Consider the following 62901-nt stretch of genomic DNA (forward strand, 5'->3'; position numbering starts at 1 on the left):
GCATTTATTGTTGTAAGCCAACATTTGAGTATTCCGCTTCGCCCACTTCCTCTTGTTTTTACCTTATAACAACAACGCCAGCAACCCTCCCGCCCGAGACCGGTAAGTGGCCCCTCCCCGTCCGTTTGTTTATGATACTGATAGATTGTATAGTATCCTCCAATCCAAAGAACGAGTAGGTGATGGGAGCGCGTTGGCGCAGTGTTGATAACTTGTGCTGGGCTGACGGAATCACAGATTCCAAATTTGAAGATGCCAGTTCCCACCCCCTCCGGGGCTCTTACTGTTGCCTTCTGTGTGCTCTGTTTGCGCTGCCTTCGGGCCAAAGCCCGTGGCATCCAGTCCCACGACTGCGTCTGGTCCCTGACCAGTTCAAAGTGTGGGTACTGCACGTCGCAGCACTCGCCTTGCGTCCCGGAAGGTTTTCTTGTGGGGTTCGGAGTTTGGTTTGGTTGGCCGTTGCTGACTTTGGTGAAAGCTGCCCTGGTTCCTTGGGGAAGAGTTTGCGGCCCTCCTGGCCGCTGAAGAGGCCACCCCCCTCATCCCCGCCGACGTCATCGCCGCCGCCACCGAGGCCAATCGGGTGGCCCTCCTGCCGCCCAGAGCATGCCAAAGTTCCGCTCCGAGGCGGAGCGTGACCTCTATGAGGAGGCACGCGCCACTCGGGCTGCCCTCGAGTTGGGGCTGGCCGTGAGTAGACCCCCTTCCCCTTGTGACTCGGTGTGGTTCCGATGCTGACTCTGGGCAGCAAATTCGGTCGTCGCTGCGCCGTCTCCGGACGGAACAGGAGAGCGTTTCTGCTCTCTTGGGGGAGTTGGTGGCTGCTGTGGGCAAACTGCCCACTGCTGCCGCTCCCGCGGTCGCTCCGACTCGGGGTGATGGAAGGAGGGAGGGGGAGGATGGGGAAGTTGGGGCGGCCTATGGGGCCTAGGTGGGGGAAGACCTTGTGTCATTGGGGACTCAGGCCTGGCCCTTCGCGTGGGGTCACTTTGACCCCTCGTCTCTCATGGTGGTAGCCGCTTGTTGCGACGCCGGTGAGACGTTTGGGAAGGGTGGCTCCCACAAGGGTTACGGTGGTGAGTGCACCCTGGCTCGGAGGGTATTTTAGTTTAGAGTCGCAGACAGCAACGACTCTGTTTCCGCTTTGTCTTTCCCTCCGTGATCGTAGTTTTGTTTCTTTTCCGTCTCCCCTGCCGTAACCCCTCCGAGTAGTTCTTGAGGTGGACCTGGTAAATCTGGGTATTCCGTATGAAACTCTCTGAGTTTCTGGGGAGAGTTCATGAAGTTTGACGCTGGGTACCACTCCGGGTCCAGATCGTATCCGACCCAACTAACCCTGTATTGTAGTTGCTTCCGGTGGAGCCTTACGGCGAGGATCTTTTCCACTTCCCATTCCTCTATGCTGTCTATCACTTCCCTGCTAGCCTCAGGCGGATCCTGACCAGGTAGGGGATTGTTCGGATCCTTCATGAGTACATCTGGTGAGAACACATCGTGTATTTGCGAACCGGTAGGTAGTTCCAATCGAAATGCGTGCCCAATCCGTTCTGACACCGTATATGGTCCAACCCATTGTTGGCCCAGCTTGCGGCTAGCACGAGAGTTTTTCAAATTTTTGGTCGATAGGTACACTCTATTTCCTACGTCCCAGTCGATGGTCCTTCGGCGTCGATTCGCGTGCTTAGACATTTCCTCTTGTGCCTTTGCCATGTTTTCCTTTGCGTGGACCCATGCGGTATGCATTCGGTCTGCCACCGCCTTGGCTTCCTCTCGGTTTAGGGTCTCCCGGGGGTTGGTGCTTTTCAGAGTGTTCCAATCCCAACTCGTACGCGGATCAGTTCCATACTTGAGTTAGTAGGGGGTCATGCCAATGGATGCGTGGGAGAGTGTCATTTGCACGCGGTCCATTATGGGGATGAGTTCGCTCCAGTTATCCTGATAATGGGATACGAAGGGCCTCAGTCTCTGATCGATGTATCGGTTCATGATTTCCGTCTGCCCATCGGTCTGCTTATGATAGGCAGTCGACAGCTTAACCTTAACGCCAATAATTCGACAGAACTCTTGCCAAAAGGATGATAAGAATTGGGGTCCGCGGTTGCTTACAATCGAGTCCGGAGTGTGTCCGAATCGGTATATCCATTCGATGAACAATTGCGCCATCTGGTGGGCAGTTGTGGTTTTGTAGCAAGGTATTGTCACCGAACTCTTTCCAAGTCGGTCCATAAACACTAAGATGCTGTCGTATCCATGCTTGTCCCTTTGGAACTCCTTGAAGTCCATGGTGAGGTGTTGCATAGGATATTCGGGTATGGGCAGCGGGTGTAGGAAGCCTTGCTGCTTGGTGACATTGGTGTGCATAAGCCAGCATGTTATGCAAGTTCATACATACCGCAAACAGTCCGCTTCCATCCCGACCCAATGATACTTTGGGGCGAGCAATTGGTAGGTTTTCCTGCCACTTGGATGTGCTGACGACACTTGATCGTGTGCTTCCCGGATCAGTTTCGTACATAGGTCGGTGTGGCGATTCACACATAGGCGGCCTTTGTACAGGAGGAGCTGGTCGTTCATCGCGAATCCGTCCGGTAGGGGTTGTTTCGCGCGAGTCTCGGTGAACAACTTCCGATTGTCCACACATAGCGCCTCTATTAAATTGAAGGGCACCTGGGGCTTGGGGGTGTCCATCGAATTAATGGATACTATGTAGCTCTCGGCGAGTTCAGTGCTGATTCGGGGGTGTAGGCGGCTTGGACCTAACAATACCCTCACCCTACTATCAAGTTTGACTTTCTGCTGCGTTACCAAGTCCTGGTCTCTTCGGCTCAGAATATCAGCCTTCTGGTTATTTTTGCCCGCAGTGTACGTAATGCAGAAGTTGAAGTCGGAGAGTAGCTCCATCCATCGAACCTGCTTCACAGTGAGAACCTTGGTAGACATGAAATATTCCAGCGAACGGTGGTCAGTGTACACCTCGACTCGGTGGCGCACCGAAGCCAACTCGGGCCTCCATTTTCCGAAGGCCTTTACTATTGCGAATAGTTCCTTGTCGTGGATCTCCCAATTGATCTCATGTCCGGATAGGACATGACTGTAAAAGCTTACGGGGTACCATCGCTTGTCAGGGTGTTCTTGAGACAGGACACCAGCTACCACTCCATCAGAGGAGTCGGTCTCCAGCTTCGTAGGCAATTCGGGGTTGAAGTGGTGAAGTGCCTGTACCGCTAAAAGTTGTCGTCGCAATTCCTCGAATGCATCCTCACATTCGTCTGTCCACCGGAACGGCTCCGAGGGACTAGTGATGGTGGTGAGGGGCTTTGCTATTTTGCCAAAATTACGAATGAATTGTCTATAGAAGCCACAGAATCCCAGGTAGGACTTAACACCCGTAACAGTGGTCGGTCGGATCCAGTTACGAAGGGGTTCGATTTTGTCAGGGTCCGCTTCGACACTGGAGGTAGTTAGAACATAACCCAAGTATTTTGTCCTGGTGACGTTGAACTTGCATTTGTTCAAATCGGCTTGGAGTCCAGCTTCTCAGAGATGCTGTAGGACCTTATGCACATGCTCTATGTGTTCCGTAGGGTCCTCTGAATAGATTAGGATGTCGTCTAAGTATGCGGTACAGAAGTCGTCTAAGTATTGCATCAGGACGTCATTCATATACTGCTGATAGGTTGCGGGACCGTTCGTCAGTCCAAATGGCAGCACTTTGCACTTATAGGATCCATAGCGAGTCCAAAAGGTCGTGTACTCTTCCGAGTCGGGGTGCATCCATATACGATGGAAGGCTTGTCTGATATCTAGCTTTGTGAAGATTTTTGCTTTTGACACCCGTCCTAGTAGTTCGTCGATACGCGGGATGGGGTAGGGATCGTTCCGGGTGAGACCATTTAACTTCCGGTAATCGATGCAAAATCTTAATTTGCCATCCGCTTTCTTACAAATAGGATAGGGGACGCGAAGGGGCTGTTGCTGTTGACGATGAATCCCTTTTCCAGGTTTTCCAGCAGGTATTGCTTGGTAGCCTTAAGCTCTTCGGTGCCCTGTCGATATAACGGGGAGAAAGCGTTTGGTAAAGGGGCTTCGAGCTGTATCTTGTGGTCATATATGTGGTGGGGGGGAATTCGATCTGATTCCAACTTCGAAAAGACATCGGTGTACCTCCGGTGCATATGCGGAAGCTTCTGCTGGATGAGGCGGAGCTTTTCTTCGTCCTCTACCAACTCCTTTTCATGAATGATCTGATCGATTTCGTAGATGCTAGTCTGAAAAAACTCGGAGTCGTTTCGCATCATCTCGTGGTGGAAAGCATTTGCACTGATTTCGCATATATGCATGGGCATAAACCTATGTACTAGGGTTTTCTGTGGTGGGTTCGATGGCGTATCGGTGATCTCTTCGTAGTCGGAAGTTATCACTTTCATTTCCATTGAACGTCCGCCTGCGCGGCGTCTGTCTTCGCAGTGGATTGCGAAATCCCGGCGATTCGCATCCGACTGGTATGCAGGATGTTTAATGGACGTTTCGCGTGAGTGGTAGGGCAAGGTGATCTCCTTGCTCCAGCTAGGAGTCGGCGGGTACTCCTTTGGCCATACTAACTGGCTCTTTGTAGAGTCGAGTAGTATTCGGAAGCGGCTGAAAAGCTTCTTCCCAATTATCACATCTTGTGCTCCGAGGTCCAGGAGTACAAAGGGGCAGTTATATATTCGGCGTCCTTCGACTGTTAAGTGTAACCGAATATACTCCGATACGTGGCCTTGGATTTTGCGCTGAAATCCACGTATGGGTACAGAGTAGGGTAGTTTCCATATGGGGCTCTGAAGTGCTTTCGACAGTCGTATTGCGAAAGGCTTGTTAATGACGAGGTAGCCGTTTGCTCCTGTGTCTGCTAGGGACTTCGTTTGCACCCCGAGTCCATTCATACTCAGGGTCATGTCGACTAAGAACTGGGTGCCTCCCAGGAGTTCTCGTAAGTCTAGTCCTCGCAGGTCACATTTGTGTAGACCTAGGAAGGAGCCTTCTCCTAGGCCTCGTCGTTTTCCTCGAGGGACGTATCCGATTGAAGTTCCACGGCTTCTTCCCATTGTTCTTCTGCCTCAGGGTCGTTACGGTCGATTTCCTTGATATTAGCATTAAGGGGGCATTTGTCCTGGAAATGGCCAGGCTTGCCACACTTGAAACAGTTTCCTGAGGATGCTGGGACTGCGGTCTTCACGCGCTCCAGCATCGTTGGCTTGGGGAGGAACGTGGTTCGGGTGAACAGAGCAGGTGTGGATCGAGTCGGCTTCGACGCCGACGCCTTTGCTGTATCCGTGGTATGTGTGGACGTCCTTGCGAGACGTCGCTAAGGCAGTGGTCCTCATTGACTACGAGTAGGTCCCGAATCGAAGCGCTCCATTGTAGGAAGGTATGTTCTATCCTATCGCTGAGTGGAGTGATTCTCTCTGAGATGGTAGATTTCTTATAGCGAGCCGGTGGGTCCTCGGTGTGCATTCGTGATGTGCTTGGGATCGATGGAGAACGAAAGTCTTGAAGAGGCGGCAATTGAACTGTCTCAGGGGTGTTTCGTGTGCGAGGTCTTCGTTGCTCTGCAGCTTCGACTGTGGGTATGGGGGTGTCCACCGGCGGTGTGGACGGGATTCTGGTCTGGGCTGCCGTCAGGGTAACTAGTAGATCCTGGACCTCCTGTATCTGTGCTTCGAGGTGGGCCATTCGACTCGGGATGTCTTCGGATGGCACAGTGGTCGTAGCTGCAGCGGTGGTTTGTCTGGTAGTCATTCTGGTCAGTTGACCGTCGTTGTCTTGGGGTGTGTTTGATGTCAGCTTTTTCAACATATTGCCTCGGGTGTGTATCGGTATTGATACGAAAGAGCTTGACTTCCGGTAGCTCGTAGCTATCAATGCTCTTGTCCACAATTTCCTCTGTGCTAGGAGGGGGTTCTTAAGGATCTTGTATCCTATTTGGTGCCAACGCGTCGGCAACTTTACCAGCTTGTTCTGAAGAATCAAACCCTGATCCACTGGCTGTCCGTGAGATCTCTGGAAACATGGCTATTTGAAGTCGTCAGGTCTCTTCTCTGAAACGTCACTGAGTCGCGGTCGATGTTGTAATGGTAGTTCTCCTGAGTCGTTCCAGTCCGGTGTGGGATATTATTGAAGTACGGCCGTCCCCAGCAGGCGTGATCTTTTTTGTATAATGTAAGGACACAGGGCACTCAGCTCACAGTAATAGCATATGAGAGTGCAACTCAGAGGCTAAACGGATGCTATCCTATAGGTCTACTAGGAAGGATACGAAAAAGATGAAGAGAGGAACCCTGTTGGGTCAATCTCCTTAAGTACCCGAAACGGGTCCGACTCGGCTAACCTGCCTTAACTCTTATCATGTGACTGTAACCTGTCCGACTCAGATCCTTTCCGTCACTGAGGGACATGCTGTTACGGCTACGGTAATGTGACGTCATGGTTACAGGACCAGGGCCTAGTAACGTGACGTGTGAGTCACAGGGGGCAAGCGGGGTAGGCTGCCATATGACAGGGCTAATGGATAGTTGCAGAAACTAGTGGATATTGGATAGTTGAGTGTAAGGACAGTTCGAACTGAGGCTGACCTTCAAGTCTGCAGAAGTATCCGAAGTATAATGTGAAGACTTCGATACTCGAAGCAGTAGGACAAGGTATAGTAATTCAGGCTCCAAAGCATATACTTTATACCACGGGGTCAAGTGGTGAGACTAACAGGTTGGCCAAGTGGTTCTACTCGAAGTAAGGGAATGCAGAGTAAGTCGAAGCAGGAGGAATTGCAAGAAGGCCAAGTAGTATATAATTTGCTAGCTAAAGATCAATAAGAGACATGAGCAATAAGTGCTTATATAACAGTAAAAATCCCTAGTGCCAAATAAGTGAGCCCTAGTGCAGCAAGCCAATAACAAGAGAGCCTAAGCCAGTAGTCAACATTTGGGCTGATCTAGGTCAGCAAGTAAAGCGAAGTGAGTGAAGTGAGCAAAGCAGGTGAAGTGAATGACATAGTGAAATAAGTACTAGAGACTAAAGCGAATCGAAGGGTCGTGACACAAATATCGAAGGAGTGTCATGACATTTAGCTATCCACAAACATCCTGAATATCTAGCTATCCGCCAACTATCCAGATTACCCATGAGGCACGACGCCACTATATAAGTAGATAGTATTTCCTTAGATAGGAGCTTCGTGCTCAACTCAATATTGTATTCTTTACAATACTGTAACGTGTTACTTGGAAAGCCTTTGTGTCTAATCCCCTGCCTCCTCTGTCAAGTCAACCTTACGCAAGAAACCTCTGTGTCTTCTATCGTTTAGAAGTCAGCGTTACACAGGCATCCTTACATTAGGATTGCTAGGCGATTAGGTAATTACACTAAGTAAGAATAGGTAGAGTTTAAATTGAATTAGTTAAGACTGGATTTAACACTTTGATTAACATACAAACAGTCGTATAATTAGAACCTATTACCTTATTATTCTTAATAGGCATAAGAGCTACCTCTTAGCTTAATTTCAACACTACTATATAGAACAGAAGATAATCACTCTCTATATTCCACTACACTCGTCACACATACTTCAGCCACTTGATGTTAGCTGCTTTACTCCATTAAAGCTTTTATATAGATGTTAGATTAAAACCTTTGTATAGAACAGGCTAAATCATATCATAAAACTTAAGTTTCTCTCTACATTTAAAGAAGCATTTAAAGCTGCATTTATAGAGCAGAACTTCAAGAGTAGGTTCTAAGTAACAGGATTAGTTCTACACAAGCTACAGAATCACCTTTCTTACTTAAATCTACACTTAAGGACTCTAACTCCTCCTATGGTTAAGAGTAACAATTAGACTTCAAAGACTCCTTAAACTATAAGGGAGCTTAACTTTTAAACAGAGCACATTAAGAACTACATCGTATGATATTAGAACAGCTCTCCTAGCTTAATTAATGATGCTGTTATCTGCGTTGTTAAAGGAGTAGAAATGATGATGCATTCTTCTACTCCTTTAACAACGCAGATAACAGCAAATGAACAGAAAAGGAGGGAAAGGAAGCGTAAGAGGCGTATAATGTAAGGGGGTAGTCTCTCTATACAAGAGGGAGAGGATATCCTTTAGAGTGCCGAGGTTGATGCTCAAGTCCGAACAGAGGTGGCAAGTAATAGTAGTCGGCAGGTGGGCTCTAAGGGCAACAGCGGCGCTATGGGTTATGTAGTGTTACAGGCCATAATGCCCGTACGTGCGAGAGGCGCCAGGAATCAATTGCAATTGAATAAGGGTCATTATATAGGGTGGTGGTGTAGTAGCAGTAGTAATAGTCGGATTTTGGTCTTTTGGTGCGTCACTCGCTTGTGTGCGTCACTCGCATGTGAAATACGTTAACAGATTTTACATCCCCAAGAGTTGAAATATGGGGATCCATCTATGATGAATGTCCCTTGTCCCCAGGTCCGCTCCCAAGAACGCCAATAAACCCACCCACTAAGCCTTACCAGCCGCATCATCCCCAAACTCCGTCACGATCCAAAGACAGAACTTCTCCCACTCAAGCGCCCATTCCCGCATTCTCTCCCCTCTAACACCCTGGCCCAGAGTGCCCTGCTTGATGCCCTCAAGCCACTCGGCGTTGGTCTGATCCTCGAATGCTGCATATCTGACGCTGTTCTCTGCCAACGAGCCCAGGCCCGCTAGACCAAGGTTATCCCAGCCCTGAAGAGCCTGCCAGAAGTCGTGTGTAGAACCAGCAGTATCTTGACCAAGGATCGCAGGGTCGTCATTGCAGAGCGAGCAAGACACGCCACGAGAAAGTAGTGCAGGGAGCGGGTGAGATATAATCGAAGTGCAAAGTCGTAATACCTCGTTGCTAATAGGGCAACTTTCGATGAGAATCTTCTTCTCTTTCACCATGTCGATAAGTAGCGGATGCTTGTAGAGTGAGAATCCGTGCCCAATTCTGCGAGTTCCAAGAAGAATAGCATCAAAGATGTTTTGATCCGTATCGTTGCCGTCACCCAATGTCTCTCCTGCGTGGAAGAAGAAGGGGATGTTGACTCCTTCATCGGCACACTGCTTGCGGAACCAGAAGAGCTCTGGCAAGATCTCCTTCAGCGGCCTTCCCATGTCCTCTTGGCCGACGAGATCATAGCCACAGATGAGATGTGGATATGCCAGCTTGACCTCGATGCAGTTATCCATATCCTCAATAACCCATCTAAGATCCAACCTTCTGAGACCTGTCCAGATCATCCTCAAGCCCCAAAACCCCTTTCCTTCTTCTGATGCCTTGAATTTCTCTACTTCCTCGCCGAGGACTTTAAACATTCCGACGTACCCCTTTTCTGGAGTCACCTTCCCCTCCTTGTGGAACTGGAATGCGAAAGCAAGCCGTAAGTCAACCCACTTGACTCCATCTGCATTTAGTAGATGCATCATCCTCTGCAAGAATGCCCTGAAAATCGGCTCGTAAGACGTAAGCCCAGCAAGCATGCCGAAAATCGACTGGAACCTCCGCCACACATGGTCTACACCGTGATGGTGTTGCAGGCTCTCCTCTCTCGATATCGTGAACCTGCTCTTCAGGTACTTTATAAATCCCTCACTGCCACCCGGATGTAGCTCCGCCGCCTTCGTCACCAGCACCGGATCATTACTCTTATAATCCGCCTTCCAAATATCCGTCTCCTTCGGCGGCGCACTCTTAAAGCAGAACCTCAGCATCCAATTCTCCGCCTTCTCCGGCGTCGACAAATCTGTCTCGCAAAAAATACACATTCCCGGCGTCCGCATTAACTCGTCAATCAGAAAGTCGAAATCGACCATAGCGTCCATATGCGCGTGCAGCAGCGCACCCTTAGGCATCTGCCGGATTACCTTCCACAGTCGCGTCCTCTCCATTGTCTCCTTCGCGAGGCCAAACATCATACCGGGGTATGCGGCCGTCTCGCTCTCGCATGCCACGGCAGCATCGAGCTGCGGTGTCCAGATCGTGTCGCGCTCCTCGTCACGGATGCGGGAGACGATTGCGCAGGCGTCGCGGGCGATGGGAGAGAGGGATTGGCGGAATGCATAGTCTGGCGCGTTTGTCAGAAGCTGGCGCCTTCAAAGGGGACGTGTAAAGGGGCATTACCGCTGCGTTGCTTCTTCTCCTGGGCGATTAATGCGTCTCTCCCGCTGAGGTATTTCTGGATGAATGGTTCATCCACGGATGGCACCGTCTGGACAACCTCCTCCCACTCATCGTCTGGCATAGGCATCTTGGTCGCTGGTATGGCCTCTGAAATAAAGAAGAAAATTTATTGAACCCTTTTAGGAGTGGGGTGTTTATTGTGCATAAGTGAAACTACCTGCACTGTATAACCATGTATGTCAGGCAGTTTGGCGGGGTAAGATCAACGACCGTTTTCAGTTCGTCATCGTTTGCAACCTCCTGCCACTTTGAGAGGACAAGGTTTTAAACTCCACTTTAAGCAACTCAACTCCTGAGTCAAATAGTTTTACTATTCAACTGCCGACTACTTGCTTTTCGTAATGTGCATATCTCCTCAAAATAATACCAACAGGCCACATTCTTAGTCACGTGTTGTGACGGGGTACAGCCTTGCAATATGACGTCACAAGACGCATAGAATATTATCAGAAAATGTGAGAACTTAGAACTTATATGTCTGCAATAGCGTCTTTGATGAAATTAGAACCTTATATATATCATTTCAACGTGCATTAAAGTATACTACCTACGTCTAGTCACTGCCCTTGGTGCAAATGATAAATCCGAGTGGCAGTAGCATGCCATTCATCAAACCATGATTCAAGCTTTGCATAACCCAGCTTCAAGTCGTTAATTCCGCGCGGCCTACTCGATATAAATATTTTAACAACTTTGCTCAGAATATACCATAAACAGCTTCAACTGGACTTTATTGACAGGAGTGGATTTAGGTCCAGAGGGGCCGACTGATTACATAACCTTGCAAAAAGCAACGCTTACGTAATACTCGTTATCTTGAAGCCATCAATCCAGGCAGGCGCAAGAACCGACAACCCATCGCTCCTTCCCCATCCTCACCAACCTAGACGGCAGTTGTACTTGGTCGCAAAGCCTAATATTCTCTTGGTTTTATTTATACCATCGAGTCCGCAAACTTCCATACGGATCGCACGTGCCTACAGTACCAAGTATCCTCCTATAAAGTGGAGGCGAATTTGAAAAGGCAACGACGCCCCGGCGCAGACTCTCAAGATGTCTGAGCGCAAAGTTCTCCAGAAATACTACCCCCCGGATTTCGATCCTAGCAAGATCACAAGGTCGAGAGGCCCAAAGGCACCAGGTCCCAAAGTCCAAACCGTCCGCCTGATGGCTCCCTTCTCGATGAAGTGCATTGCATGCGGCGAATATATCTACAAAGGCCGCAAGTTCAACGCACGCAAGGAGACGACAGACGAGAAATACCTTTCTATAACTATCTTCCGGTTCTACATCAGATGCACGCGGTGCTCTGCCGAAATCACTTTCAAGACCGATCCCAAATCACTCGACTACACATGCGAGCGCGGCGCGAAGCGGAATTTCGAGCCATGGCGCCAGGGCAGTCTGAAGGAGGAGACAGAGGAGGAGCGCCTGGCTCGCCTCGAGGCGGAGGAGGCGGAGAAGGATACAATGGAGGAGCTGGAGGCGAAGACACTGGATGCTAAGACGGAGATGGCTGTGGCTGATGCGCTCGATGAGATTAGGACACGGAATGCACGATTTGAGCGCGTAGGCGGTGGCGAGGCGAGTAGTGTGGCTGCGAAGCCTGAAGTTGATGAGAGCGTTGCTGCCCAGGAACTTGCGGATGAGGAGGCGGCGAAGCGCGCGTTCCAGGCTAGGGCTGAGGAAGCGGCTGGAAGAATAGTTGAGGAGGATACGGCTGTCCCGGAAAAGACGGCGGTGCCGACGTTCACGCGGACTGTGAAGAAGAAAAAAGATCACGGTGCTTTATTGGGCATCAAGAGGAAGCCGAAGTTGGTATGAGGAACTAGTGGATGTCCAAGAAGTTGGACAAGACCTCACATAGATACCGTTATACGCAGCTGTTGAGGTTCTATGCCATTATGAACAACCGCGTTGCCATGATGGCTGGCTAGCCTCGTATGTGTCCCGCACACGTGGGCAGAAGCGTCCACGAGAATAACCTCGTCACACATGAGCCATAGGATCGGATTCAACAGCATATGGTAGCAGGGACAGTTGAAGAGAAGCCCTTCTACTCTCTCCCACACTCCCAAGGCAGTCCAAGGAGCACTGTTCGGATTAGATCAGGAAGAATCCAGTGATGAGAATGTAGATAGTCTACTCTTCCATTCCACCCCATTTAGAGATGGAACATAGATACCCAAATCAAATGTATATATAATAACAGCCTTAAATAGAGCTGGAATCCTAAGCCTTAACTATATCTTGGTGAACTGAAGCGCAGATGTTAGAATATAAATGCAACGATCTACCACGTATAATCACGCCAGGAACCGTCATGACGTACAGATAGCGTGAAACAGCGCACGGACCATGAGTCGACATCGCAACGTTATGGGATCGGTAAGGCTGAAGGCCGAACCGCCACCGTCATCAGCCATCGCTCTTTCCTCGCGTGGTCTTCCCTTCTTAACTTCCTTTATACACTACCTCTACCAGGCGCTCCTTCCGATTCTGCTCAGCACAAGGTCGCAACTTCCTCTCTTATCACGGTGGAAAAGGGAAGTCGCGTCCTGCCTGGATAATAGAAATACTCAGGTATGTCTGTTCCTGTCTATATGGTCTGCTTCCTGGTTATCCCCTGCGTTGATTTCAAACCTTTTCGTTGCCGCTCCTCCACGTCGTTGAAGAAGAGACATCGCATGCTAACATGCAGCCCTTAAAGGAACTCGCCCTCGACGGGCCATCAAAGTACTGGAGCGAGACGCCGACCTCGCGTCGCCGCAAAGCCACACTCACCGGAGGATCACCCGGCTTGGGCGAAGAATCGAACAACGGGAAAAAGCCAGCCATGGCTAGTCAGCGGAAGAGGGTGGAGCGCGGACGAGTTGGCGGGAATGGCCATGATGGTAATGCCGAACTGTCCATCTGGGAGGGCTGCCAAGACACCATCAAGTCGATGCTCACACTCGTCACGCGCATGGAAGAGTGCAAGAAAGAGATCCTACTCATGGAAGAAGGAATGAAGGAGCGCGATACCCTCGGCAGTGAGTCCCCCTCCCCCCCCCCAACTGCCAAACCCCGCACACCACACTCACACCCCCCCCCCAGACCCCCCCTCCGTCCTAGAAATCGACGCTCTCTCCTCCCTCCAACGCGAACAAGTCAAACTCTCAGAACAAATCCTCTCCGCCGGCAAAACAGGCGACACACCCCTCATCGAGCGCCTCAAAGTCCTCCGCGGCCTGCAATCCCACAACGAAGGCGCCTCCGCCGAGCCCAGCCGTCGCGGCGGACCCTCTCGCGATAAATCCTCCATGGACCTCGATGTCGCTTCCGAGTCCCCCGCGCCCTCCCCCATGGTGGTCGACAAGCCGAGCCGGAAAAACCGCGACTTGGGCGCTACTAGCCGCAGCAGCCAGCCCCCGAAGGAGAGCACCACCAGCAAGGACGCCCCTGCGCCCACCCCGAGCTACGAGATCGACGCCAAGGGTAAGGTGACGTTCAATCTGCGCGCCGAGGTGGCCTTTCGCCCGAGACCTCAGGACCCCAACGTCGAGACGGAGTGGATCCAGGGCGTCGTCGTGCGCATCATCGGCGAAGGCAAGAGCCGCCGCTACGACGTGCAGGACCCGGAGCCGGACGAGGTCACGAACCGCCCCGGCGCGATCCACAAGTCCTCGGCCGCGCGCATGGTGCCCATCCCCGAGTTGGGACAGTCGCTACCGGATTATCCGCAGGGCAAGGCCGTGCTGGCGCGCTACCCGGACACGACCACGTTCTACAAGGCCGAGGTCGTGGCGATGAATGGGAAGTTTGTTAAGCTGAGGTTTGAGGGCGAGGAGGATGAGCAGGTTACTATGGAGGTTGATCGCCGCTTCGTACTTGATCATCGCGGAGATAATAAGGGATGATTAAAATGCCTTTCGTATTGTTTTATTCGTGCGGCTTTCTGGGTATAGGCGAGTTGTTTGACGAGGAGTCTGGCTTTTCATTGGGAATACCCCCGGGCCGCCGGTTGAGGCGTTGTGGGATTTGGGGTTGGAGTCTTGTTTTCGTATGGGGTTCTGGTATCAATTATCATGGATGGGGTATACGAAAATTGGGCATGATGGGATGGCGGTATGGTAGCTTTAATATATATGTTCACATGATGCTGTTCTCTCGTCGCCCATGTTCATGTCAATTGACTTCCTCTCATCGTAGACTACATCTGCAGCCAAGTAAAGCTGACACATCACATCACATATTTCACAAGCAGGCAATGCACACAAAACGATCTCTGAATCCTTCTACGTATATACCCCCATACGGAGGTAAAAACTAAAGCATTCCATCCCATCCCCTCCTTCCCGACTGCCTCTCGAACTGAACTGAACTGAACTGAACGACACTATACTATAATACACACCACACCCATCCTCAGCCTCAAAAGCTCAAAAACAAAAAACCCAAGCCCAGATCTATGCAAAAACGCCCCGCCCGCTCCCAAGTTATGTGCGTTCTGAATTCGACACAGAAAAACCACTGTAAAAAACCATTCTTTTCCACTGTTCAAATGTACCGTTTATCTTCATTCCCGGGATGTACCCTTTATATCGTCCCCCGTTGCATTTGCAGATGTACCCCGTATCATCTGCCTCCATCTCGCGATATCCCTTCAACTCAACATATTAAACACCGGCCTCTTTCATATTCCAACAAATCAACACCCCCCACGAGAGATAAGTTCGCAGAATCCACTCCGCTATCACCCCCCCCCACCGCGCCCCGCCAGAGGCACTTCATCACCATAGACTCCCCAAGACCCTGTTCGAAGACAGGCGGGTAGATACGGTCTAGGTGGAGTGACGAGGACGCGATGGGGTGTCAAGTCAAAGCAAACTGCTTCTCCACAAAAACCCCTGCGGTCTCTCTCTCATCTATCCTCTCCATTCTTACAAATTCATTCTTCTCCTCATCGAGACACAAAGACAAGGCAAGTCAACTTAAACCAGGCTTACCCAGTCCAGCAAAGAAAGACCGACGCGACAAAGATTTCTTTTCTTCCGCCATCAAGCACGGTCCATTTATGCCTTACTCTCCATCTCCCCAACAACCCTCTCAATGGCCTCAAACAGCTTCTTCGCCGCCCCCTCCGAATCAGTCGCAAGACCCACAGTCGTCATCGGCGACTCCCCCTCCTTCGGCGCATCAGCCATCATGATGACCGCGACGTTCTTCCCCATCAGCCGCGGCTTCGAGTTCAGGAACGCCTTGTTCATCCCCACCGACCCGTTCGGGAGACGGATCAGGTAGCGCACGGTCGAGGTCTTCTCGTTGCGCAGGAGCTTCAGCATCCCGACGGTGCTGGGTCCCCATTTCTTCTCGGGGGTCATCATGCGAGCCCTGACTTTGGTGAGGATGAGTGTCTCTTCGCCCGGCTCGTCGCCGCTGGCAAGGTCATTCTGCGGGAGCTCAGCACCAGGCTCGTTGTCGTCATGGCTTGCTGCTGCTTCACCGGCCGTGCTCTCGTTCTCGGTCGTGACGCTGGGAGTAGTCGCGCGAGATGCGCCGAGAGAGGGGGTCGGGCCCAGACCACCGCCGTTGGAGAGGAAGCTGAACGGCGCGGACTTGGGGGCAGTGGGGGTGGTAGCGCCAGATTGCGCGGCCGAGAGAGCAGGGCCGGACCCAAAGCTGAAGCCCATGGTGGGCTTGTCCTTTGCCTCCGATGAGGCCGAGGCGCCAAATGCTGGCGCAGCTGGTGTGACGGCGTATTTCCCGAACAGGGGAGCCGGGGAGGGCGCAGCCGCGGGAGAACCAGTCACGGCATGCTTGCCGAACATGGGGGCAGGCGACGCTTCACCCGCTGCTGGAGACCCAAACAGCGACGCAGGCGCAGGCGAAGCCGCCCCCGAAACAGAGCCGAACAGGTTCGACTTCGCGCCCGCGGACGCCCCGAACTTGATCGGGCTCTCGGGGTTCCAGGTCTTGTCGACCGGCTCAGCCGCCGCCGGAGAACTGGCGACGGAGCCGAAGATGCTGGAGCCACCCGAGGCCGCAGTCGGGGCGCCGCGGGACACGCGGGAAAAGAGGCTGCTGGCGGCCTTTGGCGTGGGGGCCGGAGCCCCATCGCTGTCGTCGTCGGCATCGTTGCCCTTCCCGCTCGATGCGTCCGACAGGTGGGCGAACGGGTTGCCCAGCTTCGAACCGATCCGACCCGAGCCCGGAACGTACTCATTCAGGACTGAGTTCGGGCTCGAGGTTCCAGATCGGCTGCTGCTCGTCAGCCTAAAAGATGTCAGCATGGCTCAATTTATAACATTGATTGTTCTTGGGGAAGGCGGGGAAAGTAAAAGTCCTGGTTCCCCGACACACCCAGTGAAGGGCATGCGGCTCCCTAGGAGGAAAGGCCCGGCCGGACCAGTGTGCACGTTAGGCCTCAGGCTCAGGCTTGGTAGAAACTTCCCACCACTGCCAGCTTCTCCGGGGCAGGTTCCTTTTCTGAGGCTTTGAAGCCTCAAAAAGAGCCCATAAAGCCTGGCCCCGTAAAACTAGGCAGATGTTGCTTAACATGCGCCTCACGAGTCTCAGGTTACACCTTAGCCAGAACCAACTTTGGAAAACTGACATCAGGAGTGGAACCACTTAGTTGCTATAAAGAAAGTCTAATAAAATAGAATCAGGAAATTAGAATTCATACCCTTCGTTACCACCTGCCGGACCCTTCGCTGTCGGAGACTGAGCAGAGGGAGTAGACGCTGCGGACCCGAAGGTCGGAACAGCAAGCGCTGGCTTCTGCTTCAGCGCCTCCCTCTTCTCAGCAAGCTCCTTGTGATATCTCTTCTCCCACTCAGCCTCAGTCTCGTCGTCCTCATCCCAATCCTCATCCTTGGCCTTCTCCATCGCAGCATCAGCAGTCTTCTTGGCAGACTTTGCGAACTGAGACATGAAATCCGTGGATCCGCCAGTCGATGGCTGGGTGGGCTTGAAAACAAATCCTCCAGCTGCCTTGGGTGCGGGAGTTGGAGTTGGAGTTGGAGTTGCGCTCGCGTGTTGAGCCTTCAACGGTGACGCGCCATTTGGGGTAGACGCAGCCTTTGGTGGAAGCTTCAGTGACGCGAATGGGTTTGGACGAGGCTTGTCTTCAGTAGTCTTGGTGAGCGAGAATATTGGCTTCTCTGGAGTAGAGGTTGGGGTGCTCCCAACGATGTTTCGGAACAAGCTTGATGTAGCAGACCCAACCTTGCCGTTCTTGGGTGTAGACTCATCGCCAGTAGGATCATCTTTGGTAAGCTGAACATCAGCCTTGCGCTTGGCCTTGGGCGTCGGAGTTGGTGCAGCTTCGGCGGGTTTTGGTGCAGCCTCAGTGGGCTTTGGTGGTGTAGCCTCGGCGGGCTTTGGTGTGAAGACATTCTTCAGGGACGATGGAACCTTCGGTTTGTTGGCGTTTGGAAGAGGAGCCTAGATCGGAATTAACAGGATGAACAGCAAAAACAATGCGAGGGTTGTAAATGGAGATTGGCAAGGTTAGATCGGGGTAAGAAAAGGTAAGGTTGTGATTGGAACAAGTCCAAGATCGACAAGATAAGATCAGGTGAATTGAAGGGTCAAGATCGAGATGTAAAGGTGTGAAGGTCAAGATCGATCACATACCTTGTCAGAGTTTGACTTCGCAGGCGACCCAAACATAGGGGCAACAGCCTTTTGAACCTTTGGCTCAGCTGGCTTCTGACGCTTATTGGATCCCTCGCCATTCATGCCAGCATCATCAGTCAAGCTATCGGCCTTGCGCTTCTCGACTCTCTTGGCCTGAACCACGCTCCATTGCTTAACATCTTGCTCCCAGTCGGCGAGCTGCTCCTTGATTCTCATCTTCTTCGCAGGCTGAGTTGCGTTTTCCATGTCGATCTCGGCACGTCTCTTCAGGGCCTTGATCTGAATAGCAGCGTACGCCTCCAGTTGCTGTCTGGGAGATAGAGTGGGTGGGAAGTACTTTGCGACGATACGTGCGATTTCTGTCTTGTGGGCTCTGGTAAACAACTCATTCAAATCGTACTCTTCAGCACGTTCGAGGACGACTTTCTGGAATTCGGAAATATCCATGCTGGAAGTATCAGGTAGTTTAACCAATTCAGTTGAAGTTGTTATTGTTGTTGGGGTGGATTCAAAAGAGTGGTTGATGCGTGAAGGTGATTTTGTTTGTGGTTGGAAAGAAGTGGGAGGGTTAAGTCTTGTGGATGAATTTATATCGCCCAGTTTGGAAGTGAGAGTTGACGCGTTTCGCGAAGGTGATTTAGCGCCATTGTTAATTTCGGACAATGCAGTATTACCATTCGCTAATGGTTTCTCATTAGCATTGTCGATGGTATCAATAGAACCATTTCTTTGTTCCGGCTGCAAAAAGATTTTGATAGCGTCAGCAGGCTTACCGAAAGGAGTTGCAGCTGCCTTAGGCGCCTCCGTAACTTTTGGCTTTCCAAATAAATCCGTGGCCGGAGGGGCTTTAGGAGTATGAGATCCGAATAAGCTGGAGCCATAAGTCTTTTGGCCTCCAAACACTGGTTTCGCAGGTGTTGTTGCAGCACCAAAGTTGCTGAATATGCTCTTTGCAGGGCTCGGAGCTCGCTGTTCAGCTTGAACTTTGAAGAGATCATTCGCAATAGTAGGCTGCTTCATAGTCGAACCAAACAAGCTTGGCGTAGGCTCAGCTGCAGACTCAGTGCCAGACATATCCTTCTCAGGGCTAACAGATCTAGAAGTTTGGCTCCCGAAAAAATTGCTCGATGGCGCAGGGGATGTTGCAGCATCTGGTATTTTGATATTCGCAAACGGGTTGCCGCCCGTAGGCGCAAATGGGTTCAATGGCGCCGCGGCCTCCTGTCCTGCTGGCTTGCCAAACATGTTAGAAGCTGGAGCAGCGGCTGCTGGAGTCTCCTGGCCAAAGGGATTAGATGGAGCAGCTGCGCCTGGCGTCGGCTGCCCGAAAAGATTAGGTGCTTGCGTTTGCGCAGGCATTGCGGCTTGTGCTTGAGACTGTCCGAATGTGAACGCGCCCCCAGCTGGCTTGTTGGCCGCAGGAGTCGGTGCGCCAAAGTTGAATGCGGGAGACTCAGCACGCGATGGTGTCTGGGAACCAGGTAAGGACCCAGCTTGCGACCCGCCTTGTGGCTGGGTCTGTCCAAAGGTGAATGATGGGGTCGCTGGCTTCTCAGCGGGAGCGCCGTTGCCAAACGACGGGAATGGGTTTGCTGCTTGAGCAGCTGGCTGAGATGCCGTGAAGCTGAACCCGCCTGGAGCTTGTGTAATCGCCGCCGTGCCTCCGAAGCTAAGCCCAGATGTGCCTGATGGCGCCTGCGAAGTCTGGAAAGGGTTGTTTACAGGCGCGGCTTGCACCGTAGATTGACCAAAGGTAAAGCCGCCGGTCGCCGGCAGTGCGTGTGGGCTTTGGCCGAAGGAGAATGGATTACTCGTGGGTTGGTTCGATGAGCCTCCGAAGGAGAAGCCACTGCTTGGGGCCTGGGGTTGGGGAGTAGAGCTGAAAGGATTCGATGGTGCGGCCGCGCTTTGTCCAAACATTCCGCCACCTGCCTGTGGTGCAGGGCTTGCAGCGCCCGACCCAAACCCAGTCATCTGGAATGGTTTGTTGCGTCTTGCAGCCTCTTCGTTATCCGACGCGTTGCCCATGGCTGACGGAGTAGACGATGGCGGGAAGGACACGGAGCCGCCAAAGTTGGCCTGCAAGGGAGCGGCAAAGTTGAACGAGTTATTCGCGCTCGCCGCGCCTCCCCCAAACAGGCCGCCTGCACTCTGGGCGCCAAAGTTCGACGTCGGCATCGGCGCGAAGAGAGGAGCCTGGTTTCCATCGTCGCCACCGTGGTTCGAACTAGGCTTCGTCCTCCTCGTTGGCGCCTTGATCTTTCTGGCAGCCAGCTGAGCCGCGTTCAGTTGGCGGGGGGTATCAGACATGATGTCTGTGTGTTATGTGTATGTGTGTCGCGAAGGAAAAAGAGATCGGTCGAGATAAAAGGGTTCCTATTGTGTCATTCGAGACCGCGCGTGAGATCAGGCTCACTTCGAAGTAGGACTGGAGTGCGTCGAAAGTCGTATTATTGCCGATGTCGCAAGTGTAAACAAAACGGCAGGGTCGAGATGGGGGTTGTCACGCACAGATGGCCGTTGGCGTGATGATGATCCAGATGAGGCGCTATTAGTTTCTAGTCCAGCACTTTATTGACATCGGTTGTTGCGATTCTGGGAAGCCGATGAATTAGAATGCCCTTGTCGCGTCGGAAAATGTAAGTGTGATGTAAAGAAAGAAGAAGAAAGTGAGGGAAAATTAAATATCGTCGGACGCGGGCTGGTCAGGCAGTGGGAAGGAGCAAGACACTACGGAGGAGAAAGAGCAACTCAGGCACCAACCACAGCCAGCCAAATGCAGCGAAAACTGGTCTCCAAGTTAACTAACTAAGTTTTAACTTAACTTAGTGGTTTTGTTGATTACATCACCAACGCTCAGAGTGGCCAAAGCACGTGCCCAACCGACCAAAATGAAATTTGTCTTGGAAGGCCTAGTAGTGTTACTGAGTATATTTTCAGATGTTGAGCAGGGTTGAGGCCGAGTAAATAAACTCGATATCATGACAGCAAGAATGGAAACCACCACGTGACATGGATGATGGTAGTAGAGTTTTGGTGGTAGATGGTAGAGGAGTGGGTGGCAGTTCCGGTACTTGAACTGCCACCCACTCTACTAGAACCTTCCTGGTACCATCAACGGTACTTATCACCACTACTACATACCATACTACACTCCATACAACTCCCTACCACTACCAAGTACCACCACCACCCCAGCCAATGTCCTCGGCGATCCACTTCCCCAACCGTCTCCTATATCAATCATCCCCTCCCCTTCCCTCCCCTTCCCTCCCCTTCCCATCTTTCTCTTTCATAAACCCCCCCCCCATTCGCCTCCCCAACATCTAAAAACTTATCTGATTCCTGATCTCGACTCCTCGTCGTCTTCAAAAAACCAACTTCATGATCGATACCATCGTCGCCACCTCATAAACGAAGCATAACGAGCAACACACCTCGTCACACCCCCAAATCTCGCCACCTCAGCTCCCCTTGTTGGAGAACGAACGTCGGTCCTCACAACTCGAACTCTCCAGCCCATCCCATCCCAATAACAAGCCCACAAACGTCGGCAACCACACCCAAAACCCAAAACCACCACAAACCAGCCCACAACCACCAACAAACTCCCGCTCACCACTCTCCCCAGCCGACAACATGGTCTCCCTCTCGCGCTCCAGCTCCGCCTCGCCCGAGCCCTCGGAGACAATGCAGATCTTCATCAAGAACCTCAGCGGCGACAGTAAGCCCTCCCTCCCCCCCCCCAATCTCCAAACCCACCCGCTAACCCGCCCCCCCCCCAGTCATCCCCCTCACCGTCCCCGTCGACATCTCCCTCTCCCACATCAAGACGCTCCTCTCCCTCCGCACCTCCCTCCCCACCACATCCCTCAACCTCGTCCACGCCGGCAAACACCTGCCCTCCTCCACCGCCCCCCTCACCGCCCACGGCATCAAGCCCGAATCGACACTCCACCTCGTCGTGCCGATGCGTGGGGGGATGCCGCCCAAGAAGATCCGCTGCACGCACAAGGAGTGTAGGGAGGTCGCGCAGCGCATCGTGGGGGATTGCGGGTTCTGCAATGGGCATTTCTGCGGGAAGCACCGCCTCTTGGAGGACCACAAGTGCACGGGGCTGGAAGACGTAAGTTGTTCCCCTAGCGACTCTGGGTGTGGCGTGGCTGCTGCTGTAGCGATGGCGACGAGTCCGTCTGCCGACTTCTCTCCGTTGGGGGAGTTGTGCGGCGACGGCTCGTCGGCGGAGCGGCAGTGGTGGCTTGTAGGCCTTGATCTTGAAGAGCTTGGGCTGACACCTTTTTAAAGTGCAAGAAGGAATCTCACGACCGCAACGCAGCGCAGCTGAACTCGGAGCGCACCACTGTGATCAAGGGCATATAGACATAACAGTCCCATCGGCTCAGCTTAGAAAAAGCATTCCGAAAGCGAGAAGACGAATTCACAAACGCATTTCAAGGAAACCAGGCGCAGTACTTTGTGTATATAAACTTTTTTTTTTTTTTTGATTCGCGGGACCAGCTTGGGTCCCGTTTTTGCTGCTGGTTTTGTTGGGAAAGCGGGTGTAGGGAGCGATGAGTCGGCGCTTTTTGGGGAAGGGGTGTTAATTTTCTGGTTTCTTTTATGTTTGGTCTTTTGGGTTTTTTTTTGGGGGGGGGGGGTGATAGGGGGCATTTTCGCGGCGTACTGATTTTTTGGTGCGTTGTTGGTTAGATTTGAGAGGTTAGGTAGACTAGCTATTTCATGCCATCATCCAAGCCTTATTTTGACTTGTTGGTGTGAGACGTAGTGGCGTATGAAGGTGAAGATAAGAATCTACAGTTTTCATAATGCAAGTTGGAAGAAAGGGAACAGGGAAGAAATGGTGGCGGGTGGGTGGGAAGAGTCATGACCAAGCCAAGGCGAAAAGGTTAACAAATTGCCAGATGCGGCACACTTTTTCGGCAGCGCTTGGACTGGGCTTGGAAATATTCAATCCCATCCCATTCCCCAACCCGCGATTCCCCTTCCTCCACACCTCGACTACCTCCCCCCCATCCCTCCACCGGAGTGCGGCACCTATCCGCACCCTAGCGTCCCCCTAGCCCCCCCCAAAGCAAAGCACCACAAAAAACCCATGTTGTTAGCGTGCGCCAAAGGGCGCATTCGCGCTAGAGCGGGGCACGCTGGCGATGAAGTAAGAGAAATCTCTGGTAGTGTCGGCGGTGGAGAGCGAGGGGAGGGGTCCGGGTATATAGGGTCGGAGGACGCCGCCGCCGCGGGTTTTGGGAATAAACAAAGAAAGAAAGGGAGAAGGGAAGAAAGGAAGAAGGGAAGAAAGGAAGAAAGAAAGAAAGAAAGAAAGAAAGGAAGAAAGGAAGAAAGAACGAAAGAACGAAAGAAAGGAAGAAAGAAAGGAAGAAAGGAAGAAAGGAAGAAAGGAAGAAAGGAAGAAAGGAAGAAAGTATTAACTTTGTTTATTTTTGGAATACGCTCGTTTTATTTTGGGAGAGGTGAATTCTCTTTTTAAAGGGCTTGGCTTTTATACCGTGCCAAGGGATTTCTATACTTTTTGTTTTCAACAAGAAGCGCTTCTGAGAGTGCATTCTACATGATGGGTGGTGAGAAGAAAGACACCAGGAGCCACGGCAACACGCCCGTGGACGCAAAAGTCCTACGAACCGACCACGAGCCCGCCGTAACGGAGGGCATCACCACTTCCCACAATGGCAACTCCTCAGACTCCTCAGACGCAATAGGGCTGCACATCGTCCCCTCCAAAACACGCAGCCGCATCTCCCGCATCTCCCGCGACGGCGACAAGCTCTCCTTCCACGACCCCGAAAAGGGCGTCCTCAGTACCGCCGCCGTCATCCCCTCCCCCTCCCAAAGCACCCACGCCCTCACCCTCCGCGAAGACGAGAATTTCTACCCCGAGGGCGGCTTGCAGGCATGGCTCGTCGTCTTCGGGTCTCTGTGCTCGCTGCTCGCTGCGTTGGGGGTGATGAATACGCTGGGTTCGTTCCAGGCGTATATCTCGAGGAACCAGTTGAGGGAGTATAGTGAGGGGGAGATTGGGTGGATTTTTAGCATGTATGCGTGTCTCGCGTTTGGGTTTGGGGTCATTGTTGGGCCGATCTTTGATAAGCATGGGGCGAGGTGGTTGATGCTTGCGGGGTCGGCGGGGGTGGTGACGAGTTTGATGCTGTTGAGTGTTTGCGAGAGTATGTCCCCTTTTCCTCCACTTCCTTTTTCTCCCAACTGCCAGGTTTGGAGTTCTAGAGCACCATACTAACTCCTCACAGCATACTGGCACTTCATGCTCGTCTTCGGCATCCTCGGCGGCGCCTCCACCTCCCTCATCTTCTCCCCCTCCCTCGCCGCAATCGGGCACTGGTTCAAAGCCCGCCGCGGCTTCGCCACCGGCATCGGCGCCACCGGCGGCGCCCTCGGCGGCATCTTCTACCCCCTCATGCTGCAATACCTCATCCCTCAACTCGGCTGGGCCTGGGCAACCCGCTGCCTCGGCTTCCTCTCCATCTTCCTGCTGACCATCGGCTGCGTCCTCGTCCGCGGCCGGCTCCCCCCGGAGCACAACAGCAGCGCCAAACCGGACCTAGGCATCTTCCGCGACGGCGTGTTCGCGCTCACGGTCGCCGCGGTGTATTTGCTCGAGTGGGCGCTGTTTGTGCCGCTGACGTATATTAGTAGTTATGCGCTGCACGCGGGGTTTAGCGAGGACTTCTCGTATCAGTGCCTTATTATACTGAATATTGGGTCGGTTTTTGGACGGTGGCTGCCGGGGTTTTATGCGGATAAGATTGGAGCGTTCAACACGATGATTCTTACTACCATCCTCTCCGTCGTTATGGTGCTCGGCGTGTGGTTACCCGCTGGGACGACGATGCCGGGGTTGGTCATCTTCTGCCTCTTCTTCGGCTTCGCGTCCGGGTCGAACATCGGATTGACATCCGTGTGTATCGGGAAGCTGTGCCGCACCGAGAACCTGGGCCGCTACTTCGCCACCTGCTACACCATCGTGAGTATCGGGTGCCTGACGGGGATCCCTATCGCCGGCGAGATCGTCAAGGCGAACCACGGCGAGTATTGGGGCTTGATGACGTTTACGGGGGTGTGTTATGGCGGGGGGCTGGCGGCGTTTATTGTGGTGAGGATTATTAAGGTGGGGTGGGATGTTAAGGCTGTTTATTAGGATGGAAGGCCGTTGTTTTGTTTCTCAGGAAAAGGCCGTTGTTTGGGGCGCAGATGCTGGGCGGATCGGCAGCAGTATGAGCATCGTGTTTATTGGATATTGACATTTTTTGGGAGGCATTTTTGGATGTGGGGTTTTTTGGCCTGTGTTGTTTGTATATTGAAGCTATTTGTTTCTAACTCATAGCGAGGTGTCTACTTCGGTGTAGTGAATTCAATTCACTGTACCTGCCAAACTCTTCCCCCACTCACCTATAAAACCCTCACCCACCATTCTCACATCCCTCCTTTGTCCTTTCCTCTCCAGCTTCCTTTGCCATAGTGGCTTAGATCAAGTGTAGTATCTGTTCTTTTCAGTTTAATCGACTGAAATTCTCCGTACTGGAGACAACAATCTCACGATTAAAACCAACTTTTAAAAAAAACGCGATCCTGGGACGCGCTGGGGGCTTGCTCCCAAGGTCCTGGGATGGGGTGGGTGTCTCTGGTATCACACTGGGCCTCTGTTTTCATTGGGGCATCGCCTGTGGCGATGTCGCGAGGAAGACTGAGGGCTGATTTGAGTGTTCGTGGGGTCCATGGATTATTTGAAGTGAAGTGAAAGATTGCGAGATTGAAGTTAATAGAGGCGCTGTGGCGGAGTACTCGAGTGATACGCGCCCACGTTCCCCGTCATTCACGTGGTGCCGAAGCTTCTCGTGACAGGCACGGGGGAACTGGGAACAGTATAATTACTCAAGCGAATATCTTGGCCGTCAACTTCCAACAGGTCAATCGCGCTGCATTCTTGCGTGCATGGTTGTGAACAAGGTACGTGCCGTGGTGGAGGCGCCGTGCACCCCCTCAAAGGCGACAAGGCGTCTAGGAACCCGTGTGGGGGTCTCTGGGGTCTCTGGGGTCTCTCTCCCGAAAGCTACAGGATTGTACCAGAGTCTAAATGACTCGGACATTGGGATTATGGGGAATCTCTATATAATCGTGTCTCTCTTCGACGTGTTCCCGACCGACTGAATCATCGCATCTTTATCACCATACAACGATGAGCTTCGGCGTTGGCATCGGGGATATCATCCTCCTCGGCACCCTGACCTGGAAGCTGTACAAGAACTGCAAAGAGTCGTCGGCGGAATTCAACCGCATATCCAGCGAAGTCGCGTCGCTGCACGTCGTCATCAAGGAGACCGAGGAGTACGTTAGTGAGACCGAAGGCCTCAGCCCGTCGCGGGATGCAAGACTCACGATTCTGATCGATGGGTGTAAGGAGGTACTTGCCGACCTGGAGAGCTTGCTGAATAACTACAAGAGTCTGGGGACGCAGGCGCAGCGGTCGTGGGATCGTGTGAGGTGGGGGTTGGAGGAGTTGGCGGATGTGAGATCGAGGATTATCTCGAATACTAGTCTGCTTACTGCGTTTAATAGCAGTCTGGCAAAGTAAGTTTCTCTCATAATCTATGATGGGGATGGGCTTAGTTAACGCTGTGGGACAGTTCTTCAACCGCGAGGATCGAAAAACGACTCAATAAATTCATCGAAGAAGTCCGGGCCGGTCTTCGCGAGGGATCCGTTGTTACATCCTCGGGCGTCACGGAATCCATCGACACTGAGGATGTATGGCTCCTCCTGCGCCGCGAGCTGGAGGACGTAGGTATATCCGCCTCGGTCGTGGAAGAACACCACATGTACATCAGCAACTGGCTGAAGGCAGCAATTTCAAACGGCATGCTCGAGGAAATGGATAACAGCTCTCGACGGTCTGCGGTAGCTGGTTCTTTTGACTCGGGGTATGCTGGTTCGATTTCCATTGGTGAGGCGTCTATTGGCGGCACGTCAACTGCGCCGAGTCTGCCTTCTATCACTGTTGCGAATGAGGAGTTCGCGGCGGAATTGTCGCGGCATCCTTCGCGGATCAACCCTGACAGCTCTACGGCGTATATTAGAACTGACCTCAGGGTTAGGAGGGCTTCGAGTGTGTCTTCTGTGCTGTTTAAGATGTTCAAGAAGGAGACGGCGATTATTGAGGCGGCTAGCGATGGAGATATTTCCAAAGTGGCCAAGCTGATCAGCGCCGGCGCGAATGTAAATGCTAGGGATCGATGGGGTGTAGGTTATATTTCTTCTCATGCTGGGAATATTTTACTGATTTGATGCAGTTGTCCGCATTGAGTATGTGTGGGTACGGTGGTCATGTTGAAATCTGCCGCCTATTGCTCGATCGTGGTGCGGATCTGAATAATATGGATGTAGACGGAGACACGCCGGAGAGCCTCGCGACAAATAGAGGTCATGCAAATGTTGTGATTATGCTGGAAGAGGAGAGAGCTGCGAGGGATTTGAAAGTGCGGGAAGCAGATAGTGATAAACCTCGAAGGTAAATGGCTCGCTTTTAATAAGCGCTTGAAATACTGACAGATGAAGTGTGGAGGTATGATTTAAAGACATTTTTTGGGCAGCGAGATAGAGTTTATTATGGAGTTGAGGGGTTTTAAGGGATATAGACGGTACTGTTAGGAGTTTGCAATTTACTTTGGAAAGGGCGCGTTGGTAAAAGGGAAGAGCGGGAGGAAGTTGGAATAAGCTACGAGGCCGTTCCCGTGTAGATCTCCATATTTATTAGTTTGACATAAATGCACGCATCATGATCAGAATGATCTCCTTCCAAACCATCTGCCATTAACGGAAAAAACGATTACGGACGACCGTGAGGCAATTGTGAGGCGTATTGATTAGCTGCATATATATCTGAACCTTGCAATCTGCCTTGCAGCTCCATGTGTTGGGCTTCGCCCGCCTGAGGGCTAGCGCTTAGCCCTCATGCCCGCCCACCCCTCTGAGCTTTATCACTCTCGTATAATACCTGAATCCTTGCACATTACTACAACTCATCATAACGTGAAGAATAGCCGATATGAGTGACCAAGAGGAGAAGCCGTCGACACTTGGTGATATCCGTAATCCCCCTCATATCTGCGTTATTGGTGCCGGTATATCTGGGCTACGAGCTGCGGATGTACTGCTCCAAAAGGGCTTTAAGGTGACGATACTAGAGGCGAGGGATCGGATTGGTGGGAGAGTAGGTTTATGCACTGATGGCCAGGTGTTCTTGTAGCAAGGGCTGACGATGCTTGCAGATATGCCAGAGTGATAAACTGGGATATACTGTGGATATGTATGTGGCACTTATAAATCGCTGATTGACAAAGAGCTAACGATTTTCAAGTGGACCAAATTGGATTGCAAGCTGCTTCCTTTCTACTCCCGTCGTACAAGTCTAACAGCGGATTTTATAGCACGCCACTGGTGACAAACACCCAATCCGTGATCTGGCAATAGAAACAAACACGCCCCTACACCACTGGAACAACAAGCAAAACATCTTCACGTCTGATGGGGACCTTCTTCCAGCCGAGAAGTCCGCTGAACTCTCAACATTGCTATGGGAGATTATCGAAGAAGCGTTTGCATACAGCGGGAAGAATGGGAAATCGATACCAGAATCCGCAAGTCTGTACGACTTCATTGAATCTAATGTCAAGGAGAACCTTCCAGACCGACTCGAGGACCAGAAGCTCATATTGAGCATGAGTGAAATGTGGGGTGCCTATGTCGGCCACCCTGTCACGAAGCAGAGTCTGCGGTTTTCTTGGATGGAACAGTGTTGTAGCGGAGGTAAGTCATACGGTCTCTTCGAGTTGGCGGTGCCTGACTCTTTCAGATGAGACGTTCATTGAAACGACATACGAGGCCATCTTGGACAGGATAGCCAAGTTGCCCCGGGAGAAGGCAGATCTTCGGCTTGGAGCGAGGGTAATGAAAGTTGTAACGCCGACGGACCGATTCTCTGGCGAGACAAAGGTGGTGACCACGAAGGGGGATGTTCTCCAGTTTGATGAGATTATCGTGACTGTACCACTTGGATGCCTGAAGGGCGTCAAAGAGAGAGGCTTTTATCCACGCTTGCCGCAGAGGATAAGTGATGCAATGGACAATATTTCCATTGGTCACCTCGAAAAGGTTTGCACGCCTTCCATTCGTCTTCTCACTCACTGACATATTTGCAGGTGTACATTACATTTCCTTCCGCATTCTGGACTGTAAACCAGGAAGATAACTTCGCGAGCTACACCAACTGGCTCTCACCCAAATACGCACCAGAGACGAACCGCAAGTGCTGGCCACAAGAAATCTGGAACCTCGCTGCTTTCTCGCCCGAAAACCGGCGCCCGACACTACTCTTCTACCTCTATGGCGACTGTTCAAAACACATCGTCACACTTGCGCACGAAAGGTCCACGGAGGAGCACTATGCTCTACTAGACGCCTTTTTTCTCCCCTACTATTCGCTGCTCCCCAACTTCTCGGCCGACGACGAGAATTGCAAGCCCAAGGCGATTCTGAGCACCGAGTGGCAGCTGGATGAACTGGCTGGGTATGGAAGCTACTGTAATTTCCAGGTGGGGATCAAGGACGCCGATGAGGATGTCAAGGCAATTAGACATGGGGTCCCCGAGAGGAGATTGTGGTTTGCTGGGGAGCATACTGCGCCGTTTGAGGAGCTGGGGACGGCTGCGGGAGCGTATATGAGTGGCGAGGCTGTGGCGTTGAGGATTTTTGACCAGTATTCGCAGGAGAGAGAGAAATAAAAATAAAAAAAGTTGGCAGGATATGAAGTTGGTTAAACTTAAATATTCACATCTAGAAATTATATACCGCATGTTCACAAATGCAAGTTATGGCTTCAAAGCAAAAATCCTCCATAATCACAAGCAGCTTGCTAAGTTGGCTAACACCAGATATTATCCCTCCTCCAACCGCCCCTTCAATACACCGCACCCATTCACAGGGCCGGCCTAGTAGGACACGACACATGCAGCGTCTGATACTCCGTCCAACACCCCGGACACTTCCCATCACACTCCGTTACCGTCGACACCCCCGAGCAATCACACCCCATCGTCAGCGTCTCAAGATAAACACAATCCGGTACCATGCACCCCGAAATGCTCGGACAAGCCGGCGGCACCGTCGACGTGATGACCGCGCACGGTGGAGGCGGAGGCGTAGTCGGACAGCCCGTTGCCATAGCTACTGCTGTAGGTATGATACACCCTGGACAGCAGCCAGTGGCCTCATAGACGGTGGGAACTATAGATGGACAGCCACAGGGTTGGGTCTCCTGGATGGCGATTGCGGGACAGGCGATTATGGGACACGATTGGTGGGGGTTGCAGGTTGCGGGGGTGGTGGTGCTGGTTATTGTGAGGCATTTGGTGGGGGGTCCCGCGGTGGAAGCTGTGGCGGTGGGGTGTGTGGTTGTTGGGCATTGGGTTACGGTTGTGTAGACTGTGACTGGGGGGTTTAGAGCGGTGATGGGGGTGAGGAGGAGGCTGTGAGGAGGGATGTTTTGTTAGATGACTGTTTAATCTTGATTTGAGAGGAGCACTCACGCTATGGCAAGGCAAAGTGCTGAGGAGAGGCTGAGACGTGATAGCGCCATTGCCTTGGATGGAGAATCTGAAGTCGTGGCTGCGTAGTAATCTTGAAGATCTGATATCACTTTGGGTCAACAAACAAATAGGACGAGAAATGAGAACAAGCAAGACTCTTATATCTTAGCCAAGCCCCCGAGGACCATACCCCTCCCTCGTATTGCGCTCGTCACACGCGCCGCCGACATTGCGGGCTGAGAGCCTTCATACGAGGATCCAAGATACCAAGCCAAAATAATGGGAAAGGACCGGCCATGGCTCAAATGAAGTATCCTGGTTGGGGGCCACCTACATACAGTAGTGCCGTTTTTATAAGAAAAGCAGGCTAAAAGCTCGTACCCCCATTCCTCTGCACACTGGCGTTACATTAAGCATAAGAGCAAACTACTGAGTAGAAGCCTAAATTCTTTTCCATGGGACCAAGAGAGTCCCGTTACTTCTGTGGTATAGGTCCTGTAGCATGGTTATAATTTCGTGAGATCAGATTAAGTCCAGATACCGGTACCACTATGTTTGCAAAAAAAAAACATCCTGTTACTGCCCTTTCTAGGAAATAAGGATTCCCATATTGCCAATGTATCGATGCGTTCCCGCATCTTGGCTTTGACACGGCTCGGCGGTGCATCCATTGGCTGGCTTACAGGCTGGCTTACAGGTAGGCTGCGCACTGGGTACTCACGAGTCGAGTAGTAGAATTTTTACTCACCCAGCTGAGTTACTCACTCATGTCCCGAGTATTGTTGAATGAGGATTACTCACTTGCTGAGTACCTAGTATGGGTCTTGGCAACTCAGTTATATCACGTGTTTGATTAGCCATTACTTATGTTAAAAACGGGGCGCGACTTCATTGATCAAGACGCCATAACTCCATAACTCCATAACTCCATTCCCATATTGTTGATGTCCTATTCCACACTATAACCTTTGGCCTTTAGGTACCAGGTTACCAGAAGGTTGCCAGAACTCAATTCCTGGGTGAGACACATTTCCATCGATTAAGCCCACAGCTCCATGATTAAAACATCATATCCCGCAAACGCCGAACCAATATCATATCCTTTGCCTGAATTGTCACTCTCTTCGCATAAATAGCGAGAAGGTTTATCACTATAACTGTTAGTATGTCCCTGTCACTATGTTTAAACATCATACTCTCAAATTCTCGAATGAGGAAGCATTCAGCAGCTTCCTGAAGAGCTAGGATAGCAGATTGCTGGAAGCGAAGATTGGACTTGAAGTCTTCTGCAATTTCCCTAACAAGACGTTGGAATGGGAGCTTTGGGATAATTAGGCTAGTATTGAGTTGCTGTCTTCTGATATCGCGGAGAGCCTTGGTGCCTATATGTTTATTAGAGAGTTCTGGTAATCCTCTGGTAATCCTCTGGTAATCCTCTTACCAGACTTTGCGCGGCGCGTGGCCTTCTGAGCATGATTGTTGCTAGCTTGAGATGAGCGAACTGGAGCTTTTCTTGCTGTGCCCACGGCCTTTTCCTTTCCCTTTCCACCAAGCCCAGAGCCAGCTCGTAATCCAAGTGGCATCCTTGGTGCTGTGCCACTAGTTGATCTCCTAGCAGTTTGCTTGGTACGAGCCATTTGCTAATATCAAGGTGAGTTAGTGAAGTAAACACAAGACAAAGAAGTAGATCAAAAGATATGTGTACTTACAGTGAGTTTGTAGGAAGAATATTGCAGAAGAAGAGTATAGAAAAGAGGTAGAGGTTGAAAGGTATGTGTTTTATATGAAGGTGCATGTTGTGGTGTTGCTTTTGGAACAATAATTCTTTGTAGGTGAATATTCCTTCACGAATATTTTTATTTGCAACTTTAAAATAACCACGACCTTAGAACCACCTTCCTTGGTTACTCCCTCCAATCTACACATTCTTCTTCCCTTTTGCGCCTTCACCTCTTCACTAGGACTTCAAGTAAGTTTATTATCTTGATTCTATAGCCAGAACTTCTGGCGATCTTCTGCTAATCACGTGTTTAGTATGGCGAAACGCAAGGCACCTGAAGAACTCTCCACTAATGTGAATACTATCAAAGCTCACCACCGCGTCTCCAACCTTACTGAATATGAGAAGGCTGTTCACTTAGCACTCAAGGCTGACCATGCTGATCTGAGCTACTACTTAAAGAAGTTATATAAGTCTGCAAAGTATATCGCTGCCTCTACTGAAGACAAGACATGTCTACAGAATGAATTGAAGGTTGAGCGTATTCGTGTTCGGTAAGTTCCTACTGGTAATCTCTGGTAGCCTCAATCTAACTATAAACAGGACTGAGAAGGGTACCCATGCATCTTGCATTGCGAATCAGAAAGTCAAGAATATTAGCGCCTCTTCTTCTCCACAAGCCCCACCATCTACTCCGCCCAAACAACTTCTGTCTGAGCTTGCTGCATTTGAGGGTATCTCAAGTATTCCAATCGATGACAATCATAACAGCGAATGGGAGGATACTGAGGTTGAAGACGATTTGGAGTTGGAGCTTATGTTACAGCGCGAGATATTTTAAATGACGAGGCTGTTCTACCAGATGAGCTTTCCGATGAAGAGATCACTAGCACCCAGGCTCTCTTAACTCAAGCGCACATTGATGTATGCTACCTCATAATCTGGTAATCTTCTGGCGATACTAATAGTTGATAGGCCCATGAAGAGTCCAATTTCCGCAAGTGGCAACATTTCTGGGATAGCTGTATCCACTCATATACGAGAAAGGCTGGAAAGCTGAGAAAGAAGCCTGAGCGTCTCTTTGAGTATATGCCGTGGATTGATGTAGAGGAAGGGTACGTCTCTGATCATCCTAGCAATCTTCTGGCAATACTAATTGTTTATTATAGCACTTTTCATGAGGTTATCCCACCACATAAATATTTCTGTTTGTACGAGCAGGCAGTTTGGAAAGTGGGCCTAATTACCAGGACCTGTGCAGTGGTACCCAAAGTCTTACAATCTTGTCGACAATGGATGGTTGCAAATATCCACTCATAGTTCTAGCTTCAAAGAGGCGTTCTTACTTGTCTACTCTAAGAAGTTTGATAAGGAAAAGTGGGCTAAGGTATCAGCTGCACAGGATATGTTGTTCCTGGAGCTAGAGTAGAGGAGAACTTGAGTTGCTAAAGTTATAGCGCTGGAGTACCTTTCGCGTTGGAAAACCAGGTATTTAAGTACTTCATCGTAGCCAGACTTCTGGTAACCTTCTGATAATCGAGCAATTTGCCAAATGCCATCTCAATACTCAGAGTTGTTTGATTCTGACAGTATTCTCAGACTCTTTTCCGTCTTCTCAACGACTATCCTCATTAAATCAAGTCTGTAAGGACACAGGGCACCCAGCTCACAGTAATAGCATATGAGAGTGCGAGTCAGAGGCTAAACGGATGCTATCCTATAGGTCTACTACGAAGGATACAAAAAAGATGAAGAGAGGAACCCCCGTTGGGTCAATCTCCTTAAGTACCCGAAACGGGTCCGACTCAGCTAACCTGCCTTAACTCTTATCATGTGACCGTAACCTGCCCGACTCAGATCCTTTCCATCACTGAGGGACAGGCATCCTTACAAAGTCCCTGCAGGCCTTGAATATATTGGCAAGTTAAACCAATTCGTCAAATGGACTAAGGATACACACGATATATTCATTGAGTGGTGGAAGCTATCACGATGGTATGAACAACACTCAGATCATACTACAAAACTCCTTATGAAGATTGCATGGGATTCAACCAACTGGAGTTCTCAATACTGGAGAAGTTATCACCAAGGAGCAGACCGGCTTTCTGGAGAACCATGTGTTATTTGTACTTATTGTTCGAAGGCCCTTACGCATCCTGCAATCAAGTCTGCTGGCCCAAAGTCTATGGCAACACATCTTGCATCAGACATTTGCAAAAGGAAGTCACAGATTGGAAGGATAGTCTCTATCAAATGCGAATCAATCAAATGCAACCTCAACAAGTAAGGATTACCAGATTATTACCAGAATTATGTAGGTTAATACCTATAATAAGATCATATTCTCACACAAGAGACATTTTATGAACAAGTTCTATACACAGTTATCTTGACTCATAGCTCGTTCCGCTCAGTCGAGGATCCTCATCAAGACCCTATAAATACTTTAGGTATTAGTAGGTCTGGCCGGCCTCATCAAGCAAGGTGGAGGGATGTTCTTAAGCATATATAATAGATAATAGCGTTCTAATAATCTTCTGATAATCATGGTACTTAGATAGAGGAATATACATGATTCGTTCTCACAGCTTACTAGAGATGGCGAGAGTGATGCTAATAGATGTAATACTTTAACTTAACCATAAAACAGTATTAATCGTATGAGGGACTGTTCACATGATGCATAAATCTTACACGTGATAGCCGAGTACTCACCGGGTTTTTACAGAGTAACTGAGTATTGACCTCACTCACCGAGTCGAGTAAAAGGTTCAGCTACTCACCCAGCTGAGTAACCCACTGAGCGAGTGAGCCGAGTATTGAGCGAGTAGTGCGCAGCCTACTTACAGGAGGGGAAGTTTTCGGCTCGTGGTCTGTTCGCAGGTGTCCGTATTTGCACCCCCTGCATGGAAGCATATGCAAGTAATATCCCTATATGAGGACGGAGTGTTTAGGCTAGAGCCATATTGAATGCTGTGAACAGCACATAGCGAACATCGGACAAGATATCAATCTTATACTCGACGAGGATTAGCCGATAACTGTCGAAATAATCACGTGATGAATATCTGGCGGTTTGAGTCTGTGAAGATGCTGGATTGAAAATTATAATATTCTCCATAGAATCGGTCGCCTTCAATAATTTATTTGGAACTATTCTGATTATCATCTGTTTATAACGGATGCCATTCAGAAATCTCTGTCCACCCTACCTTACCAGTCCAACTTAACACCCACCATGTCCGATCCAGTCAAGGACGCGTTCATGGACGCCCAGATCTTCGAAGACCTGCAGACCTCCATTGATGCGGACGCCAAAGTGCGTGAACAGATCAAGACCATCCTCCAGAAGCTTGAGAGACAGGGCCGCTCTGTCCACTCCATCCTCTCTCGCGCCCATTCAACTCCTCCAGCTCAGCGTGAGTTTGTTCTGTTCCCAGCCTGAGATTCAAATGACTGATAACTTGCAGTGCAACCAGTGATCGAAGCCGCTGAGGCAGCCATCAGGAGTGAAGTTGAAAGCGTGAGGGAGCTATCTGAGGTGGCCAGTAAATTCCCGTACTACAAGTATGTATTATCACGTGGTGCGACATGTTCAGGCCGGACGGAGCTGACGGGGCAATAGGTATAATGGCATGTGGACGAAGGATATTCAGAATGTTATCTTTGCAATACTCCTGTGTGGATGGTTGGGTGGCATGGCGACCAAATCCAAACCGGCCGAAGCAGGCAGGCTCCTCACAATCGATGAAGTAGGCGACGTTCTCGGTGGTGAGTTCACCCAGGCATACCGTCGTCTATGCTAAAATTTACTTGATAACTACAGCTTATGCTAATTGCCTCTAGTCCCCGTAAACCTCAAGGTCGACGACTCCTTCCATATCACCATTGAGGAGTACCTCCACTCCCTTATCAGCTTGATTGAGGAGCTCGCGCGCCTTGCGACCAACTCCGTCACGCTGGGCGACTTCGCACGCCCGCTTGCGATCAGCAAGTTTGTCAAAGACTTGTTTGCCGGCTTCCAGCTGCTGAATCTCAAGAATGACTCTCTGAGGCGGAGGAGTGATAGCATTAAATATCAGGTCAAGAAGATTGAGGATGTGGTATATGATCTGTCCTTGAGGGGCCTGGTGCCAAAGGCTTGAGATAGCTAAAAATAGCTAGATGAGACTGGCTGATGAAACTATATAAATAATGCCCAAAATATGAGATTTAGAATGGTTGAAATGCGAAATGTGGTGAGGCAATAATCTGATATCGAATGATGATGTCGAGGCCCACGGTGGACCTACCCCTGCTAGTCGCGCGCCTCGCTTCAACCCGTAACAACGTAGTCGCGGATACCCCTTGACGCAACGACGAGCCTCCTCCAGGAACACCATCATCCGGCATCCCTCATAAAAGCTGCCCTGCCAGGCAATCGCCTTCCGCAATGCCTTCAACAGCACCCCCCACCGCCGTTGCGAAACCCCCACCATCCCCAGCAGCCCCCGCGACGCCCGCCCCAACCTCAACCTCCCTTCCACCAACAACAGCGATCTACAAGCTCAACACGACCCTCTCCCACGTTTATACGCACGTCCACACCCCTCTCCTCCTCTCGACCGTCTTCTTCAGCCTGCCCTGTCTCGTCGCCGACCCTATAACCTCCCTCACCTATGGCGCGGCGGGGCTCGCCCTCATCCAGAGCGCATACTGCGCCATCTGCCTGCAACCCGCCCTCGGTGGCACAGCTACAAAGAAGAAGAAGAAGAAGAAGACAAAAGCCAAGGCTGGACCGCCGGGGATACAAGCCAAGAAGGAGGAGGATAATGGGTGGACCGGTCCTGCGCTTGATATTGCCTACGTACGTGCCCTACCTCCCCAGATATTGAAGTCCATACACTAACAACTCTCCCAACAGCGCCTCGCTTTCTCCCTCATCCTCACAATCCTTTTCGCCGCCCCCGTCTTCCTAGCCGCCATCCTCCTCGGCGCACCACTGACCACGCACCTCCCACACACCACCCTCCTGACCCTCCACATCGCCCTCCTCGCCCTCTTCCCGCTCTTGTACGCCCGCCCCCTGTCATCCAGACACTGGCTTGAGATACTGTCCTTCACCGCGCCGCTGGATGAGGTCTTTGGCGCTGCGGCTGGCACACTGATTGGTTCGTGGCTCGGCGCGATTCCTATCCCGCTGGATTGGGATAGGCCGTGGCAGACGTGGCCGATTACTATTGCGGTGGGCGCGTATGTGGGGTGGGGGATTGGAAGGCAGGCTGGTGTGTTGGTTGCTGGGAGGTGGAGGGGGAAGTGGGACTGAGGAGATGTGGGAAGTCATGAGAAGTGTTGAGAGAAGTTCTCTTACTACAGATGGCGCACACGGGCGTTTGGTCTCACAAGTCTCTGGTATGCCGTCCTTTATAATTTCAAAGGGGGGTACGGAAGAGGTTCGGATTCGGCCCAGAAAAAGCACACAGCAATGTCCACGAGAGCATTTCGATGAGTTGTGGGAAGCCCCGCGGTGTGGGGAGCTTAGAATTTTGTATATATGTAATGCATGGATTGTATTCACCCAAATCACATGAAATGATCATACTAATACGTGAGGCAAGACAAACAAAGTACAGAACATAAACTTTGGTATCATTCCTACCATAGTCGTACCGCTACTCCACTAACGCCTTCCTGGGCGCCATCAGAAATACCCACACCCAACATTTGTATCATGCACCTCACAAATTCCACTACAACAGTTCAAACCCTCTTATCCCCCGCCTCATTCTGCGGCGCCTCCTCACCCATATAATCCGCATCCTCCGCAGCCTCATACTCGGCAATCAAATCTGTCACGACCTCCCTACTCTCATCAAACTCGTCCAAGTTCTCCGCAAACGGCGCCGTCTTCTTATACCCCTCCATAAACGCATTCCGCTTCCTCATCCCATCATACTGCCTCACAATCCGCTTAAACAGCGTCGCGATGCTCGTGTGGTTCGCCAGCATCAGCCCGCTGACTCGGTGCTGCATCTCCACGTACGGCGACCGCTTCGTCAGCGCGACCTGGATGGATGCCGGGCCCCAGGGGATGAAGGTCGCGAGGCGGCGCTCGCGGATGCGGAGGAGCGATTTGTGCACGTCGGTTGGGTCGACCTCGCCTTGGATGACGTTGAGGATGGAGATGTAGCAGGACTTCTTGGAGGGGTTGGTGGAGACCATGCGGTTCTTGGGCTGGAGGAGGCGGCGCATGACGTCAAGGACGGTGGTTTTGCGGACGGTCTTGGCCGCTTCGAGAGAGGTGCCGGTGAATGGCGTGTAGGAGGTCATCAGGAAGTGGCAGCGGGGGGTGGGGATTAGACTGGCGATGATGGAGACGAGGTCGTTGTGCATGTATCCTGGGTATCGTAGGGGTGTTGTGGATGCGGACATAACTGTGGAGACCTGTTTGACGTTATTACTTTGATGCCTTCAACAAAAATAAGAATTACGTGGGCATACCAGTTGGTTGGTCTGCTGGAAGGAGGGCTCCTGGACGTGAAGCCTATCCGCAGCAATCCTCGAGAGCGCTCCGTTATCAAGGACAACCACCGAGTCCGCATTCTGCGTAAGCCGCCTCATTGCCAACAAGCTGTTGTATGGGTGGACAACAACATCTCCGGCGTTCGTTGTATCCGGGAAAACACTGTACGTCTGTATGATCTTCTTTGGGAACCGGTCATTCAGTCTTTCTAACAGGAACGATCCGAGACCTGAGCCCGTTCCACCAGCGATTGAGTGCAGCATCATGAAGCCCTCGAGCGAGTCGCTTCCGTCGGCCTCGCGGTCAATCATTTCCATGATGTCTTCGTGCACCGACTCTCCGGTTTGGTATCCATCACCCCAGTTGTTCGCAGCTCCGACGCCGTCCTTTCCAACGAAGAAGTTCTCGGGGTTGTATATGTTTTTGTAGGGTCCAGATTGAATGCCGGCGATAACCTAGGGGTGTCAGTATGTAGCATTCTCTATAGCCGTAATCCTAGACGTACTCGAGGTTCTAAATCGATCAGGATCGCTCGGGGGATGTATCGTGTGTCGTCGGACTGGTAGAAGAAGACGTCCTTGCGATCGCCGCCTTCCGTCGCAAAGTCCTCGAGGTTTCCATCCTGGCTAATACCATGTTCCTGGCAAAGTTGCTGCCAAAACTGGCTTCCAACTATATATCATTAGTATCCTGAGGAGCATTGCCCGCCTGGAGCAAGTCGATTTATGGGACCAAGTAAGAGCGCTGGACATACTGCTGTTGCCGCACTGGCCCGCCTGGACTGTAATGATTTCTCTAGATTCAAAAGTCAGGAACACAGTCGTTGAACTCAGGTGAGCGGGATATTTACCTAGGCATTATTACAGCATTGGGCGCATTCGTGGTGCTGGTGTTGGGGGTGAGGTCAATAAAAGCTAGGGAGACGCGTTTCGTGGGGTTGTTTCGCTTCGTGTCGCGATTGGCACTTTATTATCGCGGCCCAAGCCAAGCGTTTCTCAACGTCATTCTGAAAGGCTTTGGGTCTCAATTTTAATCGCAAAATATAACCTTATGGAGTGGTGGAATCACATTATTTCATTCGTAATATATGTTCTATAAAGTAGTGCTTATATTGCACTACGAGGACGGCGCTGCCAGCACTGTTCCTCGGCGGCATATTTCATGTGAAACAGACAATCATAAATTCTAAGTAGCTGTATGCTCTCCAGCTACGAGGAAGACTTTCCCGTTGTGACCTCCTCGGGGTGTATCCGCATCTCCTCCGGCTTGATGGAGTATCCAAACCTGAGCCTGAATATAAATCCGAATACCGATACCAATAAATTCACCCACGCCAGGTTATGATAATCCCTTAGACTCACCCAGTCCAGGGGTTTCTTCTCATCGTAACCGTCAACCACCCCCAAATACTTCTTTGGATCATCTGTTATGACCCCATCAACGCCCTTGCTTATACTCCACTTCATCCACTTCTCTTCGTTGACAGTCCACAGGAACACAGGGCGGTTTAATGCCTTGCAGTCTGCCAAAAACTGGTCTCCCCACGGCCCAACCATGATCTTTTGGAGCATGTTAAACGACACATTGGGAACCTTCAAAAATTGGCGCGCATATGATATGCTGAAACCAATATGCGTGATTGGAAATCCAGGTAGGTATTTTGAGCAAAGCGGCAAGAACTCAGTCTATACGTGGTCAGTACCTGGATTATCAAGCATTCAGGTAGTTACTTACTGCCCAGCATCCGAGCACTATCCTCTCTTTCCACGGCGTTGATGGTTTTGCTTGGGCGATTGTTTCGCTGATCAACCGCATCAGGTCGTCTGAATCGTTGTCTAACTGTTCAAGCTTGTTAAATACACGGTGGTTTCAAAATACCAGGGGATAATTACCTTGAGGTCGAGAAGGACCCATATATGCTGCAGCCCGGGGCTCGTAACATAGTTTAGTAGATCCAGGAGGCGAGGCATGGACTGCTTCGGCTCGGCCACTGTACGAAGTGTCTTAATGTACGACCACTCGCAGTCAATAATCTTCTTGTCCAGGCCAAAGCAGCGCTTAAGAGTTTTGTCCTAGAGGTTCATTAGCCCAGCTCATAAAGTCATGGTAGAAGGACACAAACATGCGAGAGTACCACCACACCGTCCTTTGTTAAGTGAACATCGGTTTCAATGGCATCGGCGCCGACCTTGACAACACCCTCGAAGGCGGCCATAGAGTTCTCAGGGAAGGCTGCCTTGTAGCCCCGATGGCCGATAGCCTGCGGTCTTCGCTTGCCATCGGCATTTTCCCTGGCAATCGTAAAATTAGCTGTATTTTCATCAGCTGAGGCTGGAGAAGATGTAGGCAGCGAACGAACGGTGGGGTGCAATGGTTCTCCCAGCAGTGGCGTCCATTGCTGCTCTGTGGTATCCAATTTCCAGATGCGACGAGGTAGATAAAATCAAATAGAAGCCGTTACTTCTAATATGAGATGCTGTAGTTCACAGCAATGATTATAGCTCCACTTTCCACGTTGTTGGGGATATATATGTATATCAGCGTGATGACATCAGAAGGGCTGCAATGGTATTCAGCTCAAATGCCAACGACTAGGATTCTACAAATTGCCGACCCCAAACTAGAAAGTGGGCACTTTACACATCAATGTAATTCAGTACTTCGGTTTGCCCCTTCTGTGGAGAACAAAGGGAAAGGGCATCCCGTCGTTCACCGGGGTGACGATCGCGGTTTGGGCTCGGCTGGCTCTTCGTGTTGTATAACCGGCGGCTCCGACTATTCGCTGCTCGCCCATGAGGTAAGATTCATCGCCCTATTGGCTAGCTATAGCAAGGTTATTTGGCTCTCCCCATGCTTATGATCCTTCATGTGCTGATGCCCCACTATGCCGCAGGTATGTGCCCAGAGGCTGGCGATACTATTAACATTGCATGTAAGCTTCAAATAGTGGACATTAGAGGTAAACTTTATAGACAGAGCATCCGCAAAATTTCTATTCCCTCTAAATTCCAGACGCCAAGTCCCCCATTCATCTAGATAGACGGACCCTTCAATTCAAAGCCCTCATAACCCCCTCAAAAGCCACCAGCGCCATCGCATTCGCCGGGAACGCGCGCAGAAAGCACGGCAGGAACCCCCTCCAGTAGCCCCTCCACCCATTCTCTCTATAAACTGCCACCGCCGCGCTCCTCCAGTTATGGAACTTCCTCACACCATCATTCAATCCGCCTCCCAGCGGATCAGTCATTACGCGCTGCTTCACCACATCACTTGGGTAACTCGTGCACCAAAAGACCTGCGCGCTCAACCCTCCGGCCCAGAAATTAATCGCTGGCGTGCTCAGGCTCGTATTCTCGGTCAATTTTCTCGTGAAGATATCGTAGCTGCCCCACCAGCAGAAGAAGAAGCTGCGGAAGAGTACTGTGGCCGTAAGACCGTGGTAGAGACCTGGGACACCGTGGAAGCGGTAGATCTTCTGGATCGCGTCGACGGGCCCTTTGTACAGTCGCTCTGCCTTATTAGAGGAGTACTGGACTTGTAGACGCGCTTTGATATGTTCCACCGGCGCAGCGATGAAGCTGACAGTTGACCCAGCCATGACACCGGCGATAGCGTGGCCGATAACGGGGAGCTTATGGGGCTTCTGTTCATGTCCGATTGGGAGCGCCGCGAAGGAGGAGGGTGTGGCAGCAAGAGGAGGCGTGAACACGTTCTGGTGTAGGAATTTCCGGTAGAATGTGAGGGAGCCGAGCATGACGCTGTCCATGAACATCCATCCTATCAATGGGGGCGTGGCGCCCTTATAGAGGCCCACGACGCCTTCGTTGCGGATCGTTTGCATGAGGCATTGTAGGGGCCCGTTGAACTGGGATGACTTCGAGGTTTGGAGGCGGACTTTGATCGTATCGAAGGGGTGGCCGACTGCGCGCGAGATGTCAGTGTCTTGTCCTCGGTTTAGCTCTTCATGGGAAGCTTACCTGCAAGCTTCGTGATCCCAGAGAAGACGCCAGCGAGGAAGCCCTTGTAATTTTGCTGTTTTGGCGAAGCACTGCTTTTATCTGGCGCCCCTGCGCTCTGCAATTTCAGGCCATTCCGGCTCACTGGTTCTGCGGACATCGACTTGACGACCTAATCGCACATCATCTAGCTCTCCGGGTGGCTGGCGTTATCTGGATTATGCAGTGTTGGCGATAACTGGACAAATTAGTCCTCCAATCCATAAGTGGACGGCCGTTACAGCTTCTTCGCCATAGATCAGGCAGCTAACGTACAGTAAATGGAGACTATGGCGGGTTTATTTCGTGATACAATATGGGAGTCACTGATGGAGATATTTCGGATGTCGGAGCTCAATCGCTATCGATTATTAGCCGGCGGGCGATCTTCAGGGTTCTACAAACCCCGTCAGCCTTTCCAATGGAACATTTGCTGCAAGGCACATATCTCAAAATTATAGATGGCTCATAGACGCTCAGATCTGAAGTATATAAAAGCGTTTAAATATCGTTAAGACCGGGACAATGTCACTTGGGCGATTGGTAAGTGTAGAGGGATAATACGGCATTTTCTCACTGGTTATCAAGACGACACCGCGAGCAATATCGGCCAATTGATGGGATTAGAGCGCAATGGACATTCGGTCATGGATATCACAGACAGGCATTGCAAAGAGAAAGATATGTAACGGTAGAAGTGCATTTGGCTAGCTAGAATTAACTACTACCAGGCAGCTTGCTTCCACTGCATTGTGTGTCCGAAGGAGAGCAGAAAATCTACTCCTCATCATCCTCAGCCTCGTCGTTGACGACGTTGAAGAAGCGGAGCTCGTAAACACCCTTGGAGGTGGAAACGACACGGAGCCAGTCACGGAGCTGCTGCTTCTTGAGGAACTTCTTGGTACTGTAACGGAATCAGTATGTGTTGCTCGACCGTGGCTACGACAGCCAGTAGAGAAATACTCACAGGTACTTGAGGTATCTTCCGGAGAACTCCTGGTGGGCGATGACCTCGATCTTGCCCTCACCCTGCTGGGAGATCTGGATGGTGTCGCCGAGGTTTCCGGTACGGCCGTCAACCTTGATCTTGTCCTGGAGGAACTTCTCGAAGGCAGAGACATCGAAGATCTTGTCAGACGCCGGCTGGGAGGCGTTGATGATGAACTTCTTGGTGATCTTGGCCTGCTTGCCCTTCGCGGATTTCTGTATAAAAAATAGTCTTAGCCTACTGTATCACGCCGCAGCGACATCGTGCCTTGAAGGCCATGAGGCCAGGAAGGATGATGAAGCCTAGCCAACAGCAAAGCAGTTCCGGGACATAAACGTACGGTGTTAGGAGCCATTTTGAATGTTGACTGGTGGTCGCAAAGAAGTATAATCCTACGCCTTGTCGATTGTCGATGAAGATCCAGGTAAAATAGTCTGTCGCGATCAAATCAGAGGATTGTGGGTGCCAAGAGTTTTGGCGCTATCCACTTTTGTGTTAGCACGGCAATAGGGCTTTACGGAACAACATTTAGGCAGGGCCGCCTTGGCAAATATTACAACTTTATCAAATCACGTGAATTCAGCTGATCGCAGGTGATTAACAAGGTTGATATATTGTTTTTGTATTAAGTAGAAGGATATTAAGAGCTGCTATAGACAAAAACAAAAGGCAAAAGAGAATCAAGTTGCTTGGGACTTGAACCCCGAAACCAGACGAACTGAGTTTCCAAGTCACACGCACTCGCGTGACAACTGCCAGGCGTTGATACTTACCAACTGAGCCATACCTCCCTGGCAGGACTTACTGGAGGGGCGCTTAATGGCAGCCATGTAGCCGCATTAGACGTGTTTGCTTCTGGGTGAGTCTCTCAAAGGGAAAAGGGAATGTTGACAAACTGAAATCGACATCACGTGATTACAGAACCTGATTAAGATATGAGAGTTCTGTAAAACGTTGGAATTCACCACGGGCCAGACTGCACTCCCTTGCTTCAACCTCAACGTTCAACGCCTTTCACAACAACACAAAGGAACCGAGCCGTAACTGAAGTATGTAGACCCTTTTTACTTCGGACTATATTCGACGGCATACAACACACCTATTGTCAAATACTTCAAGAGAACAAACAGTTGGAGCCTCGTGGGCATGTTGAGTGAGATCGAAACTACAGCCGTGTAACCTCACCTCGACAGCCTTACACACTACACCTCAACCGCGACAGTAGCACTTGACCTGCTGTCAATACGACATCACAACTCTTTGTGCCTGTTTTCACTTCCTCCAACACTTCACACCCTCAAACTTCCCTGATTAACCTTCATACTTTTTTCGGACCACCACCTTCTTCACACAAATCACCTTGGTGGCTAATCAACCAAAGCTCATTCTACCCACTGTCACCTCTCAAACAGTTTACCTCTCGACACTACATCACCAGCCATGGTGCGAAAGCGTATCGTCGCCAAACCTGCGAACCCTCCGCCATTTGCCCCTACTTCTGACCAGGATGCTCAGATCGAAGCCTTGGCTACCTTCTTAGATACTGGCAGTCCTCTAAGCGAACCTATTCAATCGACAGGCCCTCCAGCAATAATGCCAACATTCGTCTACCAAGGTTTACCCCAGGGTGGTTACAATGTGCGATCTAACGAGGAGCGTGGCGGAAGCCAAAACTTGGTATATCGTTTTCAGAACACCGAGCAAGATATGAAGACTATTTTGCGCGAGCTCGACGAAGAAGAAGAACGCTTGTGGAAGATAATCGATTTGAAGAAGGCTCCTGTGCTAGTGAGTAAATTTAAGCAAGCGGAGGGATTCGAGAGGCATTACAGCCAGTTTCGCGATTCCGAGGTCCTGAACGATCTAAACGAGAGCATTGGTGCACTTACAGGCCATATCTCCACTGACGAACAAATCAAACTTCATGCCAAGTTGCAGAGCATTACGGAACAATTGAAAGCCACGCCTCTAAATACCCAAGTCTATTTAACCCACCCAGACGGCTCGCCCAATGAAAATGCATTTGAACAAGAAGCGGCTGTACAGAAGATGCTGCAGGAAATTTCTGATCTTAATACGAATATTAAGCTCTGGGCGAACACGGATAACAAAACCAAAGAACTGGCGAACGATGCCCAAGAGCTGGCAGAGGAGGCTAAAGAACCAGTGAGAGAGAAGAGTGACGAAGTTGAATGGGACACCAAAAACGCCATCCCCAAGACTAAACCTCTTATAATCCGCTCTGGTCAGAGCTATGAGTCGATATCGATGCCACCCATGGACACGCAGGGTCCAGAGTTAACTGCAGATACTAATCATAGCTCTCCACATACCAGAGATGCTACCAGAGATGCTATGTCGGCACCCGAACCCGATGTGAAAACCGAACTCGAAGTGAAAAGTGAGAGGGAACAACCTGCGATTCAGGACTTCGGAACGACTGGAGGTGAAAACATAATCGCTGCTGATTGGGCACATTTACCCACCGCCAAACCCGTCATGTATGCCGATGTTTCCCATTCCAAAAAGAACATCGACCTCTGGGTTGCCTTCTGGAGCGGCGACAAAAGTACTTGGGACCCATTGCACGAGTATTTGATCGGATTCCCAAAGTCAGCACGCGATGGCATATGGGAAGAACGAATGAACTGGCTTAGAAAGGGCACATGTGATCCGGCTTTACCAGATGTATGGGTTCCCAAACCATTGGATAAAGCAGCACGCTCCGCTGGAAGACAGATAGACAAGGTTGACTTGTCTCTAATCAAGGAGCTGATCGATAAACAGAACATGAAAACGGCAGTTGATAGCGAGCAACTCTTCAAGAAGCTCGAGGCGCTCCAGAAACCGTCTCAACTTTGGGGCAACGTGGACATCCCCCGCCAGAAAGCCGTTCGTAATGCCCCCGCCCAAAAAATCAACGTCCGCGCTGCTATCCCAGTTACTCAGGGCCCATTGGGTTTTGCTCGAGATTTCCACGACCCAACAAGACACGAGCGCCAGCTAGCGCAACATGACGTTGTGCAGCGCGAGGATCAGATACAGAAGCGCTCGGATCACCTGCACGAGATTGGTAGCTCGCTGCTAGACCTCGAGATGCAGCGACATGAGGCCCAAATCGTGTTGAAGCGGCGCGAGAAGCGTCAACGGGAGCTCGCGGAGCTGCTACACAAGCGCGAACAGAACCTGAAGAACCGCGAGCTGGAGTGGGAGAAGCACCAGAACCAGCGACAGGGCACCGAAGGGCTGCTGAAGCAGCGTGAGGAGCATTTGCACAAGCGCGAGAAGCAGCAACAGGAGATCGATGGGCTGCTACAGAAGCTTGAGGAGAAGTTACAGGAGCGTGAGTTCCAGTTGGCGGAGCGTGAGCACAGTGTGCAAAACCGCCAGGTCGAGTGGGAGAAGCACCAAGAGCCACAGCGGGAGATTGAGAGGCTGTTGCAACAGCGCCTGGAGCAATTACAGAAGCGTGAATGCCAACTGCAGACTCGTGGGAGCCTGCTACAGACTCGTGAAGATCAGTCGCTAAAACGCGAGGACCAGCAGTTGACCCGCGACACACTGTTGCAGCGCCACGAGGCTGATATAGAAGCTAGAATAGCCACAACGAAGCAGCAAGCTACGGAGATGCAGGAAAAGTTGACGCAGCTGACCAATGCTCGCGAAAAGCTGACGAGGGATACCGCGAAGCAAAATGGTGATATAGGTAAGCGCACCCAGCTAGTCGGGAAACGAGAGGCGGCAGTGGCGTCTCGCGAAAAATGCTTGGAGAAGCTCAGGATGAGTCTACACAAGCAGTATAAGGTGTTAATGGATGAATCGGAAAAGGCCTGTGTCGATTGGGGCGGGTCATCAACAGGGGACTGGCCGAGTGTGCTCGAGCTGGCGGTGCAGGTCAAGATGTACGTCGAAGCCAAGGTTTTGCAATGGAACCAAAATGAAACCGAATTGGCGGATCTTAATAAGATGGCGGTGGAGATCGAGGAGGAGGCCAAGAGGGTGATTTTCGGAGGCAGAAAGATTAAGCTCGCAGATGTTAAGAAGGTGGCCGCAGTTCTCACGGCGAATGACGAGAGGGATGCTGTAGTCCTTATAGAGGCGAAGAACAAATTCACCGGTATTCAGGAGTGGAACAGACGTCACGGGAATATTCCTGCTGCCACTTCAGCGGAGGACAACGAGCCCACCGCATGGAGCATATTTACGACCGAGCAGCCCCTAGCCTCCACTCTTTTCGATGGCTGCTCCGGTAAATGGGGATGCGTATGTGCGACGTGTCGCGAGCGGGACAATATCTGGAACGTCCACATGCAAGCTTCTGACAAGAACTGTGGCGCGAAGGTCTCCGATTCTCGTGCTGGGAGTTCCTCCGGGGAGTGCAGATGCACATGGGGAGCATGTAAGTGGTGTACGAGCTAAGAAGCTCGCCGCTTCATCTTCAACCAAAAATTGGCCAAGCAAAGGATATGAGAAACCCCCCTTCTTCAGCAAGAATGATACCGCGGCGGGTTGGTGATGCGAATCTGTCGAAGGACGCAAACAGCGAACTGACGAGGACGAAACCGAGCGGCTTCCATATGGCACCCTCAAGAGCTCGAGAATACCGAACCGACGAAGACGTGGCCTAGGAAGCTTGAACGGCACCGTAATAGCTCGAGCACATTCATATAATCTTCTCTTTCTCACGCCCTTGCACGTAACATCTCTGATTTTTTATTTTGCTTCGCAACGACGAAACGAATGCATTCCACGGCCTCTTCTCTTTCCCCAGGCGTCACCAGCAGCGCGGCGTACCATCCCCAAGCACGAGATAACGGGGTACCTTTTGTGAACACCCAGTCACAGATTCCTTCTTCGTCTTCTTCACTCGGCGTCGGGGCGGTGGCACGGTACAACATTTCCATGGGCGACGGAAGGACGGAATGGGCCGGATGGCGTTGCACACCTACATGGTTTCTTAGCTAGTTTTGCGCACAGCATTTGTCCATAAGGCGGGAAGGATGAATTGAAGTTCTCTCCATCTGATTCTGCGATCTCGGCCGGCCTGTCAGCTAGGCGGGTAAGTGATCGTGCATTGTGCTGTAACTTATACCGCTGTAACCCGTAAACCATTAAACCCCTTATCCATGCCGCGGATCCATAGAAGGATGAATTAGCCTCCCCCCCCCCCCTCCCTTCCCTCTCTCCCGATCCTGCCATCTCGGTATTTAAACGGTCCAGACCAGCCCAGCCGGTAGACCACAAGGCTGCAGAAATGCGCAAGCCACAAGCCGGTAAAACATCCCTGTCCATGTCGTCCCCTCCCATCTCCACCCGGTCGCACTACAGGGTATCCACAACCCCCACCATCAGCCTTAGTAGAGCAGTGAGTTAGGTATCCCATCCCATCCCTTCCGTTGCAATAAGACACAAACCACGTAGCTCCCCGTCTAGACCAATGCACATCAAATGGGGGCACAGAAACGGAATGGAATGGGGGAATCATCATGTATTAAAATTTCTCAACTATCAACCACCAGAGCTCCCCATCTGACTCCCCCACATCCACCATCCACACCCCGATGTTTGTGTGTAACAACGACCCCTTATAGCGCAGCGCAAATACCAGCGTCCGTAGACTACCGAGACGACCCGTTCGCACTGTTCGGCGCCCCCGACAAGTTCCAGTACCGCGCATTACGTCAGGCTGGGCTGGGCATTACGTCGTATCCTTCAGCCGCAGCGCAGGGGTGCGCGCTGGCTGGATGGGATGTAGGCCAAGCTTTTCCGGGATAGAAAGGAGCCGCGCAGGGGTGGTGGTAGAGTCGGGTCGGAGCGCGAAGTGATGCGATGCGGCGAGTCTCGGGTGCGAGAAGAAGAAGGAGGGAGGGTGCTGCGGGGGGTGACGCGCTTAGTATTTCAAGATGATGTACCTGTGGGATCGTTGTTAGGTGACTGTGCTGTGCTTACGAGGCGCATGGGAATTGAACGGGGGAGGGACGTACAAGGCGTGGATGATTCCGGGGATGTAACCGAGGATGGTGAGAAGGATGTTGATGAGGAAGTCGGCGCCGCAGCCGCGCTCGAGGAAGACGCCGACGGGAGGGAGGAAGATGGCGAGGATGATCTTGCAGATGTCGCTGGGGGGGTGATATGTTAGTAGTTCTGGGTGAAGAGCTGGTGAATTGAAGCTGGAGGGGGGGTGGTGGTACCTAGCAGTGAAAGCCATTTCGAAGTTCGAAGGTTTTGTGTGAATTAAGGGTTGCTAGTGTTTTGGTTGATTGATGAAGTGTTTATTACTTTATTAGTTGCTGAAGCTCTTGTGAATAGTTTTGTTTGTGATTGTCTTGGGAGAAGAGAAGTAGGAGGGGGCGGGGCAAAGGTCTTTTATAAGTAACTTGGGCGTCGGCGTAACAGTCCGTCAGTCCGTCAGTCCGTAGTCCGTCAGTCCGTAGTCCGTCAGCCCGTAGTCCGTCAGTCCGTAGTCCGTCAGTCCGTAGTCCGTCGGCACCAGTCGATCGGCACCAGTCGATCGGCACATGCCAAATCTGTTGAAGGGGGGGGTTGGGGGGGTTGGGGGGGGTTGGGGGGTGGGGGGGGTGGGATGGGTGGGTGCGAGGTGGCGAGGAGTAAACGTCACCGCTTGGAGGGCTGAGTGATGCGTTATGACGTCATTACATTTGGTGGCTGTTATATATAAATATAAAAATTAAAATTAAAATTAATAAAGAGTCGTGTCCCGAAACCCCCGAAACACCAGCTTACCCAACTTAACTGCAATAACTTAAGCCCGCAGCCTCCACCAAATTGAGCTCCATCTCCGCCCTACGTCCCCGCCCATCTACCCACCCACCACCCATCTACCCACCCATCACCCATCACCCATCACCCATCATCACCCATCATCACCCATCACCCATCACCCATCACCCTCAAACCCTTCAACGTCCTCCCTGTCATCGTCAAAATCACAAACGTCCTCCCACTCCCCCACGTCTACCCCCTCGCTCTCCCTCATCTGCTGCACCCGCTCCCACATCTCGCCCTGCCAACCTGTCCGCGTATACCAGACGTCGTCCATCTTGTATAGTGCGTGTTTGGCGTCCCACGTATGCCGCAGGGCGAGGAGCCAGCGTTGCATGGGGCAGTGGGGGATCATGAGGGTATCGATGTATGCAAGACGGGCGAGGTGGGCGAGGTGGGCGGTTTCTGTAGGTAGCCTTTTTGCCTTTGTCTCTTCATCACCTTGCTCGCCTAAAGTGTCGTTCTGGTCGAAATCTGAGAACTGATCAATATCCCGGCGCACCGACGCATCGCTTCTCTGTTCGCGCCTAAGCTTCACTCCCTCACTTAAGCTTGTCCGCTCTAGGTCTTTGTGGGCTTCGGGTTCTGTTGTGCTTTGTCGAAGGATGCTGGGTTTGGTCTTCATTTTCTTATGGTTCGGGTTGCTGTCGAGTTGGTCAACTTGGTCGAGTTGGTCGAGTTGGTCGAGTTGGTCGAGTTGGTCGAGTTGGTCGAGTTGGTCGAGTTGGTCGAGTTGGTCGAGTTGGTCGAGTTGGTCGAGTTGGTCGAGTTGGTCGAGTTGGTCGAGTTGGTCGAGTTGGTCGAGTTGGTCGAGTTGGTCGAGTTGGTCGACTTGGTCGACTTGGTCGACTTGGTCGAGTTGGTCGAGTTGGTCGACTTGGTCGACTTGGTCGAGTTGGTCGACTTGGTCGACTTGGTCGTCGTTGTCGCAGCTGCGCTTGGAGATGCCCATGATGGTTTCAAGCGATGCTATGCAGACCTTTGGTGAGTATCTTCTCCATCTATATATATTCGCAACATATATCCGTTTGATAAATGCAAGCAAAACTTTGGTCGAGGTCGAGGCCTTATGCACGATCCTGAATACAACCTTGCGAACATAGTCAGGACAAGTCCGCTGCCACTCCAAACACTGGGGGAAGCTCAGGCACAAGCGCACAACGTGACTGGAATGTTGCTGGATGGGCTGATGTTTCATTCTACTACTGAGGACTAACAAATTAACCTTTCCCGCCATCCCGAATCTCCTGACTACTACCACGCTTAGAAGAAGGAGCGTTCCTTATAGACTATCTATCATACAACAAGGAAGGAATGCCCATCCACCGCCAGAGCATTGCACAAGGAAAGAACACCCTACCCCACCAGCCATAACATTCGTAAGGGAAGAACACCAACTCCCAAGGAAAGAACGACCCTTGATCCACCCACCCCACCCCTCCCTACACCCGTCTAGTCCTCTTCCTCCCTCTCTCCTCCCCCCCCCATCACCCCCCCCATCATCCCCCCAAACCCTCATCCCCTTCTTCCTACTAACCTCCCCCGCAAAACCCCCCCAATACCCTCGCATTCCTCCACAGCGCTTCCGCTCTACTGGCAACCCATTTTTCGCGAGCGGCAACGAGACGCTCGCGCTCGGCGAGGGAGGCGAAGTAGTCGCGGATGTCGTGGCGGACTTGGGTGGATGTTGTGGAGGGGCGGGGGCGGAGGAGGGGGGCGGGAGTCGTGGCGTCGAGACTGCGATTTCCATTTCCATCCTCATTGCTGTCATCACCATTGTCTTTCTCCTGGCCACTGTTGGTGTTGGCTTCGTCTTCCTCGGCCACCTCTACTCCATCAACACTATTACCCCCATTCCCCTCATACCCACTATCGCCATCCCCCCCATTATACCCCCTCTCCCCAGCATCACTACCAAAGTTCGGAATGCTTTCCATCCACGGGGTGGGCATTTCAACATCAGGTCCAATCTCACCCACAGTTGTCGCGTTTGTATTGGTAAAGACAGGGTCTTCTGCGTCATTCTTATGGTTCTCTTCGTCCACGCAGGCTTCGTACTCAGCGAACCGCTTCCAGAGGTCGATTTTGACTTCTAGACTGATGTCGCGGCGGCGGATGAGGGATTGGACGACTTTCTTGTAGTCTTTTGGCAGGGAGGGTTTCGTGGTTGCTTCATGGCTGTTGGATGTGGGTGATGGATTTGAGGGCGTGTTTTGCTGGCGGGGGACTTTCATTGTGGGTGCTTGTGTCTTTTGGTGGTCGAAGTCGTCGGATGAATTTGGAAAAGGTGAAGGGAGGGGGTTTGTTGGTATATGTACGGCATGGGCTGTTTGACATCTAATGCTGGTGGCCGGGTATGGACCCGGTGGGCAGTTTGCCCACAGCAGCCACCAACTCCCCCAAGAGAGCAGGGACGCTCTCCTGTTCCGTCTGGAGACGGCGCAGCGACGACTGAATTTGCTGCCCAGAGTCAGCACCGAAACAACACAAGGGGAAGGGGGTCTACTCATGGCAAGCCCCGACTCGAGGGCAGCCCGAGTGGCGCGTGCCTCCTCATAGAGGTCACACTCCACCTCGGAGCGGAACTTTGGCATGCTCTGGGCGGCCAGGAGGGCCACCCGATTTGCCTCGGTGGCGGCGGCGGCGACATCGGCAGGAATGAGGGGGGTGGCCTCTTCGGCGGCGCGGAGGGCCGCAAACTCTTCCCCAAGGAACCAGGGCAGCTTTCACCAAAGTCAGCAACGGCCAACCAAACCAAGCACTGAACCCCACAAGAAAACCTACCGTGACGCAAGGCGAGTGCTGCGCCATGCAGTACCCACACTCTGAACTGGTCGGGGACCAGACGCAGTCGTGGGACTGGATTCCACGGGCTTTGGCCTGAAGGCAGCACAGACAGAGCATGCGGAAGGCAACCGTAAGGGCCCCGGAGGGGGTGGGAACCGGCATCTTCAATTTTGGAATCTGCGATTCCGTCAGCCAAGCCCAAGTGATCACCAGCGCGCCAACACGCTCCCATCACCTACTCATTCATGTGGATTGTGGATATACTACACAATCAGTTAGTAAACCATCAAGAAATGGACGGGGAGTGGCCACTTACTGGTCTCGGAGGTGTCATACTGACATTCGTTGCACTCAGTTTGCTATCAAACTCAAGAGCAAACTTAGAAATCTCCTCCTCAAACCTACAAGTCACCATACATATCTTGGCTTATCACACCAACAACAGAAGCAATACTACTCAACGATTGCTGCAAACTCTTCTACTACATCTGTTTATGCTACATACATCACGGCATATCATTTGGACACTCATTGAACAAGTTATTAAGAAAATCTCCTCCTTAAGGGGGTGGGTCAATACTACCACATGGCATATCTCTACCAACTAGAGGCCTAGGAACATGAACGATAGCTCTAGAAGCTTCTACAACCCTCTATGATTCATTACACGTCATCGCTCCTTAGTTACCCACAAGATTGGTTAAGTTATGACATAATTTGTCTATAGGTACTCTGACCTTGGACCTCCTTTTCACTTCCTATAGGCTAGGAACCCAAGAGATGGTTCTATGGGATTCTCTTACGTCGACTACAGTTACCAAGCCTGCTAATCATGGAAAGTCTTGGAAAATGAGAGAACTACACTCCTTTAGCATAAATAGGATTGCCCTTTCCTTAAGAAAGGGCAAGCAGACAATACAGTAAATTGACTATCACATACTTCCACGTCTTTTCCAAGCTTCCAAGCATTCATCTTGTTACTCCTTGTTTCTGAAAAGTCAGTGAGGTGTTAACCTCTGACTTACCCCTGAGTTCCCAGATGTCATACTGACATTCGTTGCACTCAGTTTGCTATCAAACTCAAGAGCAAACTTAGAAATCTCCTCCTCAAATCTACAAGTCACCATACATATCTTGGCTTATCACACCAACAACAGAAGCAATACTACTCAACGATTGCTGCAAACTCTTCTACTACATCTGTTTATGCTACATACATCACGGCATATCATTTGGACACTCATTGAACAAGTTATTAAGAAAATCTCCTCCTTAAGGGGGTGGGCCAATACTACCACATGGCATATCTCTACCAACTAGAGGCCTAGGAACATGAACGATAGCTCTAGAAGCTTCTACAACCCTCTATGATTCATTACACGTCATCGCTCCTTAGTTACCCACAAGATTGGTTAAGTTATGACATAATTTGTCTATAGGTACTCTGACCTTGGACCTCCTTTTCACTTCCTATAGGCTAGGAACCCAAGAGATGGTTCTATGGGATTCTCTTACGTTCACTACATGATTAGCAAGCTAGTTGTGGGTCGCACTTGATTTCTAATACATTTACCAAGCCTGGTTAGTCATGGAAAGTCATGGAAAATGAGAGAACTACACTCCTTTGGCATAAATAGGATTGCCCTTTCCTTAAGAAAGGGCAAGCAGGCAATACAGTAAATCGACTAGCACATACTTCTACGTCTTTTCCAAGCTTCCAAGCATTGATCTTGTTATTCTCTGTTTTTGAAAAGTCAGTGAGGTGCTAACCTCTGACTTACCCCTGAGTTCTCAGACTCAACATTTGTTGCAACTTGTCTAAACCACTTCACCACATCATACACCTGATTGCTGCGTTGTGGAATAGTCTAAGCTACAACCCTTTGGCTCTGTTTCCTAAGACAGTGTGTTGTCTTAGTAAATTCATCCCTTCCTTGGGTGGCTAGATTCTCATATCTGGTGCACCCACCATTACACCTTGCCTGCTTCAAGCTTCAACTATTTCTATAGCAGCACTTCGATACTACAATGGAGGATGACCAAGCTCCTACAACTACTGCTGAACAGCAGATGCAACAACTGTTTGCCTTTATACAAACTATAGCAAACAAACTTGGGAATTTGGAAAACACCTTTCAAGCCAACACTTCAGCAACACAATCTTCAACTCAGACACATCATACAGAGCTTCCCACAGCTCCTCTGGCTATTTCGAGTACCCCAGGTGCACTTCCTAAAGTGCAAACACCAGATTTATACCATGGAGACAGGAGGAAGTTGAAGGGATTTCTTATGCAACTGGACATCTACTTCACCCTCAGGCCTCATCAGTTCACCTCAGACATTCAGAAGATCTATTTCGCTGCCAGCTACCTCCGTGGATCTGCATTCAACTTCTTTGAGCCATATCTTAGAAGACTTAGTGGCAACAACCAAAATACCACTACACCTTTGATTACCTCTTATGACCAGTTTCAAGAGGAACTTACCAGGACCTTTGGAGACATCAACGAAACTGCTACAGCAGAAAGAGAGCTACAGAAGCTATGTCAAAAGACCTCTGCTGCTCAGTATACAACAGAATTTAGGAGAATCACTTCTCACTTGACTTGGAATGAAGAAGCCTTAGTCTTCACTTACTACCAAGGGCTCAAGAGCTCTATTAAGGATGAACTCAGCAAAGAAGAACGCCCTACAACACTTCAAACGCTTATAGAGAAAGCTGTCAGACTTGATGATAGGCTTTTTGAAAGAAGAAAGGAGAAGAACCAAGACTGGCATCCAACAAGAAATTTCAACAATTACACCTCTACACCAACTGCTAAGGACTCAGCACCTGAACCTATGGACTTAGACGCCTCTATAAAGAGATCTACAGCAAATCCAGCACCTCAGCCTACAGGATACCCTCAAAAACTGAAAAGGGGTAAACTTACCCCTCAAGAAAGAAAACACAGAATGGACAACAACCTTTGTTTATACTGTGGCAAAGGGGGACACAGAATTCAGGAGTGCTATTCAGCACGGGGGAGTGCTGATTCAAAACATATAGCAGCCTCAGACACAGTCACAACTGCTATTCCTGAAAAACTTGAAAAATCCCTAGCAGGCACAACTTCAACTGAGACTATAACTTCTCCCCTAGACAACAAAGATGTGTCGATGGTGCTTTCTCAGAGTCTCACACACCTGTTAATCCCTATTCAACTCCATTTCAAACAACAGGTGTTGTCTACAAGGGCTATGATAGACTCAGGGGCAACAGGCAACTTTATATCTCAAGACCTCATCTTGACACACCAGTTACCTACAATTCCCAAACGCACTCCAGAGTTGCTCCGAGTCATTGATGGAACTCCTATCAGTTCAGGTTCCATTACCTGCAACACCCCAGTACTCAAACTTGAGATTCCCCTAGGAAAATCAACATTTTCAGACACCATCTCTTTAGATGTTATACCAATGAAGTACCCAGTTATCCTAGGTCTTCCATGGCTTCAAAGGCATGATCCAACTATCAATTGGAAGCATTTATCGCTTGGGTTTAGCTCAAATCCTGAGCTCAATACTGAAAAAACCCTTCAAGCCTCAGTTACCCCTATTCAGGTCCAAGACTCAAACTTGTCCCAGATCAAGGATTTTGACCAAACTATGGACGATATATCATCTCTGATATGGGTTAAACCTTTCCAACCTGTCCTGGAGATAGCAGCTACTTCAGATTTGGAGAAATCATCTCAGGAGGTCATTTTGCCTTTAGCATACCAAGACTACCAACATCTTTTTGACAAGGCAAAGGCATCAATTCTGCCAAAGCACCAGCCTTATGACCATGAGATACCACTCGCAGAAGGCTCAATGCCTCCCTACGGCCCTATCTACTCTCTATCTGAATTAGAGCTGAAAACTCTCAGAGAATACCTAGATGAGAACCTTAGTTCTGGCTTTATCAGACCTTCTTCCTCACCAGCAGGAGCTCCTATTCTCTTTGTCAAGAAGAAAGATGGCTCCTTGCGTCTCTGTGTTGATTATAGGGGCCTTAATGCAGTCACTGTTAAAAACAGATATGCTTTACCCCTTATCCCTGAGCTCATAGATAGGCTCTCTTCAGCAAGGATCTTTACCAAGTTAGATCTCAGGGGAGCTTATAACCTGATACGCATCAAGGAAGGTGATGAGTGGAAGACAGCATTCAGAACACGCTATGGTCATTTTGAATACCAGGTAATGCCTTTTGGGCTTGCCAATGCACCTGCTTCTTTCCAAGCTCTCATGAATGATATTCTAAGACCTTACTTGGATATCTTTGTTGTTGTCTACTTAGACGACATTCTTATATACTCTTTAGACACTCAAGAGCATGTTCTACATGTTAGACAAGTCTTAGAGAAGCTATCTCAAGCACAACTCTTTTGCAAACTTGAGAAATGTCTTTTCCATATGTCTCAAGTTGATTTCTTAGGACATAGAATTTCAACAGAAGGCATTCAAATGGACCCTGAAAAGACAAAAGCAGTACAAACGTGGCCTATTCCTTCCAGCATTAAAGAGGTTCAGTCTTTCCTTGGGTTTGCCAACTATTACAGGAGGTTTATACCAAGATATACATCCTTGGCTTTACCCCTTACTCAATTACTTCACAAGGACACTTTGTATCACTGGGATAAGACACAGCAAGATGCTTTCGATGCTCTTAAAGGAGAATTTAAAGAAGGGAAAATGTTACTACACTTTAACCCCTTGAAACCTGCCACTCTTGAGACAGATGCCTCAGATTTTGCCATTTCTGGAATCTTATACCAAGCTCCAAAAGACAAACAAGAAGAGCTACAGCCTGTGGCATTTTACTCAAGAAAGCTATCAGCAGCTGAACAAAACTATCCCATTACAGACAAGGAACTGCTTGCCATAGTATGTTCTCTAAAGCATTGGAGATCCTACCTTGAAGGGGCAAACTATCCTATCACTATTTTACCAGTGACCATGTCAAACCTCTTGACCTTTACAACCACTAAACAGCTCAATAGACGACAAGCAAGGTGGTCTGAACAACTAGGAGGTTTTGACTTTGTTATAAAACATGTCTCAGGGGCCAAGAATCAAAGAGCAGATCTCCTCTCAAGAAGACATGACTACCAAGATTCTGCTAAAACTAGCAATACAAAGGCTCTGCTAGACTCAGCAAAGCTTATAGCAGCATCTTTAAGCAACCCTAGTACTACAGAGGACTTAGGGGTAAACTTATCCCCTCAAGACCAAGTTGCCCCCATTACCTCTTCTCAGGAACCAGAGACCTTTAAAGACTATACACCCTCAGCAACACTCTTAAAGCATTCAAAGATGCTTACAACCATGATCCCTTTGCGAAAAGAACTTTGGAATACCTCCAGAAGAAAGGTTCCTCTCTTGAGAAAGTTGGACTACAGAATTTCTCAAAAAATCAGCATGGACTTCTCTTATTCAAGAACTATATCTATGTCCCAAGGATAAACCATTACAGCTACACCTCCTACAGCAGTTCCATGATGCTCCAGCTGCAGGGCACTTTGGCTTTGCAAAAACTATGAACTTCTAACAAGAAAGTTCTACTGGCCTAGTCTAAGGACTACTCTTCAAGACTATATATCTTCTTGCACTACTTGCAACTTGAACAAGCCTACACGGCAAAAGCCCTATGGCCTCTTGCAGCCTCTACCTATACCAGAACGCCCATGGGACTCCATATCCATTGACTTTATAGTCAAGTTGCCTCCTTCTATCCCAAAAGGGGGTGCTACCCCTTATGACTCTATCCTTGTGGTGGTAGAAAGGCTCACAAAAATGGCACACTTTGAGCCTTGCAATGAGACTATCACAGCTTCTGAACTTGCGTGGCTATTCCTCAAGGTGGTCTTTAAATATCATGGAATTCCTGGACACTGGATCTCAGATAGGGGAGCAGTTTTCACTTCAAACTTTTTTAAGGAGTTCTCTAAACTCTTAAACATGGAACAACGCTTCTCTACAGCTTATCACCCTCAAACAGATGGCCAGACAGAGAGAGTCAACTCTGTACTTGAACAATATCTAAGAATTTATACAAACTATGCTCAAGACAACTGGGCAGATCTTCTCCATCTTGCAGAATTTGCTTACAACAACACAGTCTCTAACACCACAAAAGAGACACCTTTCTATGCAAACTATGGTTATCACCCTAGGTTTGAAGTGGCAGAACTGAATTGTCCTGAAAATTTCAAAAACCCTTCTGCTACTGAAAGAATCATCTACCTTAAGGGCCTCCAGGACTATCTCAAGGTTCAAATACAGCGTGCACAAGACGAGCAGGCTCAGGCCTTTAACAGGGGGGTGGTTGCACCACAATTCAAAGTTGGTGATCAAGTCTTTTTGTCTAGAAGACATATCACAACTACTAGACCTTCAGACAAACTTGATACTAAAAGACTTGGACCTTTTAAGATCACAAGGACTATTGGCAAGAATGCTTTCGAGCTTGCATTACCACCTACTTGGACTATCCATAATGTCTTCCATGCATCTCTCTTGTTTAAGGCACAAGAGTGAGGCCTTCAATGCAGGATTGGGGTTATAGAATTCAACGCAGTTCATGTTCACAGTAGCCATGCTGACACAGTAGGACATGAGGTGGGAGATTGGATTTTAGAACGAGACTCTCGAGCGGAATGAAGGATTTATATAGATTCGGACCAGGACATTCTTTCTATTTTCTTAAAACTATCCTCTCTCTTTTGCTTTTCTCTCCCCCACCAACCCTTAACCAACCCCCGCTGTAAAAATCATGTTGTTATAATACAAAACTACAGGATCGACATTGCGCAAAACGTAGCCGTAGATGCGCGTGGTCCAGCTAGCCCTCCCTTCTCTCCCTCCCTCGGATGGACCCAAATAAAGTCACCTCCCCAAACATACCCCGAACTCCTCGCGCGATGCGCCCACCACCAAGCCAATCCGTTCCAACCGCCCTGGCCGCCATGCCACGGCGGCAACAATAAAAGTAAAAAACGGGAAAACGCAGGAGCGAATACAACCTCCCACCGCTCATCCGCGACTCTTATTCGCCTCGCTGGCAAAGCGCAGCTTGAAGCCGTTGCACAGCGCGCGCATGTCCGGGTACGGGTTCTTGAGCAGCTCAAAGGCGTTGGGGATGACCTTGACGGGCCAGGCGTTGAGCTTGGCGTTCTGTCCGCCCTTGAAGCACAGGTGGAAGTAGCCGGGGTGCTTAGGGTCGATGCAGAAGGCGTATACGGAGCGCTTGGGGTTGGCCTCGGTGTAGGTCGTCAACCAGCGTTCTGAGGGCGCAGTTAGTATGCGATAAGGAGGTACGAATTAGGGGGGGGTAACATACCTGTGTCGGCCTTGCTGCCCTTTTGGTACTTCTCGTGCTGCATCATCTCGTCCACCTTGCGAGCCATGGCTTTGACGTGATCCACGATCAGTTCATCCAGATCGCTGTAGGTGTACTTGCCGCCGATACGAAGTTGCTTGCCAACCGTGAACTCGTTCTCCTTGAGCAGCTCGAGGACGTCAATGTGCTGGTACACACCATCTGCCACCTTCCATGTCACAGTCAAGTGATCATTACCCTTGGACGACGTTCTGATAACGGCGTCGCCGGAGCTCTGAGATCCGAGATACTCCTCCGCTTGGGTGGAATTGAATGGGCGGAACAGAGGATGCTTGATGACACGCTGAGCACGCCCAGTAACCTTGTCCTTCTCCCTCAGCTCCTCCCTGTCCCTCGCTTCCTGGTTCGAGTCCCACTGGTCATCCATGTGGTTCAAGCGACGGCGGAACGGTCTCTTGACCTCCTGCTCTCTCATCGAGAGCTTAGCCGAGAACTCGCGCCTGTCCACCGATAGTAATTTAGCTTGCGCAGCTTGCCCTTGAGAAAAGAGTCTCGGCAACGGCACATCATTGTTGTCCGTGGCTTCATATGCCTCCACGCGACCTTCCAAGCCCGAGTCGAGCTTGACGATGAGGAACTCATCGTTGACAACGCGGACATTGATAGAGACAACCATGCCCTCGCAAAGCGAATCGTTAGTCTCGCCAGTGAGCATCGTGAAAACATCATCTTCGCTCAACATAGCGAAGTTGCGGCGCAGCTCTTCGTAAGGCTGGATGAGCTCAGCGCGGATGGTCTCGAGGGTAGCACGCTTCTTCTGGTTGTAATTCTGCTCCAGCTGCTCCGCATACTCCTCGAGAATGAGATCGTTGACCTTGTCCTGCTCATCATCCTTGATCAGCTTCCGCACGACGGCTCCGGGGCCGTTCTCGTCGACTTCAGCCTTGACGTCTTCCTCGTCGAGCTCAAGCGCGTCAGCAGCCATCTTCCTGCCCAGCTCGTAGTCCTCGGGGTGCACACGCGTGTTATCTAGGTAATCGGACGTAGACATGGAAGGATCGTACTCGATGCTCAGGAAACTAGCGCAGTTGTTCCACACGCGCGGGCCAACGACGGGCAGTTTCTGGCTGTCTGGGTCTCCGACGAGCTCGTCACGGCTATTGACCATGCCGCCATTCATGTTGATAGCCTTGATCACACTTGTCGCCTTGCGAGGGCCGAGTCCACAAACATAAGGCAACAGGTTGGCGACGTACGGGTCAGTGACGGCTTCGTTGATATCGATACCGCACAGATTCACCATGTCAACCATGGCAGTATCCAGCTGCTTGCGCAGCGTCTCCTCTGGTACCAGGTGCTGGCATCGGTGGAATATCAATGATACGATATCGTTGCCGAGGGCCGCATACTCCTTCATAGGGTTCTGAAGATATTTCGCCAAGGCCACACAGTACCGAGTGACAGACGAGAGCCCCGGGTAGTCGCCGAGAGCCCTCGGACTATCACGATACAGACGTGCAACTTCGTCATTAACAACCACCACCTCAAGCTGCTCGTTGTGCGTCTCATTAGTATCGCGCACATCAAAGTCTGGCCCCCTGAGGTCTCGCTCCGCGACCAAATCCCTGATGTCTTTGATCATCTTGTTGGTCTCGATCGAGAAACCACCCACGCCGATAACNTGTCATACTGACATTCGTTGCACTCAGTTTGCTATCAAACTCAAGAGCAAACTTAGAAATCTCCTCCTCAAACCTACAAGTCACCATACATATCTTGGCTTATCACACCAACAACAGAAGCAATACTACTCAACGATTGCTGCAAACTCTTCTACTACATCTGTTTATGCTACATACATCACGGCATATCATTTGGACACTCATTGAACAAGTTATTAAGAAAATCTCCTCCTTAAGGGGGTGGGCCAATACTACCACATGGCATATCTCTACCAACTAGAGGCCTAGGAACATGAACGATAGCTCTAGAAGCTTCTACAACCCTCTATGATTCATTACACGTCATCGCTCCTTAGTTACCCACAAGATTGGTTAAGTTATGACATAATTTGTCTATAGGTACTCTGACCTTGGACCTCCTTTTCACTTCCTATAGGCTAGGAACCCAAGAGATGGTTCTATGGGATTCTCTTACGTTCACTACATGATTAGCAAGCTAGTTGTGGGTCGCACTTGATTTCTAATACATTTACCAAGCCTGGTTAGTCATGGAAAGTCATGGAAAATGAGAGAACTACACTCCTTTGGCATAAATAGGATTGCCC

At 50.5% G+C, this 62901-nt stretch overlaps 22 protein-coding genes across 22 annotated transcripts; 11 read left to right on the plus strand and 11 right to left on the minus strand.

Annotated features, from left to right (window-relative positions):
- Positions 1-5026: 5026 nt before the first annotated feature.
- On the minus strand, positions 5027-5781 carry VC83_08765 (uncharacterized protein; the record flags this gene model as incomplete). Its single annotated transcript, XM_024472308.1, has 2 exons — positions 5027-5302; positions 5371-5781. 2 exons carry the CDS (start codon positions 5779-5781, stop codon positions 5027-5029), a joined length of 687 nt encoding a protein of 228 aa, XP_024320367.1.
- Positions 5782-8297: 2516 nt separating this feature from the next.
- On the minus strand, positions 8298-10704 carry VC83_08766 (uncharacterized protein). Its single transcript, XM_024472309.1, has 2 exons — positions 10156-10704; positions 8298-10099 (listed from the first exon to the last, which is right to left on the minus strand). Exons 1-2 carry the CDS (start codon positions 10280-10282, stop codon positions 8511-8513), a joined length of 1716 nt encoding a protein of 571 aa, XP_024320368.1. The 5' UTR covers positions 10283-10704; the 3' UTR covers positions 8298-8510.
- A 56-nt stretch (positions 10705-10760) lies between these two features.
- VC83_08767 (uncharacterized protein) lies at positions 10761-12479 on the plus strand. Its single transcript, XM_024472310.1, has one exon. It carries the CDS (start codon positions 11269-11271, stop codon positions 12037-12039), a length of 771 nt encoding a protein of 256 aa, XP_024320369.1. The 5' UTR covers positions 10761-11268; the 3' UTR covers positions 12040-12479.
- Positions 12480-12633: 154 nt separating this feature from the next.
- SGF29 (SAGA HAT/Core module component) lies at positions 12634-14354 on the plus strand. The gene is made up of 3 exons (XM_024472311.1): positions 12634-12798; positions 12926-13247; positions 13312-14354. Exons 2-3 carry the CDS (start codon positions 13052-13054, stop codon positions 14112-14114), a joined length of 999 nt encoding a protein of 332 aa, XP_024320364.1. The 5' UTR covers positions 12634-12798; positions 12926-13051; the 3' UTR covers positions 14115-14354.
- Positions 14355-16271: 1917 nt separating this feature from the next.
- On the minus strand, positions 16272-20507 carry VC83_08769 (uncharacterized protein). The gene is made up of 3 exons (XM_024472312.1): positions 18612-20507; positions 17836-18518; positions 16272-17643 (listed from the first exon to the last, which is right to left on the minus strand). The coding sequence occupies exons 1-3, from the start codon at positions 20146-20148 to the stop codon at positions 16870-16872; spliced, it is 2994 nt and encodes a 997-aa protein (XP_024320365.1). The 5' UTR covers positions 20149-20507; the 3' UTR covers positions 16272-16869.
- Positions 20508-21118: 611 nt separating this feature from the next.
- On the plus strand, positions 21119-22476 carry VC83_08770 (uncharacterized protein). Its single transcript, XM_024472313.1, has 3 exons — positions 21119-21562; positions 21624-21964; positions 22144-22476. The coding sequence occupies exons 1-3, from the start codon at positions 21478-21480 to the stop codon at positions 22216-22218; spliced, it is 501 nt and encodes a 166-aa protein (XP_024320350.1). The 5' UTR covers positions 21119-21477; the 3' UTR covers positions 22219-22476.
- A 779-nt stretch (positions 22477-23255) lies between these two features.
- On the plus strand, positions 23256-25232 carry VC83_08771 (uncharacterized protein). The gene is made up of 2 exons (XM_024472314.1): positions 23256-24038; positions 24120-25232. Exons 1-2 carry the CDS (start codon positions 23426-23428, stop codon positions 25025-25027), a joined length of 1521 nt encoding a protein of 506 aa, XP_024320326.1. The 5' UTR covers positions 23256-23425; the 3' UTR covers positions 25028-25232.
- Positions 25233-25736: 504 nt separating this feature from the next.
- Positions 25737-27659, plus strand: VC83_08772 (uncharacterized protein). Its single transcript, XM_024472315.1, has 4 exons — positions 25737-26457; positions 26514-27126; positions 27177-27394; positions 27442-27659. Exons 1-4 carry the CDS (start codon positions 26066-26068, stop codon positions 27452-27454), a joined length of 1236 nt encoding a protein of 411 aa, XP_024320325.1. The 5' UTR covers positions 25737-26065; the 3' UTR covers positions 27455-27659.
- A 228-nt stretch (positions 27660-27887) lies between these two features.
- On the plus strand, positions 27888-29755 carry VC83_08773 (uncharacterized protein). The gene is made up of 6 exons (XM_024472316.1): positions 27888-28096; positions 28155-28192; positions 28244-28259; positions 28314-28692; positions 28739-29037; positions 29085-29755. Exons 1-6 carry the CDS (start codon positions 27932-27934, stop codon positions 29664-29666), a joined length of 1479 nt encoding a protein of 492 aa, XP_024320324.1. The 5' UTR covers positions 27888-27931; the 3' UTR covers positions 29667-29755.
- Positions 29756-30011: 256 nt separating this feature from the next.
- On the plus strand, positions 30012-30365 carry VC83_08774 (uncharacterized protein; the record flags this gene model as incomplete). The annotated part of the gene is made up of 2 exons (XM_024472317.1): positions 30012-30116; positions 30183-30365. The coding sequence occupies 2 exons, from the start codon at positions 30012-30014 to the stop codon at positions 30363-30365; spliced, it is 288 nt and encodes a 95-aa protein (XP_024320329.1).
- Positions 30366-32505: 2140 nt separating this feature from the next.
- On the plus strand, positions 32506-33031 carry VC83_08775 (uncharacterized protein; the record flags this gene model as incomplete). Its single annotated transcript, XM_024472318.1, has 2 exons — positions 32506-32744; positions 32794-33031. The coding sequence occupies 2 exons, from the start codon at positions 32506-32508 to the stop codon at positions 33029-33031; spliced, it is 477 nt and encodes a 158-aa protein (XP_024320328.1).
- Positions 33032-35316: 2285 nt separating this feature from the next.
- Positions 35317-36436, plus strand: VC83_08776 (uncharacterized protein). The gene is made up of 4 exons (XM_024472319.1): positions 35317-35612; positions 35664-35760; positions 35819-35964; positions 36040-36436. The coding sequence occupies exons 1-4, from the start codon at positions 35432-35434 to the stop codon at positions 36336-36338; spliced, it is 723 nt and encodes a 240-aa protein (XP_024320351.1). The 5' UTR covers positions 35317-35431; the 3' UTR covers positions 36339-36436.
- A 42-nt stretch (positions 36437-36478) lies between these two features.
- GPI11 (Glycosylphosphatidylinositol (GPI) anchor assembly protein) lies at positions 36479-37752 on the plus strand. The gene is made up of 2 exons (XM_024472320.1): positions 36479-37039; positions 37097-37752. The coding sequence occupies exons 1-2, from the start codon at positions 36626-36628 to the stop codon at positions 37496-37498; spliced, it is 816 nt and encodes a 271-aa protein (XP_024320327.1). The 5' UTR covers positions 36479-36625; the 3' UTR covers positions 37499-37752.
- On the minus strand, positions 37749-39707 carry TUB4 (gamma-tubulin). Its single transcript, XM_024472321.1, has 5 exons — positions 39546-39707; positions 39450-39490; positions 39201-39367; positions 38674-39150; positions 37749-38616 (listed from the first exon to the last, which is right to left on the minus strand). The coding sequence occupies exons 1-5, from the start codon at positions 39551-39553 to the stop codon at positions 37933-37935; spliced, it is 1377 nt and encodes a 458-aa protein (XP_024320352.1). The 5' UTR covers positions 39554-39707; the 3' UTR covers positions 37749-37932.
- Positions 39708-39752: 45 nt separating this feature from the next.
- On the minus strand, positions 39753-41362 carry VC83_08779 (uncharacterized protein). Its single transcript, XM_024472322.1, has 5 exons — positions 41055-41362; positions 40818-41005; positions 40588-40767; positions 40430-40534; positions 39753-40380 (listed from the first exon to the last, which is right to left on the minus strand). The coding sequence occupies exons 1-5, from the start codon at positions 41089-41091 to the stop codon at positions 39904-39906; spliced, it is 987 nt and encodes a 328-aa protein (XP_024320330.1). The 5' UTR covers positions 41092-41362; the 3' UTR covers positions 39753-39903.
- Positions 41363-41587: 225 nt separating this feature from the next.
- Positions 41588-43031, minus strand: VC83_08780 (uncharacterized protein). Its single transcript, XM_024472323.1, has 3 exons — positions 42967-43031; positions 42673-42889; positions 41588-42616 (listed from the first exon to the last, which is right to left on the minus strand). The coding sequence occupies exons 2-3, from the start codon at positions 42809-42811 to the stop codon at positions 41745-41747; spliced, it is 1011 nt and encodes a 336-aa protein (XP_024320398.1). The 5' UTR covers positions 42812-42889; positions 42967-43031; the 3' UTR covers positions 41588-41744.
- RPL22 (60S ribosomal protein L22) lies at positions 43032-44083 on the minus strand. The gene is made up of 3 exons (XM_024472324.1): positions 44019-44083; positions 43658-43893; positions 43032-43594 (listed from the first exon to the last, which is right to left on the minus strand). Exons 1-3 carry the CDS (start codon positions 44031-44033, stop codon positions 43468-43470), a joined length of 378 nt encoding a protein of 125 aa, XP_024320399.1. The 5' UTR covers positions 44034-44083; the 3' UTR covers positions 43032-43467.
- Positions 44084-44268: 185 nt separating this feature from the next.
- On the plus strand, positions 44269-48831 carry VC83_08782 (uncharacterized protein). Its single transcript, XM_024472325.1, has one exon. It carries the CDS (start codon positions 45119-45121, stop codon positions 48095-48097), a length of 2979 nt encoding a protein of 992 aa, XP_024320313.1. The 5' UTR covers positions 44269-45118; the 3' UTR covers positions 48098-48831.
- Positions 48832-48870: 39 nt separating this feature from the next.
- PMP3 (plasma membrane proteolipid Pmp3) lies at positions 48871-49996 on the minus strand. The gene is made up of 2 exons (XM_024472326.1): positions 49663-49996; positions 48871-49590 (listed from the first exon to the last, which is right to left on the minus strand). Exons 1-2 carry the CDS (start codon positions 49884-49886, stop codon positions 49569-49571), a joined length of 246 nt encoding a protein of 81 aa, XP_024320384.1. The 5' UTR covers positions 49887-49996; the 3' UTR covers positions 48871-49568.
- Positions 49997-50503: 507 nt separating this feature from the next.
- VC83_08784 (uncharacterized protein) lies at positions 50504-51626 on the minus strand. Its single transcript, XM_024472327.1, has one exon. It carries the CDS (start codon positions 51411-51413, stop codon positions 50577-50579), a length of 837 nt encoding a protein of 278 aa, XP_024320397.1. The 5' UTR covers positions 51414-51626; the 3' UTR covers positions 50504-50576.
- A 364-nt stretch (positions 51627-51990) lies between these two features.
- Positions 51991-53745, minus strand: VC83_08785 (uncharacterized protein). The gene is made up of 4 exons (XM_024472328.1): positions 53565-53745; positions 53488-53511; positions 53246-53425; positions 51991-53184 (listed from the first exon to the last, which is right to left on the minus strand). Exons 3-4 carry the CDS (start codon positions 53408-53410, stop codon positions 51994-51996), a joined length of 1356 nt encoding a protein of 451 aa, XP_024320375.1. The 5' UTR covers positions 53411-53425; positions 53488-53511; positions 53565-53745; the 3' UTR covers positions 51991-51993.
- A 6562-nt stretch (positions 53746-60307) lies between these two features.
- Positions 60308-62256, minus strand: SPT6_2 (Nucleosome remodeling protein; the record flags this gene model as incomplete). Its single annotated transcript, XM_024472329.1, has 2 exons — positions 60308-60558; positions 60615-62256. The coding sequence occupies 2 exons, from the start codon at positions 62254-62256 to the stop codon at positions 60308-60310; spliced, it is 1893 nt and encodes a 630-aa protein (XP_024320395.1).
- Positions 62257-62901: the final 645 nt, after the last annotated feature.

This window comes from Pseudogymnoascus destructans, assembly GCF_001641265.1.
Source record: "Pseudogymnoascus destructans isolate 20631-21 unplaced genomic scaffold scaffold_27, whole genome shotgun sequence".
NCBI lineage: Eukaryota > Fungi > Ascomycota > Leotiomycetes > Thelebolales > Thelebolaceae > Pseudogymnoascus > Pseudogymnoascus destructans.

What these genes read in the sequence shown, in the direction of transcription:
- VC83_08766 (XM_024472309.1), bottom strand. Translation starts at nt 10,282, where the DNA reads ATGCCTATGCCAGACGATGAGTGGGAGGAGGTTGTCCAGACGGTGCCA. An exon ending in GGAGAAGAAGCAACGCAGCG is followed by an intron (nt 10,100 to 10,155) that starts GTAATGCCCCTT and finishes CAAACGCGCCAG; the next exon opens with ACTATGCATTCCGCCAATCC.
- VC83_08767 (XM_024472310.1), top strand. Translation starts at nt 11,269, where the DNA reads ATGTCTGAGCGCAAAGTTCTCCAGAAATACTACCCCCCGGATTTCGAT.
- SGF29 (XM_024472311.1), top strand. Translation starts at nt 13,052, where the DNA reads ATGGCTAGTCAGCGGAAGAGGGTGGAGCGCGGACGAGTTGGCGGGAAT. An exon ending in GGAGCGCGATACCCTCGGCA is followed by an intron (nt 13,248 to 13,311) that starts GTGAGTCCCCCT and finishes CCCCCCCCCCAG; the next exon opens with ACCCCCCCTCCGTCCTAGAA.
- VC83_08769 (XM_024472312.1), bottom strand. Translation starts at nt 20,148, where the DNA reads ATGTCTGATACCCCCCGCCAACTGAACGCGGCTCAGCTGGCTGCCAGA. An exon ending in GGCAGCTGCAACTCCTTTCG is followed by an intron (nt 18,519 to 18,611) that starts GTAAGCCTGCTG and finishes AGAAACCATTAG; the next exon opens with CGAATGGTAATACTGCATTG. An exon ending in CGAAGTCAAACTCTGACAAG is followed by an intron (nt 17,644 to 17,835) that starts GTATGTGATCGA and finishes ATTCCGATCTAG; the next exon opens with GCTCCTCTTCCAAACGCCAA.
- VC83_08770 (XM_024472313.1), top strand. Translation starts at nt 21,478, where the DNA reads ATGGTCTCCCTCTCGCGCTCCAGCTCCGCCTCGCCCGAGCCCTCGGAG. An exon ending in CAAGAACCTCAGCGGCGACA is followed by an intron (nt 21,563 to 21,623) that starts GTAAGCCCTCCC and finishes CCCCCCCCCCAG; the next exon opens with TCATCCCCCTCACCGTCCCC. An exon ending in AGTGCACGGGGCTGGAAGAC is followed by an intron (nt 21,965 to 22,143) that starts GTAAGTTGTTCC and finishes ACCTTTTTAAAG; the next exon opens with TGCAAGAAGGAATCTCACGA.
- VC83_08771 (XM_024472314.1), top strand. Translation starts at nt 23,426, where the DNA reads ATGATGGGTGGTGAGAAGAAAGACACCAGGAGCCACGGCAACACGCCC. An exon ending in GCTGTTGAGTGTTTGCGAGA is followed by an intron (nt 24,039 to 24,119) that starts GTATGTCCCCTT and finishes AACTCCTCACAG; the next exon opens with CATACTGGCACTTCATGCTC.
- VC83_08772 (XM_024472315.1), top strand. Translation starts at nt 26,066, where the DNA reads ATGAGCTTCGGCGTTGGCATCGGGGATATCATCCTCCTCGGCACCCTG. An exon ending in TTTAATAGCAGTCTGGCAAA is followed by an intron (nt 26,458 to 26,513) that starts GTAAGTTTCTCT and finishes GCTGTGGGACAG; the next exon opens with TTCTTCAACCGCGAGGATCG. An exon ending in ATGCTAGGGATCGATGGGGT is followed by an intron (nt 27,127 to 27,176) that starts GTAGGTTATATT and finishes GATTTGATGCAG; the next exon opens with TTGTCCGCATTGAGTATGTG.
- VC83_08773 (XM_024472316.1), top strand. Translation starts at nt 27,932, where the DNA reads ATGAGTGACCAAGAGGAGAAGCCGTCGACACTTGGTGATATCCGTAAT. An exon ending in GGAACAGTGTTGTAGCGGAG is followed by an intron (nt 28,693 to 28,738) that starts GTAAGTCATACG and finishes TGACTCTTTCAG; the next exon opens with ATGAGACGTTCATTGAAACG. An exon ending in CCATTGGTCACCTCGAAAAG is followed by an intron (nt 29,038 to 29,084) that starts GTTTGCACGCCT and finishes ACATATTTGCAG; the next exon opens with GTGTACATTACATTTCCTTC.
- VC83_08776 (XM_024472319.1), top strand. Translation starts at nt 35,432, where the DNA reads ATGTCCGATCCAGTCAAGGACGCGTTCATGGACGCCCAGATCTTCGAA. An exon ending in AGTAAATTCCCGTACTACAA is followed by an intron (nt 35,761 to 35,818) that starts GTATGTATTATC and finishes ACGGGGCAATAG; the next exon opens with GTATAATGGCATGTGGACGA. An exon ending in AGTAGGCGACGTTCTCGGTG is followed by an intron (nt 35,965 to 36,039) that starts GTGAGTTCACCC and finishes AATTGCCTCTAG; the next exon opens with TCCCCGTAAACCTCAAGGTC.
- GPI11 (XM_024472320.1), top strand. Translation starts at nt 36,626, where the DNA reads ATGCCTTCAACAGCACCCCCCACCGCCGTTGCGAAACCCCCACCATCC. An exon ending in CTGCGCTTGATATTGCCTAC is followed by an intron (nt 37,040 to 37,096) that starts GTACGTGCCCTA and finishes CTCTCCCAACAG; the next exon opens with CGCCTCGCTTTCTCCCTCAT.
- TUB4 (XM_024472321.1), bottom strand. An exon ending in GGGCCAGTGCGGCAACAGCA is followed by an intron (nt 39,368 to 39,449) that starts GTATGTCCAGCG and finishes AATGATATATAG; the next exon opens with TTGGAAGCCAGTTTTGGCAG. An exon ending in TGATCGATTTAGAACCTCGA is followed by an intron (nt 39,151 to 39,200) that starts GTACGTCTAGGA and finishes TGACACCCCTAG; the next exon opens with GTTATCGCCGGCATTCAATC.
- VC83_08779 (XM_024472322.1), bottom strand. Translation starts at nt 41,091, where the DNA reads ATGGACGCCACTGCTGGGAGAACCATTGCACCCCACC. An exon ending in GTGTGGTGGTACTCTCGCAT is followed by an intron (nt 40,768 to 40,817) that starts GTTTGTGTCCTT and finishes ATGAACCTCTAG; the next exon opens with GACAAAACTCTTAAGCGCTG. An exon ending in TAGTGCTCGGATGCTGGGCA is followed by an intron (nt 40,381 to 40,429) that starts GTAAGTAACTAC and finishes GACCACGTATAG; the next exon opens with ACTGAGTTCTTGCCGCTTTG.
- VC83_08780 (XM_024472323.1), bottom strand. Translation starts at nt 42,811, where the DNA reads ATGTCCGCAGAACCAGTGAGCCGGAATGGCCTGAAATTGCAGAGCGCA. An exon ending in TGGGATCACGAAGCTTGCAG is followed by an intron (nt 42,617 to 42,672) that starts GTAAGCTTCCCA and finishes TCTCGCGCGCAG; the next exon opens with TCGGCCACCCCTTCGATACG.
- RPL22 (XM_024472324.1), bottom strand. An exon ending in GGAAGATACCTCAAGTACCT is followed by an intron (nt 43,595 to 43,657) that starts GTGAGTATTTCT and finishes ATTCCGTTACAG; the next exon opens with TACCAAGAAGTTCCTCAAGA.
- VC83_08782 (XM_024472325.1), top strand. Translation starts at nt 45,119, where the DNA reads ATGGTGCGAAAGCGTATCGTCGCCAAACCTGCGAACCCTCCGCCATTT.
- PMP3 (XM_024472326.1), bottom strand. Translation starts at nt 49,886, where the DNA reads ATGGCTTTCACTGCTAGGTACCACCACCCCCCCTCCAGCTTCAATTCA. An exon ending in CCCGGAATCATCCACGCCTT is followed by an intron (nt 49,591 to 49,662) that starts GTACGTCCCTCC and finishes ACGATCCCACAG; the next exon opens with GTACATCATCTTGAAATACT.
- VC83_08784 (XM_024472327.1), bottom strand. Translation starts at nt 51,413, where the DNA reads ATGGGCATCTCCAAGCGCAGCTGCGACAACGACGACCAAGTCGACCAA.
- VC83_08785 (XM_024472328.1), bottom strand. Translation starts at nt 53,410, where the DNA reads ATGCCGGTTCCCACCCCCTCCGGGGCCCTTACGGTTGCCTTCCGCATG. An exon ending in AGCACTCGCCTTGCGTCACG is followed by an intron (nt 53,185 to 53,245) that starts GTAGGTTTTCTT and finishes CTTTGGTGAAAG; the next exon opens with CTGCCCTGGTTCCTTGGGGA.